The following is a 68,219-nucleotide window of genomic DNA, read 5'->3' on the forward strand; positions in this document are numbered from 1 at the left end:
ACACACACACACACACACTCAGACACACACACACACACACACACACACACACACACACAAACCACATTATGAGCCCTGTTTGAGAGCAACAGCTCAATGATTCAAAGCAAGTGCCTGCCCTCACAGTGGGACCTCTCCTTGAACAACCCAAATCTGAGGTTCATGCTCAAAATGGAGTGCAGCCACGTCAATATCTGACACTCGCTCTGAATGTGTTATTAGGGAAGATAACTGAACGAAACCGTGCATTGTGAGATAGAAACTATGAACTAAAGGAGAATTACTTAACTAAAAGAAGAATGCAGTTCAACCTGAAAGCCTTTGTTTAATTTTGAATGAATGTAAATGTTACTTTTCATGACGTTTATTTGTATTTACTGGTGGTGTTCTCGGATGTAAAAAAAAAAACTTTCCATGTGGAAATGTAATTTTCATGAAAATACATACTTAGTGCCTCAGTGTTTCGATGCAACAACAAAAGCTCTCACAACAGAAATATCAGCGTGCTCCTTTTCGCCTGCTTCATCCCGCGGCTGTTTTAGAATCAGAAATTATTTATGTATTTACAGCCTGGATAAAAGTCCCAGACAAAAAAAAAAAAAGTAAGCAACCATTGTTGCATACAAAATTGAGCACATCTACACAAGGCACTTTGCTTTAATTTAGAGCCTCACCTACAACAGTCTGTCCTATTATTAAAACAAATTATTTTTTTAAAGATTTATTTTTGGGCTTTTTGCCTTTAATCAGATAGGACAGTGAAGGTTTGGACAGGAAATAGGATGGAGAGAAGAGGTGGGGAGTGGGATCGGGAAATGACCGCGGGTCAGATTCGAACCCGTGTCCCCGTGGGAGTTCAAGCCCTGTATGTCCTATTATGTAGTGGCTGAACAGAGAAAAGTTTGTCACGCTTGAGAGGGGACATATGGCGCACTTGTATTAAGAGAGGCAAAGTCTGTGTCTGAAACTAGCAAGCTTACCAGCTAAAACCCCACTCGACTTGCCTTGCAAACACCAGCAACAGCATAGTTAACGCACTGGTAAAAGCTAGCTGGCTTGCTAACGTCTGAATTTCAGTGATATATTTGACAGCCATGTGGATTTATCTCTCCTTCACATGATTATATACCATCAAAGTGAACCCGGAAAATGTCCTAAAAACTATTTACCTGCAAAGTATACCATTAAATAGTAACACAAATTAAGCTATGTTAATCACAAAACCATCCCATTCTTTGGCAGGCCAGGGTTGGGTGGGGAGGTTTCATAGCTGCTGTTTTTGTCCACATTGTACCTGGGCTTCTCCATGGTGTCCTTGCTGAGGTAGTAGTACCAGTAAACCAGGTTGAAGGAGCCAAAAGCCAGGGGGAAGAGGACGCGCGAGTACGAGTCGATGGGGCTGGTGCCCGCCAGCAGCATGTTGGTGGGGATGGCCGAGCCTGACTGCAGGAAGTTGGGGACTCGTTGTCCGGGCTCGCTGATCACAGAGTTGGACCTGTCTTTAAAGTTGTACCTGCTGCAATTATCAGGCTGAGACAGAGAGAGAGAGAGAGAGAGAAAGAGAGAGAGAGAGAGAGAGAGAGAGAGAGAGAGAGAGAGAGAGAGAGAGATAGAGAGAGCGAGGGAGAGAGAGAGAGAGAGAAAGCGTAAAACAAATGACATTTACCTTTAGTCATTTAGCAGACGCTTTTGTCCAAAGCGACGTACAAGGGAGAGAACAGTCAAGCTAAGAGCAATAAAAAACATGGTGTAACAATAAATACTACTTTACATAAGAATTAGAAAAACGACCTAGAAAGGAAAAAAGAAGTGCAGGAATGTAACTGCTGAAGTGCAAGTTAAGCGCTAGTCAAGGTGCCAGTTAGGAAGGGAGGTGCTCTCTGAAGACGTCAGATGGAAGTTTATTTCAGCTTGGGACATGTATCATCCATACCTATCATTTTGACCTCACTGTGATGCCAAACATCGGCAGGGAAAGGGCGAAGTCAGTCTCATTCTACTCCTCCTGCCTAAGTAAATGAAAGCTTATGCAGATCTGTATATAATTATGTCAGGTCTAAAGTTGATGCTACATATAGGTTTTATGATATTTATCAATGCATCGATCAGTTCATATCAACTAACACAGTACTTGATACTGGAGATTCAAGATGTTCTTTTCTTTCCTGCACAAAACCAGAAAATGTAACGAGAAATGTTTCCGGTTGTGGAATGTTTCTGGAGCCGCCAGGTAGGGGGCTACTTTCTGCTGGACTATTCAGTAACTTATTTGCTGTCTTGCTTTGTCTTGTGTTGCACTTGCTTGATGTTTGACTGTGTTAGGAAAGTTGTTGACTCGCTAGTTGACTCGCTCCCGTGTCAGCTTCTATGTAATGTTATTGTGATAGTTACAACTTTCCTAACACAGTCAAACATCAAGCAAGTGCAACACAAGACAAAGCAAGACAGCAAATAAGTTACTGAATAGTCCAGCAGAAAGTAGCCCCCTACCTGGCGGCTCCAGAAGCTCCATAGTGTTACTTTAAAGCTGTTGAAAATGATAATGTTTCAGAACCAATAGAGGACACGATAATCCATGCTCCAAGAAACCCAGCACATTGGACAGCCCAGGAAGGACCCACAGTGGGTATCAGGGGATATTAGGATGATATACTTAAGTTGATTACAGCACCTTTAAAGGTATCTAATGCAGTATACTATTTGATCACAAGGGCGCACTATAGAACAAAAGTGGTCGCCAAATGTAAATAGTATCCTCTCATATGTGTGTTTGTGTTTGTGTGTTGTTTTCTCGGCTTGTTTCCATGGCAGTGTAGCGTAAACACTGTAGTCTTCAAAATATTCCAAAACATGATCCGAAATACTTTGTGAGGTCAAAACATACTTCATGACACACAACTCAGGTTATTTAACTCAGGCTTGTTTGATTCTTTGGGGCTTTTCATTGGGCCCCACAGATTAAGAAGAGGGGGAAATGGGTCTTTTTAAACCTCCCTCCAAGACCAGATGGTGGATGGGAACCGCAGGTTGAACATGCAAAATATAGGTGAGAGATCATGTGTGGAGGAGTCATGGAGCCGGGTTATAACGCCAAGGCTATTTTTAAAATGCCAACAGTGAGCTCACCACGTGGGAGTGCTCCCAGGAGACTCTGAACGCCTGCAGCATTAGCATATTTACCTCTGCATAAAAGATAAGAGCTCCGTGACGTTACTGATCTTGCCGTGTGAGAAGCGAGCCCCGACGCGAGCAGTCATTAAAACTTTCGTGCTGGTTGCTTTAAAAAAAAAAAAAAAATTGCCCCCTGGAGCAGCTCCTGTTCCCCCTTCTGCACCCACCCACCCCCCTAAACACCCCCACCCCTTCTCCTGACGCAGACCCATATCCCAACTCTGCTCCGCTTTCTCTGCTGAGATTTTTGATGGTCTCTCACTGTGCACTGCCTGGCTGGTTGGTTGGCGGTGCAGACAACACGCAGCGTGAGGACCTTGAAACTCTGAAGAGGGGAGGTAATGCTCAAGCACCTCACGGCAAGGTTTATGTCAGGCCAGGGCCACACTGAGGGCCTCACATCATTTTCTGAGGCTGATGCTGTGTCTATTTGTGAGTGTGTGCTGACACTCGAAGAAGCAAAGTCCTGCATAGATAAAAGATGTCCCTTGGTGCTGAGGATCACTTACGTCGTCGTCACTGTCATTGCCGGTGATGACGCTGTCTTGCCGGGACGCTCTGCGCTTCTTGCGCTTGAGATCGTTGGCCTGCAAGGTGGCGAAGTAGTTGACCGCCGCAAACTCAATCAGCGCGGACGCCACGAAGGCGAAGCACACGGCGATGAACCAGTCCATCGCGGTGGCATACGACACCTTAGGCAGGCACTCACGAGCACTGATGCTGAGGGTTGTCATGGTGAGCACCGTGGTGATGCCTGGAGAAAAAGATGAAGAGATGGATGTGTGCTAGGTGTTAGGGGTCTGATGCCTCTTTGGAGTCTGTTAAAACCTTTGATATAAATGGAGATTCACCTATTAATCCCATCTTAAATCAAACACAAATCTTTCCTTAGCATAGCTTTATGATGATTCAAAGAAACAAAGAAGAAACATGATATACAAACCAACAAGATCATGGCATTCACACACATTTATGTGTATGACCTTTCACATATAAATAAAACAAATGATACAGCCACTAGAGTCAGTAATGAGCGCATCAGCATACCAGCAACAGTGCGGGCTGGTACAGACTCCTTGTTGATCCAAAATGAGACTTGGGACAAGACAACAACCATGATCAGTGGGATATATGTTTGGATGAGATAGTAGCCCAGCTTTCGTTGGAGAAAAAAATGCACAACCTGGACAGAATATTGACCTGGAACAAACAACAAAAACCGCAAAGGTCAGACTGACAGAGTAAACAAGATTACTGAGAGAGATTATGTATATCTGGTTTGATAAAGTGCCATGTTCAGTCCACAAAAGGTGAGGCACTCCAAATGCACTTTCTTTGCTTTCTTCCTGTCTATTCACTTGTGGGACAGCAATGTATTAACAAATATAATAACATTTACTTACATCCAGTGGTCATCATTTTGTCTACATCCTTATTCTATCCCCAACTGTCTGAGACAGTGCATTTTAAGGACATTCTGGAAACGTGATATGAACGTGATACAGGAATAGTGTGAAGTCCAAGTAATTCAACTTATTAAAGCAGCAATAAGGAGTTCTGTTCCAAAACGATTTCACTAACTAACTAAAAGGCATGCAAAAACCTTGCAAACTCCACCAATAGCCCAGTTGACACTGATAGAAGCTTGCCTACACACTAACTGGTGTCTTTTGGCAGTATAACTGGCAATATCATGCTGTGAAAGCTTTTCTTCCAGTTTTGCATGATGTTTCAGCCAGGAAACACAGAACTACATAGTGCATATCCTGCATGGCTAGTGGGAAAGACACCGGTGTTTATCTGTCCTTCACATGACCATATGCTATCAAAATGAATTTGAGGGGGGTACCAAAACTAGTTGCCTATAAAACCATACCTCAAAAAGTGTCAAATTGTTGCATAGTGTTACTTTAATTCTTTAAAAGAATTTCACTCTTGTTGCACCACAGTGAGAGTAGGCCTACCGCATTCAGTGACACCTTCATGGTGTATCAAAATAAAGTGAGCTCAGAAATATATATCAAACATGGTGTCAGTAACAATCCCACAGGCATAAACCAATTACATGCTTGTGTTGAATCATATACTTACACAGCATCTGAAAACCATGACACTGCTCATCAGTTATAGGGCTTAACCCCAACATGATGCATACACAGATGCTCGTAATTGGGTGTATGAGTAAGAGAGTTGAGGGTGTCTGTTTAGATGTGAGACAGCGAGTGAGAGAGAAAGAAATGGAGATGGGGGGGGGGGGGGGGGGGCGCAAGGAAAAGAGAGAGCAATAGAAAGATAGACTGAGGAAGAAGGAGAGAGAAACAGAGGGAGGGAGGGGGAGCACGAGAAAGATACAGAAATAGAATGAGAGAAAGGGGCTCTATATCTGAGCGCGATATTCTATCCTCTCTTTGATATGTTAACTGGGCCACAATCCTATCTTTTGGGCGACTGCCTGATCCTCTCCCCCTCTCCCTCTCCCTCTCTTCTCTCTCTCCCTCTCTTCTCTATCTCCCTCTCCCTCTCTTCTCTCTCTCTCTCCCCATCTCCCTCTCTTCTCTCTCTCTCCCTCTCTTCTCTCTCCCCCTCTCCCTCTCTTCTCTCTCTCTCCCTCTCTTCTCTTTCTCCCTCTCATACTCCCTGCCTGCTCCACAGATCTGATGGGCCCTCTGTGGGGAACTCCACTTTTTTGCCAGTCCATAATTCTCCTCTCTCTAGGCCCATGGACCGCTACGGCTCGGCGTCAAGAAGTACGATCGGCTTTTCTGCATCACAGTTCTTTTTTTTTGGTTAAGGCAGACAGCACATATTAAGTCAGGCCAGTTAAGCATCTTACAACTAAGCTTGGAGGACAATGGCCAACAGAAGCATGCTTTTGTAAGGATCATGTCAGATAAACACAGCACCACTTAGACAAAAACAAAATGGACGAGTGAATACAAAGATGATGGAGAACGAGCATCTTTCTGTGGGCTGGTTTCATGATGCCAATCCTTACCTGTGGTGATTTTATATGTCTGTGTGAAGAGGCTCTTCCCAACCAGGTCGTACTGAAGCAAGCTGGATGATTCTGGCGGTACATCGACTGACGCCTCGAGACCCTTTCTCCAGGTGTATACAATTTCTCGGTTGGTGTATGCATCTGTTTTAAATGCAGCCAACCATACAAAGGTCATCTCAACCAAGTCCTCAATGTACAGTAACAATATACATTATCAAATGCATAGGCTACTTACAGCTTCCAAAGTATAAAGGACAAGCATGCCCATCCAGCGGGAAATCCTCCAACCGCATTGGACACTCTGCACTTATGGTTAGTCTGAAATTAAAATAACATCATGAGACTCCATCTTACTAGCTACATACAAACAAATACATACTGTTCCTGTAGCTTCTGTCTATCAATTTAACAGGCTTTGTTATCAAAAGCAACTTCCAGTAGCATGTATGCAGTCTAGGTATCAAACCCAAGACCTTGACTTCCAATTGCTCGACCACTTAACGCACAGGGCCACACCCTACTCCCTCTGTGCTGTGTGTGTCAGTTGTGCTTTTGGTATTGAAGGATGCTTGTCTTGACCATGCAGTACCTCATGGTGTAAAACACTGTTCCGTTCTGCATAATGCGAAACATCTTGTTGGGGGTTGTCATGTTGTGGGCGATGGACCTCCTGGAGTTTCGGAAGAAAGTGTCTGGTGTCCAAATTTTGTCCACCATCTTGTTGTTCAGAGCAAGAATCTCAATGGGGCCTTCATACCTCAACCGCTCGTCAACCCACATTTGTCGAAAGAACATGTCCATTCTGTACTCCTGAGTGAATTTGTAAGACAAGGGAAAAGCTTAGTAAAAAAAAAAATAGTTTAATAATGTGTTATATAGGGGGGATTCCCTACCATTAGAGTTTAGCTCAGCTCAGATCTGTGAGGACACCACAGCACACACCAGGACAAACAGACACTGTAGAGCAGGACAGATTTAGCCCTTGACAGATAAAAATAGGCCAGAGGAGGAGGACTTCCCTGTGCTAAAGGCTATTCTGACAGCATTGGGCCACCCGAGTGCTTTGTATGTGGTAGGTTAATGGATCATTTTGGCCTGCTACATGAAGGCAAATGTAAACATGTAGGGCGCTGTATCCTCTGCTACAAATCAAACAATGATCAAACTAAACTTTGATCAGTGCCAGTGAACGCTGACTCATCTTACCATTTCCATATCTGATACAGGACCAAAACTCGTGACGAATATGTCCGTTTTGACTTCAGTGATACTAACTGAAACACAAAACAAAGTGGAGATCAAAATAATGCGATCAGAAGATATTGGCCTTTACCAGACAACTGCACCCCGTTATGACAGAGCCAATATTTAGACACAACACCTCCAGATCCTGGTCGATGTCGATTGTCATATCCTTCCAGCAGGCGATCCAAAATGCGTGTAATATTATCTGCGTTGATCTTTTGGTTAAAAACACTACCAACACTGGAAATGGAAAATGGAAATAGTTTACCAACAGTCACAAGAACAGAAGCCTGTATTAGCCCATATTCCAAATTACCCTGCATAGTAGGCTAATGTCTTATTAGTATTCGTTATTCGTCAGCCTAATTAGAAATGGACTTGGCAATAGAAAGAAGTATTGTAAAAGACTATCTAGCAAATAATCGTGGGCGCCAAAATGAGGTGTCTTCGCCTACCTGGACAAAATCAACAAGGTAAAAAAGGCAATCATTCTTGCTGAAGATGAGGAATATTCAGCTCAATAAAAGGCTTATTCAGGCAAAATCAGCTTTCAAAGGAAGATTTTAGTCAGAATGTATTCCATAAATCATGAAGTGTTTTGTCGGCTGAAGTGACCTGTTCAGCGTATGCGAGAACGTCAAGAGGCAACTCCTGAAAAGTGGCCTAATCGAGTTAAGAGATTAAAGAAAATCCCCTCACTGGCAAGTTTGTCTTGGTCTAAAAAGAGATTAAAAGTGAAGACTGTTTGGCAATTTAAAGACCTGCCGGTTTTATTTATTATATTGGTGGGAAGAATACACATGATTCTATCTGAACAACTGACATGGATCTTCGCACTTTGAGAAGGTAGAAACTGTCTAGATTCACCAGCGGACAGATCACACGGTTCAAGGGCAAGGAGTTTGACCAGATGCCATGTCCTGCACTTCCCTAAACAGTAGGCGGCAGTATACGTTAAAATATGGCTCACCAGTGCATACATGGAGGAATCACGAAGAAATAGTTTCACTCAGTGGTGGGTGTTCTGCATAGGGTGTTGTGGTGGTTTTCGAGCCAGCAAGAATAGAATACAATTGTGCTAAGGTCTGTTACATTGTTGTTACGTTTTAGGATAGACGTGGCTGTAAACCCTTCACGGGAGCGGTTTAAAAGAGACATGTCGGTAAACTTTGAGGAGAAAAGTGGTGCTGTCCCGTGCAACACATCTTGGGGATCCTGGTACCAAACTATGGAGGAGGTTTTTGTTGAAGTGAATGTCCCCGTAGGAACGAGAGCAAAAGAAGTTAAGTGTACCCTTGGTAGTAAGCAGGCAGAACTCTGCGTCAAAGGACAGGAGGTCTTCAAGGTAGGAGAACCAATCCAAAACCAGCTGGTTAAGTTAGCCAGTTAGCGAGATGTAGCTATATCGTTGATTTGTTAGTTACAATTATTTTCATAGGTTCATTGCTTTAACAATGTAACAGCAAATGTAATGTATCATATGTAATGCTATTGTCCATCGGTGTCATCACTTTACAGGGGAAATTATTTGGCACAACAGTTGAAGATGAGGCAATGTGGACGCTGGGTATGTTTACCATTTTGAGGGCTGACCTACCCTACCACAGAACTGATCAGTCTAGCAATTCCAAAACCAGACAAAATGACAATAATGTTAAAACAGTCACATGAATGTGACACTTGTGCAACAGTAACTGTGTCTGCTTATTTGCGTGAATGCAATTATTTACTTAATTGCAGAGGACAAGTGCTTGATCCGAATCGTGCTGATGAAGACGAATCGGGAGGCTGGAAATTGCTGGACGTCGCTTCTAGAAGGGCAGTATTGCGCGGACGCGTGGGTACAGGACCAGATGCAGCGGAAACTTACGCTGGAGCGGTTCCAGAGAGAGGTTAGATGCTCATCTTAAACTGTTGCACTGGATAACTTGAAATCTCTGTAGCCTCAATGGTGATCTTTCAGTAATGGCTGCGGTTATAGAACCTATAGTACCTTGACTCATGGCCACTGCGTGTGTGACCAGTCAAGTAGTGCAATTAGGATGTGAGAATAGTTTGTTGTGACTGCTGACAACAGCGTTGTGTGTAATGATTTCAACAGAATCCTGGGTTTGACTTCAGTGGCGCAGAAATATCTGGGAATTTTGCGGGTGGAGGACCAGATTTCTCCAACCTTCAGAAGTGAGGACTGGTAAAGCTTTTGTTGCCTTTGGAATTATTTAAGATGGGAGTTGAAAGCAGGAGGGAGACTCTTCGATGGATGGATTCGATTTTCTCAGTTCAGGCTGCCATCAGAATCAGTTCCCCATGTGTGTTTGACCAAGTCAAGCACTTGTTTTTCTTTGTTGCATTTGAGATGTATGCAGTTTTATACAGAATTGTAATTAAAATAAGTTTGACACAATGAAACAATAATGGTGCTGCATTTCAATAACACTTTATTGAAAGGTCCACTTTTAAGTTCCTTTAGATGGTAACAAAGGTTTCTTGAGCCCATATTCTCACTAATGGAAGATTCACATGGCTAAAGGTGCTATTATTCCTTTGACATCAATGTTCACTGGGAAACCCCATTAACATGTTTTTAATTCACTCAGGTTAATCTTCCTTCATTCAACCATTGTATTACTTGTAAATCCATAAAGTCCAGAAATCACTCTGAATTTCAAAACCTCAGTTAGTTCATGCAACTAAGTATGGGATCCATCAAGTTCATAAAAAAAAAAAAAAAGTGAATTAAAACACACGTCATATTCGACGTCAACTCAGTAGGCAAAGCCAAACACTTTCACATAAAGGATACGAATTTTTTCCATTTTAAGTCACCGTGGGTAAGGAGTGTGCATTAAGACAGTTCAGCAACCTAGGGTGGAAGTTAAGGGTTTTGGGCCTGATTTCTTGGTTCCCTGGTCTTATGAATTTTCACAAAACCCTTCTCCCTCCTCTTCCACATAGTGGACTGAGGACCTAGGTGGTACTATATTTCTTTGCTTTAAACAAAAACCGGCGCCGCTCCAGGCACAGATTCAGGCGAGAACACACTGTACATTAGTGCAGGCAACTGGGCAAGAGAGGATCGTCAATCGTCTCCTGCCTAGGTGCCATCAAACCCACTCTTAACTAGATTCTCTCCAGTCAGTGCAGATATGAAATAAATAGATTTGTAAGTACATGAGAAAAAAAAAAAAAAGTAAAAAAGAGGGGGGAGTAGAGAAACAAAGCAAACAAAAACAAAATCTAGCATTTTCCTGTAAGATAGCTTCTCAGCAAGTCAAATCCAACAACGGTCTCGGGAGCAGACCTGGCTATGAACAGTCATGTTTGTGACCAATCATGGCTGGATCTGTTCCCGAATCTGCAGCTATCAGAGAAGCACTTAGGGAGGGGGGGGGGGGGAGGTGCTGGGCAACCAGAGGACAAAACTGAAGTACCAAGATAATGGATTACATAACTCCTTTTAAAAACAGAAATGCTTGCTTGGTGTTCACTTCAGTTTTGCGTGTCTGGTTTTCCCACACCACATCCACTACACATCAAGAAGCAGACTCAGGGATTGTCGGTAGGTGGGCAATTTTGTAGTAGCTGTGCTTCAGCTGTCTGGCAGTTCTGCCGGATATAACCCATCGGAGTCTCTGACGGTTTGGTCTCGAGCACTTTGTGGAAGAATACACAACGAGGCACTTCGCGACAAGCACCCTCACGCACAGCAAGTTACCATCTTTGATCTGAAAACAAAGAGCAGAAGACATTAACTTTAGTCAATGGACAGAACCTGAATAATCACAGCTGTGTGTTTGCGGCATTTATGAAAGTGACTGAAGAACTGAAAGTGATTACATCAGGGCTTCATTACTGATTAACCAACACATTTTCCACCAGCCATGTCACAAAGGAACAGGTTGTGCAATGACCTTGTGCCCCCAGCTTACACCACAGACATCAGGTCAGTGTACGCGCGTCTCACTCAGTACCACAAGATCCAGTTACTGTGGAAGGGCATGTCGGGTAATGTCACAGTACTTACACCAAGATGCTGCTGTAGTCCCTGTAGGGCCTCCAGAAGGCCTTCAGCATTGCAGTACTCGTGCTGTTCCTGGATTTCAAGAGCCAATAAGGCTAAGGCAAGCAGAGATGGCTATGGAAACAAACCGAAAAGACAGTGAGCGGCAATGTTGTGACAACATCTCCGGAATTCAGAACAGTTTCTACTGTTTACTATACATGGTTGTTGTTGTTGTCTTCATATGTCTGTAGCCTATACAATAAATACACGTGAACAAATACAAGCACCTTACCTTAACTTTGGAGAAGGCAAAACAGCAGTGGCATGCTTTCAACTGGGCTTCAAGTCTCTCAATGTTGAGGATACTCTTGCTGTAAGCAAAAAGAAATGAAACCCGTCACTTACTCCATATAACTTCTCTGAAAACACTTACATGTGAGTTTGTTCAGCAGAGTTTATGTAAACTGTAAAAGTGGAACTGAAATGGTTATATTTGAATAGGATAAATTATGAATTCCTGCCAACTTCCGTAATAATTAACCACCAAGAATGGCCTGTATACACACACACGTACGTTACAGGTGGGGATGCCCATCTCTTACATTTTTATGACTGATTAATATTCACTAGATCATTAATTATGAATTAAGTCACTTTTGATCTGTCAAAAGAATGTCACGAACATAATACAGCCAGACTGAATTGCAACTTATTTTGCATTAATATTGCCAACACAGATCCCTTCCGACAGCTTCAAGAGTAACTGGTGTGATTTGTCCCTCACCTGTCTCCGTCCACCTGCTCCTGGATGCGACAAAAGAAGAGGCGCAGGAAGTGGAGGGCTGTGGGGGCCTTCACCTTCCAGTACAGCTTCTCCAGGATGATTTTCTCCATGCGCATCATGTCCGAGATGGTGAAGCGGCTCTGGCTGATGCGGATCAGCTCATTGGCCGCGGGGACGTTCTTCTCCTCCTCCGCAGATTTCACTGCGATGTAGAAGCAGCACAGGCCCACACAGGCCAGATGTTTGGGCTGAATCTGAAACCGGGAAAAAAGGGAGAAATCAGGGATGTTAGGAGGATGAAAACATACTAATATCTACATTTATACCCAACTGTGCAAATGGGGAAAGTGGTCAAAAGTTGTGCATTACATCCAATAATGACTAGACTCTATAAACCCTGCTTTAAAAACATAGTGTAAATGAGACTCCATAACAGGATAAGGAATATAATGATTACAAGACAGGACATCAAAGGCACTGGATATTTCCATACCTTCATCACTGCAAGGAATCTATCCAGAAGACTGACGGCAAGAGAGAATGTTTCTGCACTAAATCCAAAGAATTGGGTCAGAGAAAGAAGATCCTTCACTTCAAACTCCCTCAGTTTGACGGTCATTCTGTGTCCGTTGTCTTGGGCCGTTTCAATGAGTCTCAGGCCACACAGTTTGGGCTGGAATCTGCCCTCCTGGTCTATTAGGGCCTTGAGCTGCACAGCAAAAGGCAAGGCACCTGGTCCTGATAATGTGTCAATCATCTAAGAAGGGTAAGAAAAATATGTTTGGATTAAGTGAAAAATCTCAGTATGGACAAAAGTAATTAAAAATAACAAAAACAAAAACACTTGCAACAACCTAGTGTTTAGCAACACTAAGAGACAGAATACGTTCCCGCATCTACCCTCTTGGAAGCACCCTTTAATGTTCAATTTTAAAGCCCTAATGCATGACTTCCCCTAGCATAAGGATTCCTGTAACACAGTGAGTACAATATTATTTCCATGTATTCCCCTAACATAATGATTCATGTAACACAGAGAGTACAATATTATTTCTCTATTGAACGTTTTTTGAAATATGCTGACTGGGCTCAACACTGATCGCCTGACCTCAACCGTATAAAATAGACAGAAAACAGACAAGGGGTTAAACAAATAGCATGGTCATCTAGGATTAGCTAAACAAATTCAGATCAACGTGAGTTTAGATGGACGTATTCACGAAGCCCCACGACCGAGAAAGGCGACCCCGAGCTACATAAACATGTCTAGACATGTCCCAGCTCAACACTAGTTTGGCAAAGTACATGTGCCCTCCACTGTAGCCATCACTCTGTCCCTACCTACATGTGTGAATTAGTTTATAGAAAAGTTAGTAAATTCCTTATAAGCAAACTCCAAAAGCTACGTCAACGTAGCGAACTCTTCTCATTTCAACAGCTTGTAGGCAGAGCCCAAGTTTAGTGGGCTGGGACATGTCTGGGCATGTCTCTCCCGTACTTAGCTATATGCTTCTAGAACTAACCAGGGTTTCGTTGACGAAACCAGATCAGAATAACTACTATACGTGACAATTTCAAGACAATATTACACCCAAGACTACCACTTAGCATTAAATAAATTAACGAATTTAAGTTGCAAGAGAAATTTCAAAAAGGTTAGTTTTGCGTGACATTTTACACCGCGGCCTAGCCTATGTAGAGGAGCTGAAAAGCAAAGCGCAAATAGGCCACGTTAGGGTCATGGTTAGATTAAAAACCCATACAAGAACGATAAAACAAAGCGGTATTAAACAAATCAACAGTTGAAAAACAAATTAACGTTACAAAACTCACCTTCTTGTAGTTTGGCTTGATTGCGGAGAATTGATAACTTCAAATGTTACACGATACTTTGTTAAAAAAAACTAAAAAGATTTCAAAATAAGCTTTATGAAATAGAAACAAAAATAAAAGCATATACAATATGTACTCAAGTTTAAAGCAAACGTAATGATCCGTCCATGCACACCCCAACCCTTGGTGTCAGGCACCGACTTGGGCTGCTCACCCTGCCTATATACTTGCTTGAAACCATGCCCAAACATAGAAAGGATTCATTGGCCAGTGGTAAGCCGAAGCACAATTTCTCTTTGCGTTCGTTGGTTGAAGAGCTGTCAGTCATACCCTGAGGCCAGCCTTTTTTCAGGGGAAAGACTTCGGGGGAGGAGTTGAACACGATTCTTCACTTGACGTCAAGTATTTGAATCCTGCTTAGTCTTTCAATATGTTCAGTAGGTCACACTGCTGTAGCCCGACGAAACTACTGATAACAACAAATTCCATTAAGCTTAACTAGTTATTCTAAATATTCAGTCAATGAAGAGGATGATGTTTTCAGACAGCCTTCAGTTGTTGAATGCTGTGAATTAACCTATATGTTTTTAGCCTACAGTTAGTTGGAGTTTGCATAGTGGGAACATTGCATTATTTAATAACTTTCCTATAAAATAATAATAAATAACCTTCCTAAATGAATACATTTCCTATGAACCATATCCATACTCTTACATCGATTTTTGAAGACACACAAATTGCATGCAAAAGGATCTTTTAAAAACCCTCAGAGAGTACCGTACACTGACTTTACATAGCAGTTTATTAAGCTACGTTCCCCACAGTAAACAATACAGATGAGCTGTGGTGCAGGGCTAATTAGAGAGGAAACCCAGGTGGCTGATGTCTCTGAAGCAGATAGGGCCCAGATCTGGTGTGAATCTGGCCCAAAGTCGGTTTCTACCCTGGAAAGGTGAGGCAGAAGAGAGGAGTTACGTCTGAGGGAGAATAGTGATCCCAACACACCACGATGAATGGCCTTCCAATTTTTCAAAGTGAGTTTTGAATCATGCCTTAAAGGTTTAATTAGCAAGGCAAGCCCTGATAGCAATCAAAAAAACCTCAACTGAAAAAGACATTTCTGTGGACTACTGTGAACCCTAAGCCCTTAATATTTAATATTCAATAGATGTGCATTGATTCAGGGATCATAAAGTCATGGCTGTAATATATCAACAAATGAAAGGGAAATGGAATAAAGGGTGTTACATAATTTCAGGAAATTATGATGAATATATACAAATCTCTAAGGGTTTCCCAAACTATCTAGCACCATATACATACACATTGTGTATGTGTAGCTGTGTGTGTGTGTGTATAGAAAGTCAAAGGACCTTGTTTTTCTTGAGAGCTGCAGTATTTGACATCTGACTAGCAGCAAGGCCCGAGGCTGACACATAGTACGAAGCTAGCGTGTGTCTACTCTGGAGGAATAACTGGTTCCTACCCAGTCTAAGGGTAACACCAAAGGCCCGTGTCAGAGATCCACATTGCAATTGTGAAGTTAAGAAAGCCATGCGCTGTTGGATCTGTGCGCAGCACCCTACCTAAATAGCTAAACCATTAGCCTGCCTACTCCATTGACTAAAAAGCCCAAAACCATACAGCTCCTTAGACGCTTCATGTATTGAAATGTGCTGAATGTCGTGCTTATGGTCTCTCAGAGGTGACAAAAGTAGACATTCAGCTAATGTACTTGTAACTAAGTGATTTTGGGCATTTTTTTTAATAGTGGTGGTGATCTCAGACGATTTAATGCCGTACTGTAAATGATGGTTGGCAGCGGATTCACAGCGGGTGAAGAAAAGGACTTTGGTCAAGCAGTGGAAAGAGCTGAGGGAGAGTGATACGGTTACAAAACCACACCAGTGCAACACACAAGGCATTCTGGCTGGGTAATAGGGTGCTGAATAAGGATCTGGCTCTGTTGGGTAATATTGGGCCTGATTTTCAAATGCCAATCTGAACCAAAACCCAGTTAAACAATAGGAAATACAAGGTCCTTAAAATTCCAGTAAGCATGCATGTATTAATCTCAATTTCCACTGAAAAAAATGTAATACCTCATTAATTTGAGTACCTTTGATTTTTCCAAAACCTGTTGGTATGTCGTAGCTTACCACTTAATCATCCATGAACAAATCTACTTAATATGCCATTGTACATTTCTGAAACTTATTAAGGTTTTCTGATTCTGTTCTGTCCATAAAATGCAGCAATAATGGGTTTGAGTTTGAATATCTAAATAAGATTTAAAAATGAAGAGCATATATTTATTCTCTCACACAATGTCTCTGGAACAAGCAATGGTCATTGTTTTTGTTGGTTGATTTATATTTTTAGACAAGCAGATTAGAAACATGTCAAATTCACACCCATACATAAAACAACAGGCTACTTTCCAAGCAAAACATACACAAAAAAAAAAAACAGATGGCAACAGTCACATATGGCTTTATGAGTAGTTTTAGTCAAGAAAAACTTTATTCAAGACAGTCAAGTACAAACTTTGAGATTATGGTTTGAATGCTTTTCATATCTCACGTAACCATAACCTTTTATAAAGGGAAGACAACATTCTAGTAAACATACTGCATTTTCCTTATTATATAATATTTAAATGCTGACTGATTGAAGACTAAACAAACAATGAGGATCTTTCCAGAATGAACTTGAAGCTTCTAGTCAGTCTCTGGTAAAGTGCTTTTTCCCCGGAGAGAACAGTTAGCTGTTAGACACCCCCCTGGTGGCTGACGGTATGTATTTCATTTCACAGTGCAGAGGTGTCATCACTAGTAGTAGGAGGTGACACAATAACCACCAAATATATGGTTTGGTTAAAGGATAACTTATATATATATTAGCAAATATGAAAACCCCTGATGAACATGCATAGGTGTTAATATGCTATTTTAGTATCTCTTCACAGTCTGGAAAGAATTATCAGTTGATTAGGTAAGTAACTTGATGCAGATTTAAAAAGGGTAGGTATATATTCTTTTATCATAGAACACTTAAAATGTTTCTTCTACCACAGAAGAGAAAAAAGGAGCTTAATTGTTAAGTTTCATATAGGTCTGCAAATCCTTTGGCAAGAACTATTGCGTCTCAAACGAAATCTTCTAATGTAAATTTCTTCCAGCTGTTAAGGAGCACGCAGAAGGAAGTGTAAAGAAGCTATTGAGGAAGAAAGAGAGAGAGAGAGAAGGAAAGAAAAGGAGAGAATGACAATTAACATTAACACTCATGAGTTGCATATAGTGATCAACAGCAGGAATGCATAAGCCTGAACTCCAATGATGTAAATCTTGTGATCGGCTTTGGCTGCGGTTTCTTGGGGGAGGAAAGGATTATGATCAAAAGCCACAAGCTAGTCTTTGGGGTCAGTCTCCCTGCTCCTGTACAGTTCAGCACAGTCCCACACGTGGCATTTAAATAATTAGTCTGCAAAACTTCACAACACAAAGACCTGACTAAGGTCTGTTCAGTCCTAACTCTTGACTACTGTAAGGCACATTTGGTTTCATGGGATGGAAAATAATTACAGTGACCAATGAGGTGTTGGGGGGGGGGGGGGGGGGGGGGGGGGGGGTTGGGTTGGCGGAAACGTGAAAAAACACAAACACAAATGATGCATATTGTTGCAGTGTTTTTTGTTTGTTTTATTTAAGTACAAATGAAAGCTACAGGAGGTTCTATTGCTTAGTATTAAGTAAATGTTTGTAAATGTAAGCCCTAACTGTTTTAGTCCTGTCTGGAAACAGGTTGTCAATTCCACAGTTTAGTTCACTCCCACAAACAGTCCAATGTATCAAAATGCATATCTGGTTTTGTATAAAACTATTTAGAATGAAAAAAAAAACAAGACAAACAGTGTTATTAAATAATTCATTGTAAGACACTATCAACATATTTTATATTAATCATCAGCTTTTCAAGTTCACATTGTATGCATCCATACTTGTTTTCATCAACAGACATTTGACACATCGCGTCATGTTAACGTCATCAGTGGAATAATAAATGCTTCGTCTGATCCTGTTAAGTCTACGTGTTTGATGCCCTCTGGTGAGTGCATTCACCATGACAACATTGTTAGCCAGATCGAAACAACCCTTGCCCCTCACCCTCGTCCAATCACATGAGGGGGGAGTGTTGATTGACATGTGGCTATCCGCTGGAGAATACCTACTCTTGGCGTGTATTTGTAACAGCACTGCTCTCCAAAGACTGGATGACATGGAATGGTAAAAAAAGGCAACACAACGCAAAACACACACACACACACACGCACACACACATGCACACGCACACGCACACGCACACACACACACCGGACGCGCGCACACACCATACACATGCACACACATATGCTTGTGTTGCTATGGAGATGGAAGACAAATCCCTGGATGCTCTTGGTTGCTGTGCGGATGGAAATCAACTGAAAGGAGAAAAACAGGAGAGAGGGGGTAGGGGGGTGGGAGAAAATATATGACGAAAATTTATATATTTTCATTTACATCTCCTATACCATGTCTTACAATTACATATTTTATTAGCAAATGTAATTAACAGCAAATATGGTTTCTCTCTGGTAAAACTGTGGCGGAAGGGACGAAGAAGCTGAAGACTCGCTGAGGCTGTAGTATTAATAAACACACGATTTTGATGTGCCACTCATCACTATCCAACCAACAGAGGGCACTGAACAATGCGCTTTTTTACCCGGATAAAAATAAATCAGTGACATCAGCCACCATCTTGCAATGAGGCCAATTAAAAATAACATATCCTCAAGTGTGATTCCCCGGCCCGGCTGATAAACTCCCAGCAAACACAAATGAATTATAAATGAATAAATGCAGTAACTGGCGAAACAACCCTGGCACATCATTAATGCCCTTTTAAAACGCCACCGCGCACGGATGTGGGAGTATGAGATGAAGAGCATGAGATCAAGAACAATGTCTATCCATGCAGCCCTTCTGACTAGAAACCGATTCAGACAGCGCTGTTCTCTGTGACGGGTGCTTTTACCCTGCTCTGTCAGATGGTGAACTCTGCGGAATCGGCCATGACAGAGCATGTGAGACACCGTGGCATTTCAGGACCCAACTGAACCATGACAACAGGCAACCGAGCATGCAGACAGACAGACAGACAGAGAGAGAGAGGAGGCACACAGGAAGACAGACAGCAACACGGTAGGATAGACAGGCAAGCATTCAGGCAGACAGGCAGGCATGTAGACAGGTAGCCATTTTGATCCACAGACATCAAAGAGCTTCTTTCAAGGCACAGCCAGTGAAGCCAAGTCATGATTGCTTTTATGATACCTAGCAAAATGGCAACCAATTTAGTATAACTAAGGAAACACTATGGTCTCCGTCACTGTCCCAGGTTGTGTTATAGGGTCAGATTAATAAACAAATTGACTGCCAAAGAACCAACCAATATGGACAGGGCCTGCCTGTCAATGAAGTGTCAGTGTCAGAAAAAGGGCCGTGGGGAGAACTGAAGGGCTGCGAAGTTTCAGATGCTTAACTTCCACCAGCATCACTAACACCTCTTAACAGTGGGGGCAGAAGCAGGTTAGACAGGGGATACAGTTTGATACTGTTTACCCCTTAGTGGAAGGGTGTCATCTTAGACTGTGAAAGGGTTAAAAAGATGTTTTCCTAAATATGTTACCCACATTAGGAAACATGTCAAAATGGATGCCTGTAAACTGAAACAGACTGCCAATACAGCACAAATAGGCAAAAAAAATACCTCTTCACAGAAAGCTTACAACAAGGCTTTAAGGGTTCTTCAAAGAGGGGTTCTTGTGTAAGGACAAGCAGAAGAACCATTATTCCACAGAATTAGGGCACCGCAGGCCGCTCGGCAGACGGTCATGCAGCTACCTTAACCCGCTGCCAGTGCAAAAGTGTGGCACTCCGCACAGCGGGCAGTGCCAGGCAACCTGTGACTCCTGCTGTGCCCGCGCCTGCTGCGTCACCCTCAATCTGTCTGTGTCATCTGCTACGCCGCGCCAGCTGCTGCCAGCGTGCGCCAGCGCTACATTATCCACTCCGTCCTCCGCCTCTGCCCCCCCCCCTCACCCTTGCCACAAGGACCCTGTTATGAACAAGAGGAGCTGCCCCCCCCCCCCTACCCCACACAAGGACCCTGTTATGAACAAGAGAGGAGCTGGGCCAAAGCTAATGAAAGAAAAGCTCCAAGAGAGACAAAACAGCAGCTCTCAGAGAGAGACAGAGGACCTCAGAGCGAGAGAGAGCGAGAGACAGAGAAAGAGAGAGATAGACAGAGAGACAGAGAGAAAGAGAGAGAGAGACAGAGAGAAAGAGAGAAAGAGACAGAGAGAGAGAGAGAGAAAGAGAGAGAAGGGGGAGTCAAAAGACGCTGCTTTCAGACAAAGAGGGATTAAGGCAAAAGGCACAAATAGATAGAAAAAGAAAGAAAGAGAGAGAGAGAGAGAAAGATAGGCGGGACAGACATGATCATATTAATATATTTATTAATATTATAAATATATATAGAGAGAGAGAGAGAGAGAGAAAGAAAGAAAAAGAATAAGAGAGGGAAGGTCTTACTTCTTCTTGTCCTTGTCCTTTTTGATGGAGAGCTGTGCGGAGCCCTGGAATGCTTGGCCCTGCAGCGTCTCGGCCGCCACCTTCCTGCGGTTGAAGGAGTTCATGTCCTCCTCCAGGTCTCTCCTCTTCTCCTCCACGCTCCTCTTCTCCTCCTGGTGGGTGCGCTTCAGCAGCTCAAACCTGTCGTGCAGCTAGCCGCCACAGCCACACACGTTGGACCCCGTTAGAATTAGGCTACATGCTTCACCACCTCTTTACCTCTGAAGAAACATTCTTTACGTTTCATCTTAATAGCAATATTAGGCCTTCAAGACGTTCATCAATGAAAGTAGAGCTCTTGCTGGAGCACTTGCTCATCTACATGGGTGGAATTGGTAATGTTTAATGCCCGCAAATTATGGCCTTTTCTGTGGAAAATAATAAACACCAATAAAAAAACATGAAAATCTCAAAGTACATGTGCACATGGATGCAGTGACTAGTAACCCCCGTGACTGATTCTTGAGGTAGTCTTAAGATGTGATTTTGTCCCTGTATGCGATATAAGCACACAGCATTTCTGTGTATGCCTCGGCCATTTAGATCTGTGGCATGAAGTGTGAACTTGCGTAAAAAACTGTGACAGAAAAGACATCTACATTATCAACATCTGTCCACACCAACAGAAATAGCTCAATGTTCAATACATACAACAGTGATATTTCATAAAATTCTGCTAAGTACCACAATCTGAATGTCAGTACTTATTTATAGATCATAGCAGAGAAAAATGTGATGATGGTTTTGAATTGTTGTGCTTCTATTTCAACCCTCACCTCTCTCTCCTTCTCTTTCAGCTCTGCCTCGGTCACCTTCACCCTGTTTACGAACATCTGTCTCATGCCCTCTTCCTTGTGCTGCAGGTCGCCGAGGAACTCTTTCCTCTTGGCCTCGTACGTTTCCTGGAGACTGGAAACGAGAAAGACGGGTCAAGAGGGGGTTTGGGCCACAGACACACACACACACACACACACACACACACACACACACACACACACACACACACACACACACACACACACACACACACACACACACACACACACACACACACACACACACACACACACACACACACCATGGTTTGGGCAGTCATGTGCAATAACATCATCAACAAACTACAACTACTACAAAAAGCTTTCAAAACAACACCTGCTAGTAGCTGTCTGGTCGGCGTATATGTGCTTCAAATTGGCTATGTTACTATTCTACTGTCTGTATGTGTGTGTGTCTGTATGTGTGTGTGTGTGTGTGTGCGTCTGCGTCTGCGTGTGCACGTGCGCAGCGCGTGTGTGTTTCTGCTTTGGATGCGACTGCAGGGGGATGTATGATGTATGTATGTATCTATGTAGCATTTCACTTCACTACCTCTTCTCGCTCACCAATCCGTAACATCCACAGCTCCTACATGAGCCACTGTTTGCCTTGTGAGAAGCAGATACTGACGTGTTGCGTTGTGGTGTGTTGTGTTGTGCCGTGTTGTGGTGTGGTTTGTTGTGGTGTGGTGTGGTGTGTTGTGTTGTGTTGTTTTGTGTTGTGGTGTGGTTTGTTGTGTTGTGTTGTGTTTGTGTTGTGTTGTGGTGTGGTGTGTTGTGGTGTGGTTTGTTGTGGTGTGGTGTGGTGTGTTGTGGTGTGGTTTGTTGTGGTGTGTTGTGTTGTGGTGTGGTTTGTTGTGGTGTGGTGTGGTTTGTTGTGGTGTGGTGTGGTTTGTTGTGGTGTGGTTTGTTGTGGTGTGGTGTGGTGTGTTGTGGTGTGTTGTGTTGTGTTGTGGTGTGGTGTTTTGTGGTGTGGTTTGTTGTGGTGTGTTGTGTTGTGTTGTGTTGTGGTGTGGTGTGGTGTGTTGTGGTGTGGTGTGGTGTGGTGTGTTGTGTTGTGTTGTGTTGTGGTGTGGTTTGTTGTGGTGTGGTGTTTTGTGGTGTGGTTTGTTGTGGTGTGTTGTGTTGTGTTGTGGTGTGGTTTGTTGTGGTGTGGTGTGGTGTGGTGTGGTGTGGTGTGTTGTGGTGTGGTTTGTTGTGGTGTGTTGTGTTGTGTTGTGTTGTGTTGTGTTGTGTTGTGGTGTGGTGTGGTGTGGTGTGGTGTGTTGTGTTGTGTTGTGGTGTGTTGTGGTGTGGTTTGTTGTGGTGTGGTGTGTTGTGGTGTGGTGTGGTGTGTTGTGTCTACCTGAAGGGCTCGTTGTCGGGGTCTGTGTCCTTAAAGCCCATCTCCTCCAGCTTGCAGCGGCGGTAGAGCTCGTAGTGGCGGGCGTGCGTCTGCTCCCTCAGGTCCTCCATGTTGACCCGGATCAACATCTCACGCAGCCGCACAAAATCACAGTGGCTCTCGTTTTCAACTGCAAAAAAAAAAAAGTTGATATTGAAAGCGAGTGTTACTCCATTTGAACTGGCTGCTGAAAGTGTACCACTATATTGACTATAAAACTTGGCTGGCCTTTTTACCACCTCAAAGAGGTCGTTATGAAGCTGCTACCTGCTGATTTAATCAATACAGCTACGGCCTCTTTCATAGCACAGATACACTCACAGAGTTTAAAGGTGAAGAGAGACAACGATAAATCAGTGATTTGAGGACACTGTACAGCGCAAATGGAATTTCTAAACCACTCTACCACTTTTAGACTGGTCTTTGCATTTATTGGGATGTTGACTTAAATGGGCAGGGGGGTGAGGGATTATCTTGCAATGTAAATGGATTCTATTGGATTCGATTCTACAATGGATTCGGAACTAAAATGGGAATCCCACACAGAATGTCGACCTCGGATTTGGTTTCTTCAAAATATGATAAAACACATAAATAAAAACAAAAGCATGACACACATCCGTCTGCGTGCGCTACGGAGCAGCTTACCCTGTACTACTCCCCATGGGTACTGTCTGGCTCTCACCATTTTGTTTCCCACTTTCACCTCCTCGCTGCTCCCCACCACTGCAAAGGGCAGATGAGCCTGCAAACACAAAACCATTCCCACGTCAACACCGCCCTCTGCTGGACAAACATGATACAGCTTCGAACAGCCATGTTGGCCTATGTAGGAACAACATGGGCAGACGGGTTTCATTTTTATATCAGAATTAAAATAAAATAATGCATGCTATGGGGAGGGGGGAGGTTCTCCATCAGAAACTTACATTCATAGAGGAGTTGATCTCTGCAATAGCCTCGTCTTCTGCAGGGAACTGGTAGATCTGAACGCCGTTGCTAACCAGCTCGCTCATCACCTTGATCTTGAACTTGTGAAGCTCACTCTTGGATATGGTGTCGGCTTTTGCAATGATGGGGATAATGTTTACCTGCGTCAAAACACAAATATTCAAATGAAATACTCGACAGACACAGTCAATTCTTACTGCTTCTTTGAGGAGAAGTTGGGACAGTGTTAGGTGGTTGGGGCATTTTGTCAAGTTTTTCAATATGAACAGCATGAACAGAAGCTACAGATGTCAAAGGAACACATATCAAGAGGGAAAGCAAACAGATCAACAACATTATGAAATTCTGCCAATCAATGTATTGCCGTTTTGTACGTATTACAGTAAACAAACATAACACCAACAGATGTGAACACAAAAGTAATTGCCCTGAGACAATTACATAGCACTGACAACAGACATGTTCAACACAAATTACCTTACTGTCCAGCTTTTTCATGGTGACCAAATCCAGTGACTTCAGTGAATGTCCCGTGGGTGCAATGAAATATAAACAAACGTGGATCCTAGTGTCATGGTAGTTGAAGAGGGAGCGCCTTATTTTCAGTTCCTCCTGAAGGTAGTTTTCAAACTGTGTGTCAATGTAGTCCACAATGGGTTTATAGCTGTAAGGGAAGAAAAGAGAGATGGCCCACTGTATCTATAAAACCCATTTTCCATTTTGTCACTAATCTGACTGCATTCTTATTCTAGTGAATGAATTCAGGTTTGTTCAAACACAGACGTGGCGGGGACAAATAGCTGCGGTCTACAGCTGCTCAGGATTATAAAAATCCATTGTAATAATAAAATGAAATAGTGAGTAAAATACCAATTGAGTTACTGGGCCAGAGTTTAATCAAGGCTTCTCGGCCACAACAATGGCTTTGAGCGCCAACAGGAAGACATAGTTTGATTCAATTTAACTTTTTTTTTTTCAAGGGAGGTACATTACAGTTTTACCAAAGCCTCTCAACGTAAGATGAAATAAACAGCTGACTCAGTCGAACACAACAACCAGGGGGACATTTTTGTGTCTTGGTTTTGTGAAATGCGGACACACAGGAACTGAAACAAATGCCTGCGTATCTTTCCAGATCTGGAATTACTTTAGTCAATCATCACCTTCAACTTTTTCTATCACTTCCATTCATGTCCACTCAAAGACGAAACGGAAACACAAGCCAACACTCTCTACGCAGGTTGCAGTGCCAAAAAGTTCAATCCACAAGAGGGGAAACTGAGTGTGAGCTATGAGGTATAATTCTCACTATAAAAACCTCAGAGCCGTCACAACGGCATTGTTTAAACTCTGCCGTACCTTTCTTCCTTGTTTATTTGATCTCCAAATCCTACAGTGTCCACGATCGTCAGTTTAAGGTCGACACTGCTCTCCTGGAGGTCATAAGTCCTGGGTCGAAGCAGCACCCCGTCCATGTAGTGACTGGCCTCCTCATTCTCAAACGTGGTGTTGAAGAGAGTGTTCATTAATGTGGACTTCCCAATGCCAGTCTCACCTGAAACACAGAAAGAATTTCAGTATTTCATTTCAATCTAATATATTACTATAATGTTGTACCACACTTCTATGTCACCCTGGATACCATCTGCCAAATGATTAAATGTACAAACAAAAAAATGTGAAAGTAATTTTAAAGTATCTGAAATTTGAATTTGAGCTTGAAAGTAATTCCAGATAATAACTTTGAATTTAACTCCAGCTAAAATCACAAAATGTTGTGGTCGCCATTGAAAAATAGAGCCAGACATCACATGGCAAGGACGGCTGTGCTCACCTACACACAGGATATTGAAACAGAATCCCTGGGACACCGATTTGCTGACCAGCTGGTCAGGAAGACTGTCAAAGCCAACATGGCCGCCCAGACAGAGACTCCTCATCCCTTCACTCTGCAGAGAGGGAAAACACATTTACATTTAGTCATTTAGCAGACGCTTCTTTCCAAAGCAAATTACAAGGATGTATACACAGTTTACATTTACACTGATAGCACACTGCACATCAGGAGCAATTAGGGGTTCAGTGTCTTGCTCAAGGACGCTAGCAACCTTCTGATTACTTAACAACTCCTCTACCTCCTGTACCACTGTCTCCCCTGTAAAACACCATTAAATTCACCTGAATCGGAACATGTGGTGGTCCAGATTACTGTCAGATCAGTGAACATCATGTTGTGTGTCCACACTTGTACTCATTATGCCCCACCTGCCAGAATAAACTCACTCTATTTGTGAACTCTCCTAACGCTCAGGAGACACAGTGCACAACTCCATCAACCAAACTAACCAGACTAGCCATGGCTCAGGCTTACCTTGTGCCATGGGACCAAACTAGCCGTGGCTCAGGCTGACCTGGTGCCATGGGAGGTCATAGTTTTAGGTGCCTATTCCGAGCCCAATACATCCTTCTCACCAGAATCTTCACCCTCTAGTCGTCAACGGCCACACACCTCCATGTAAAAGTGATTTTTTTGAGCAATTACCACATGTGTTTTGGACTCCTAAATGTTTTCTTCAATCGTCATTATGAAAAAGAAGGGTAATTCCTTTTGTATGGTATGAGCCTACATACTGGGGAAAGGAATGCTACTTAGCTGTTGGGACCTGTTTATTCCCAGGTCTTGACTTTACTACTGACAGTCAAAAAAAGGCTCAGCAGAAATTGAAAAAATGTGCTACCAATACACTTACATAGATGGTGTGCACCCGTTCACAAGTAAGAGTGGAAAATTCTGGGCACAAAAACACCTCTGTTCAAATATGATGCTGGAAGTGGGGGAAGGATATACCCCACCTTTTAAAAACTATTTTTAAATGACCAAAAACACAGCTGCAACTAAATATTCCACAGGTACAAAATTATTCCATTCACCGCTACAGGGAAGAGAAGTTAAACCCAAGACAAAACGAAATGTGCTCCATACGGTTCATCAAATAGAAAAAGGTTGTAAAAGTCCTTCGCTAAGTACCCTACACAGCACAGAAAACACTTGCTGAGTGATGTCATGTTCTTACAGCACGGAGCAGAGGAAGTATAACCAAGCAGCATATAAGATTTGCTTTCTGGGCACAATCTGTGGGGATGGACCCAATTTTTTTTTAAGGCAACTGGAAATGACATAGGAAAAATATGACAGGGACATTGCAGGGAGTTACGATGCCCAAGTTCTGATTTATCTTTTATTACATTTCTTTTGGCCTTTCTCTCTCAGTAAAAGTATTACTTTCAGGACATAAATCAAGACGCAGGAAAATCTGAGCAACATGTCCAACAATGCCCTTAAATCCTTCAGTACCCAACACCCTCAGATAGCCTACTGGTCAGGGAAACATGATCCTTCAGCAGAGCTGCAGCATATAGTCCTCTGTGGCGGATAATTCATTTAACACACAATTATAAGGTTTGACGAACTTACGGTATTTGGTGAAAGTCTTTCTTGAAATCAATGTTCAATCAAATCGGTGCCCTATATGTTTACTAAAAAAACAGTTTGCCCTCTTATGTTTACGATCTTGCAGATGCTTGACCATATGTCATTACTCAGATGATGGAAGTATCATCCAGCACCGTCCCTGGACTAGCGGAAGGCGACACGCCGAGCTGCACAATACACATCACACATATGAACGGCTATCCACACAACAATCATGTGTTCTACGGCTATGGCGCGCCTCGACGCAGAAATCGGGCACAAAGAGCCCTTTATTTGGTAGTTATTTCACAGGGCCAAGCCATTTCCATGGCCCCTGCCCCGTGAAATCACCCCCTGCCGGAGGAACAAACACTCAAGAAGTCCCAATAACTTCATATGCCATTAATAAAATCGATTCCAGTTATATTTGGTTAATACCACTAAGTTTTCTAAAACTGTAGCCTTTGTGTTAATTGGTTATCTGAACCACACTATATATAGAGGAAAATGAAAATTCTCAACATACATATCCATAGCTGCCACATAGTGCGCAATAAGGAAAAGAGCAGGTTCGGTGAAGTTCTCACACGCTTAAATCCCAATCTGGCTCAGGTAATCACCGCTAATCTGTTTATGTCATGCAACAACGACAAACCGTTAGCCACAATCATTTTATCGGCAAAAACTCGAAATTCTATTAAATGTACAACCAATTAGTCTAATACTGACTTACATCACCATTATGCGTGTGTGTATGTGTGTGTGTGTGTGTGTGTGTGAGGAGCACAGCACAGACTAGCTGGGTACTGAGTACAAAAACATCCTAGGAATTTTCGTGTATCAAACAACTGACACAACACTGCACTGTCAAAATCGAGTATACCAAAAAAGATACAACTGATCTTCAGAATTTGGTGACATTTATCCAGTTGTAGTAAACCATGCCGAATTGCATCACTACTACGAATAACTCAACACTTGCTAGCCTTACCTTGAAGCAGGAGATGCTAATTTGCCTTTGCAACTATCTATCCACACCCCCTTATCTGGTGTTGACATTCTATAGATGGAGCTACTATGCCTCCTCGGGCATAGTATTCACACAATTGTATTACAGACATTTCTGTCGATAAATGTAAAGGTCACTTACGGCTAAAATGTCTAAGTCGGTGGCAGCCATTGCAATGTTAATGAAGGCGTATCAGCAGAAAAAGAGATTTTTAAAATTGGCTCCTGAGCTCCCTGAGTAGAGCTAGCTGCGACTCGGTCGGTCTTATCCAATATGGCTTCTTACTAGAAACTCCCCCTACGTTTTGGAATGTCATTCTCACATCCTCTCAAGTCCGGACAGGCAAGTTCTTGGGCTGATCATAAATATACATAGAACTATAAAACAGCGTGACGCTTATAGAGCGCATATATTCTACCTTTGTGTAAAAACACATTTGGATACAAGCACGTATTTTAATGTGCATGTATTTTAAGCTAAATCAAAAAGTTACACAACTTAACAGTGCACAAACTTTATATTGCTTTTGAAATTCTGACAACGAGAAATTCCTCTTCATTATTTAAGCACAAGCAGCATTTCTAACTGAATTAGCTACAATTCAAGATACCCAACTAATTAGCCATATCAAATAGACCTTTGGGGGTCAATGTAGGGAGTAGGGGGGCGCTACATCAGAATGCATTGAATTGTAAAATTAATTTAGTTACAAATTTAACAAATACAAATAAACTGCTGAGTGAGCTCCATTGAATGTATGTACAGTAGCCTATGCTTCGATTTGAATGTCAGTAAAAATGTTGTTTTTTTTTCTATCAAAAAAGGTTAGAAAAATACAACACCCAACCATTTCCCCTATCCATGAAGACTGTAGATAGGACGGCTGTCGACAATTGTAGATATGATGACGTTTGGTACAAAATTGCCCTCAACAGTGAAACAATAATAGCAAACATACCATTTATACTTCTGCGAGTTTAGCATTATGGCCTAGATATGTACAAGAGCAAGTCTAAGTCCAAGAACAAGTCTAAGACTAAGTCCTCAGTATGTATAACAATGTTACTATTGAGAACTCAGAGAAGCTGAGGCCTGAACTAGCAGCTTTGTCTCCAAGACATCACAACATTTACACCTATATTCTTTGGCCACTAGATGTCACCATTTCACCAAATTCATATTGTTTACATTTTACACAGCCAGGAATTTGGTTGGCAAAATTGCCTTAAAGCAACACTATGCAACAATTTGACACTTTTTGAGGTATGGTTTTATTGGAAACTAGTTTTGGTACCATCCTCAAATTAATTTTGATAGCACATGGTCATGTAAAAGACAGATGAACACTTTTGTCTTTCACACTTGCCATCCAGGATATGCCCTATGTAGTTCTATGTTTCAGGCTGGAACACCCTGCAAATAATGGAAGAAAAGCTTTCACAGCATGATATTGCCAGCTATATTGCCAAAAGACACCAGTTAGTGTGTTGGCAAGCTTATATCAGTGCCAACTGGTCTGTTGATGGTGTTTGCATGCCTTTTAGGTAGTTAGCTTGCTAGTTTTCGAACAAAACTACTTATTGCTGCTTTAAGAGCAAGAATTGGATCACGCATTGGATACAACACAAAATGACAATTTAGCAATCAACCAGATTTCTGATATATTTTTATTTCATCTAGGTACTTCAACACAGCACAACATCCCCATTGACTGTAAAGCAATTGCCATTTCAAAATACTTTCCCTCGCAAAAAAATAACCTGTTTACATAGTCGTAAACTGTCCTTTTTGTAACATATCTTGAATAGATATGTTACTTTGGCAAATAATATACATTGCAGTGAGAATTTTGGCACTTTAAAAGTAGAGCACTAACACATGAAATTATACACTTGTTCTGGAGAGCTGGTTACCCTTTATCTCAACGACTAAAGTTATGATCTTAAGAAACACTTACTGAGTTTACCTAAAACAATGGCAGAAGTGTACTAAACTCTGCTGTGCTTTTAATGACTGTTTGTGGCATTTGTATCCATCTGGATAAGATTGTGCTACTGTTCCCCATGGATACGTACTATATGCAAAAGGTACGAACTTTGAGAAGGAGGGACACTGCTGCAAGATAGGTCTATTTTGTGCATTCAGTCCCATGGCATGCAATTTCAAACATGGTATCTTCACAGTTGTTGGTAATATAACCACATAAGAGGCGTCCCCATTTTGAGTACAAAAAAGCAAAGGCTACGTTCAATAACCATGAAGACATTTAGACATTAATTTGATATAATCTCTGTACGTATGATTTCAGAACACCAACGTATTGTCAACTATATCCCCGATATCCACCTGTAGTTGTAAATGTAGGCTAGATTATAACATACATTAAAACCTGAAAATATATATTACTTATATATAAACAATATATAAGTAAATATATATGTAAAACACAATCACTATATGTGACGTAAAAAAGGACCCTATATTATCAATCAAATGGAATGTTCAGAGGAGACACAACATATCAAAAACTCATGTTTACAAACATACACTAAGACGTCTTAAAGACAGACCCTTGCATGGAAAATAAATCTTTCTGAGAAATGATATGATGTACAGAATAGCACAAATATTCTTATATATGGAAAGATCTTTTACAGTATTTTCATACCAGGACAATGGATCTAATCTTAAATAACACTTCAGAGGGAGTACAACAATAGAGAATACAGCAGTTTAAGTCTAGCAATACAACCTCTTTACCAACCACAGAACAATTATCTCATTCATCATGACAAGAGTCAAAAGTATACATTTCAACACACAGGATGTGAAACATTTTCCGAAGTCTAACAGCAGCACTGAGGTGGTTGTGAAACTGAAGTTTTCCAGAAGTGAGATGTCATCTTTCAACCACACTAGGCTCCTCTTTGAGTGGGCCAGGACTGTCCATGTGCTTTTCATTAACGGATACAGGCAAATAAACAAACAAACAAACATGCAAGCATGTAGTCAACCTAGACTTGATGAATATTTGGATACACATGGGCTGACCTGGCAGATAAAACCCTCATGTTTGTGTCTTTAAACTATAACCTGTTTTCATTGAGAAAACATACAATGAACACACAGGGACTTTGCCCACTAAAACTCAGCTCAAATATCCATACATGTTGTCTTAATATGGCTGCTGGTTTGGTCTAGAACTCAGCTCAAAGATCCATACATGTTGTCCTAATATGGCTGCTGGTTTGGTCTAGAACTCAGCTCAAAGATCCATACATGTTGTCCTAACATAGTCGCTGGTTTGGCCTTGGACTTTCAGTCAGGACATACAGACTTTGAAATATGACCTTATATAACATTTTCCTCCAATCTGCTTAAAATCAATACATATATTTGTTTTGTTCATGCATGGTTGGCAAGCAGAATACTAGCAGTATCCATATAGTGTTATTTTTTGCTGGACTATGGAAATACATACATACATGTTTTAGATTTTGCATTTGCAAAGCACCAGTAATATTCAAATTAATATTGCCATCATCATCAGATCGCTGTAGATCAAGGGTCCATTCATTAAGTTGTTATGGAGAGATTGTGTAAGATGTTCATCTTTATTTCGAAGTGATCTTACACCTTGAAAATGTAATCTATATAAACTGTAAGACCTTGTGATTATGTGGTATTGCACAGTCTTAAAATTAGAGGTACCGATAAACTTTGTTTGAGGTGATTATGGTTTGGTTCAAACTGAAAGCAGGAGCAGCTTTTCTTTGATAGATTGAATACTGATTTTTGCAACGACACGTAATCAAGCAAACAAATGAGAATAACATCTGAATATTACCTCTGGCTATTTGTTCTTCATCTTACATGATATTGTATGGCACATGGAAACATTTTGGCAGCAAACACGATTAACAAGAGATTAAAAAAAAACTAAAAGCGTGTGAGAATACCAAGATCTAAATCAAATCAGCACCTCTCACGCAGTTCCTCCCTAAAAACTAGCCCAACCTAGAAATTAAATTCATTTTCCACAATTAAAAAAAATCAAACACCAGTCAAAAAGCTTAGCATAGGATGGTTGAAATGTGCGTGTGTGGGGCAAGGGATGGGGGTAGTTGCCATGGTTACATGGAATGTGAACAAAAAAATTGAAACCAAAAAAAAAAAAAAAAAAAAAAACCAAGATGGGAAAGAGGGAACAAAAACTGAAAATGTAACTTTGGCAACTAGCAGAGATGACTGGCATTGAACTGGATTGTTATGGCAGTGCAGTGATGATGTTGGCGGAGGGGCCTCTCTTCCCCCTTCATAGCCCTTTGTTGAAGTAGACTCTCTCCACCCCGGGGTGGCTGGCGCGGATCTTCTCCTGCAACTCGGGCTCCAGGCGGGCTCACGGACATCGAGCTGTGGATTGGACCGCGCAAAATCAGCGATTGAAGCGAAACGCACATCAGACAACAGAACGCCCAGCGCTGACCAGAGCCACAGTCACATTCTTACAGCAACATCCCCACACAGCCAGTCACAGAGAGCGCAGGAACGAGCCTGAGGCAGTGCTACCGCTGCAGTTGTGTTGCCTTATTGGCTTTGGCAGAGCTATAATATCGTGTGTGACTATGCCATGGCGGTAAGCCGTTTACTTTTCAGTATTTAGGTAAAAGTTGGATTTTAAACTTCAACACTGTTAACCAATACAACAGTTTCACATACAGTTACAGTTTTGCTGGGCTAAAATGATGTAGAATCACATTTCAATTTTAATATAATTTTAGTTCTCTATGTATCTACCCTGATAAAAATTAGCTCTACATAAAGTTGAATTGTATTCCTTGCACTGGTAGTTTTTTGGTCAGGGTGTTCTTCCAGCAGCAGCTTATCCTGCCAAGGTTTGGTCTCAGACAAAACAGAGTTCTCCCGGGATTCAGGTGTTTATCATGGGGCATGGGGATAGAACTAATATTCCTCATGGTGGTTCAACTAAAACAGATACCACTGGGTTTCAGAGATCTGCGTAAAACTGTGTCCATATACAGTATACATCATGTACATTATTTAACAACACATAGCAAACGTGTCAGTAAACGTGAACTTTAAAAAGACTTTGAAAGAGTAGTCTCCCCATAGTTATTTAACATTTCAGCCCGCAGAGGTGAGGCACTAGAGCTGTACAGCTATACAGCTATACTTAGGCATGCAGTACGACGTCACCAACCTCTTCTGAGGAAACAGTGCACAGCACAGTGGAGTGGCAAACACCAGGCTGTGGAGAGAAGGGGGGGGGAAGCACAAACACATCCAAAGGTCAGATACTCTGCAGTCAGTTTCCCCGGCACACTGGACACAACCAGCCATCGGAACCACCATGAATGTAAGTGCTATTAATCAGTGGCGTGTTCACAATCCAATTCCCTGGTCACTCACCAAAATCCCACCAGGCCCACTTGAATAGGAGCATTCATCCATGGGAGCCTCTGAAAAGATCACAGAGAGAGAAAGGGGAAAATCAGCAGGCCCACAAGAGAGCCATGTCCACGAGGGCCATTGTGTACCATAAAGCACTCTCTGAGATGTGAAAGCAAGCAGTTTTTTTTTCTGAGCATGTGCACCGTTCATTCTCAGCTGGCTTAGCACAATCACGTAAGGTCTTTCATTGGGGAGCACACCAAATATATTGCGTAGGGGGGACGGTATCGTTGACTGCACACACACACCTTCAGGAAAGCTTTCTTCTCCAATGTGTTCATTAGGAATGGTGGGATTGCTGGGAGGAAAATAAGTAGTTGTCAAATATTTATGACATACATAATATATACAAACATACATAAACATATGATTAATAGAAATTTAGAAAAGAAAAAAAACACACAGTCAAAGCACACACTCATCTTTCCCACATCTGATAATTTGCAGTGTTATATAACAATAACTATACAATGTATAACAATAACTATACAATGAATAACAATGACTATACAATGAACAACAATGACTATACAATGAATAACAAGGACTATAGTATATAAGAGAAAAACCAACCCATTCCAGGAGATGCCATAAGAATTCTAGAGATCACAACTTGTGTGATTGCCTGTTGGGCGGCGTTCGTGGACTCTCCTAGTCTGTTGTCATTCTCGTCTGTGATTGGAATGCCATGTTTCAGCTCTCTTGAAGAAATGACAGAACATTGTCACTATCCATTGCACCATCAACAATATCCAATTTAAATCAGCTGGGTATGAGATACGTCAGGGGTCATAGGTCAAGTAAGGGGGTGAATTGGGTCGAGATGCATCCGCTCACCGTTGCCTCATAAGAGGGATGTTGATACAGTTAGCAGCGGCCACAGCAGCAAAAGGCACAAACCGCCCCACCAATGGGGAGATACGCTGAGAGAGAGAAAATACATTGTTTTAAGAGGTGACTGAGGAAGTACTTGCATCATACTTGACATACTTGCATCAGTCTTAAAGAGGACCTATTATGCTTTTATGTTTTTTCCCTTTCCTTTAGTGTGTTATGCAGCTTTTTGATGTGGTCTGCAAAGTTACAAAACCCAAAGTACACGCCAGAGGGAGTAACTCTCTCCTACAGAAACTACATTTCTCAGCTGCCTGAAACGCCTTATTGGAATTGTAGCCTTTTTCCTTTGCTACAAGATGATGCAATCTCCTAACACAATCCTTATTGCCCACCTAGCTGACCAATCAGAGCACACTGGGCAGTAGCGAAGCATGACACATTTAAAAGAGGAGGCCCAACCTTTAAGTTACCTAGCTATTGTGCTTTTGGACGCTTATGGCAACTGCTTGATCGGTCAATCCTTACTTTGCCGAATAGCTTACATTTTGTGTCTCGTGTCTGACAATTGCTCTAACCAAATAAGATAAATCTGCAAACCCGTGGTAACCAACGGATTGCTAGGAGCTGGTAACCATGCAGTCTTAGTTTTTGATAGGAAAAAGTAATTACTTTATTGCTGCCTAAATATCTGGCGTCGGCCTCCCTATCTCTTTAATATTTAACTGTTGCTCAAACGGCAACCTAACAAAATAATTTTGCAACAAAAAAAATCCAAGTTGGCATCCATTGCTTCCCACACCAATGATCGCTGACCAACTACTCACTCATTCAGTTTATTAGCTGCTCATGTTAGACGGCCACTATTTTTTTATTCTGTTTGGTGAGAGGACAGCGGCAGGTTGAAGTCCCTTGCCCGCCCACTGACAATTTACTGTATGTTTTCATAGACGCCAAACATTCCCGGGCCTCCTCTACACGCCCACTGGGCATTTCTTTCTCATTTACAGTCCAGTCAGCACAGTATAATTATTATTTTTTTAATTGTGAGAGACGGCAAGTTGGCATAAACCAAGCCTGGTGTCCCTTTGGCGGCTTGAAACAGGGTACCATTAAGCGAGAAACCTACAACGACATTAAAAAGCTTTCCTGTCACCATAATCACTATACAATATAAGATAGGAATATACTGAAATTGAAATGTTGTACGTGAAATGTTTCATTAAAATGTATCCTACGTGTTGCTATTGTTATAGATTATATTATTTTATTATATATTTTCACGTCTCAAGTCATTTTATTCTGAGGAGGCCCTGGTGTCTTATAGGGGGCACCACTGCTTCTTGTCTCGTTGGAAGACACAGGATCTCTAACAGAGGGTTTCAGACAGAGGGTGAATATAGATGTACAGTATGAGGAAAATAATGTGTTCCTGGAACATTGAAACATGTAAATCCATTCTAGTAGACCCCAAAAATAAAATTACGATAATTGAAACTGAGCATAATAGGTCCTCTTTAATGTTTTCTCTGAAATTATGCAACATCCCTTGATGTGCAAAACATTATGCTTAATTAAAATCAAGCCCACACATATCTTCCCAGAACAAAAAATCCCTAGAAAAGAGGATACATGTTGTGAGGGCAAGGATGTTCCTAGCTGAAAGATAAGATGAAGCTACAAAAAATTTAAACAAATAGGGGAGTACCGCTTGTGAAGATAAACTTCTTTCCACAACAGCGATTCAAAGAACTTGAGAAGAACACGATACATCTTTAGACCCAGCTCTCCCTCCTAGTCTTTGTCATATCAGAACTCCCAGAGTGCATAACAGTTAAATAAACGATAAATAATACAAATGTAAAATAATTTGAATGACATTGAAAATACCTTTGATAGAGCATTAAGTCCTAAAGCAGTGACAACCGCCCCAGTAGTTGCAGACACATAGGCTGTTCCAAGCTGACTACAAATGAGAGGTTTAGGATTAGTTTACGTATGTTTCAGACCAGACATTAGACTAAAACACACCAACAGTACAATAATTAAAGTCCACTTACTTAACCGTAATGGGAGCATCTCCGCTCCTATTGGTGTAGTTCACTATTGCATTGAAGGACTGATTGATCCACTGCCAGAACACCACAGCTGGAGTTGTTCTAAATGGAAATCAAGATGGAATGAATCAGAATCAGAATGGCGTGGCTTTTGCCTGACTAATTGGAAGGCATGGTAACGAATTAAGGCCCTGTCCATGTTTAAAAAAAAAAAAAATGTAATTAATTTAATTTATAGCGCACTCTATATTCGTCTGAATCTCAGAGTGCTAGTAACTATAGACAATGCAGCCAGTGCGGAAGGTTTGTAGCAGACCCCAAAGCAGACCCTGCTTTCTACGTTTTTTCGAACATATGGATGTCATATGGAAGTGTCGCTAGTTTAATGCGACAGTGATCAAGGGTGATTTTTTTTTTATAGCTACTACACTAATTAGCTGAGGGTTATTAAAACAGTATCTGCAGCATAAGCATGGCAATAGAGATTGAGAGAGCAGTGTTGAGGACAACGTTCTGCTCTTACAATGTATACAATGAACATCTTGCTGTACTATTAAACAATATAGGTACTAGGTAAGAGTGCTATTAAGCATATTTTGCTCACTGGTAGAATGTCATCATGCAACCGGTGATGGTCATGTTCATTGGGACCTGAGCGGACATTCGGCCAATCAGAATCATCTTCTCTCCTGTGTCCGGGTGAAACGCAGAGTCAAAAATGTACTTGGCTTTCCATAGCTCATCCTCTGTCAGACCTGGAGTGACAATCCCTTGTCTGGAGTGAATAAACAAACAAACAAACAAACAACAAACAAACAAACAGCTAGGTTAACCATTGTTCCAGTTATTTTGTGCATCTTCCTGTACAACTCCAGTGTAAATGGAAAAAAGACTTGCTCAGGCTCTGGTCAATATTTACTTGTAGTTATGGATAATCACGCGAGCCTTTTCCAGTTGATCATTGGATAGAAGGATGTTCCGGGGATCTGTGACGGTAAAGAAGTGTTTGGCCCTCCCGACAAAGGTGCCCTGGTCCCACCGTGGCTCCTTGATGTTGATGGATGAGGAGAGCTCCGCTGCCATGGTGCTCTATGGAGGGCAAGACATTACATTTACATTTAGCAGACGCTTTTATCCAAAGAGACTTACAAGGAAATTGCATTTATACATCAGGTGCAGTTTTAGGGGTTCAGTGTCTTGCTCAAGGACACTTAGTGGGGAAGTGGGGAATTGAGCTAGCAATCTTCCGATTACCAAACGACTCCTCTACCACCTGTACCACTGTTGCAAGACATGCAACAAAGATAAAGGTTCAGACGAGTAAAACATAGAAAGAATCAGCAATGTAAGATGACAGCCCTCTTCCCACTCCAAACACCAATTCCAAACATTCAGGGGTAAGTCTGGTTATAGTATAAGGAACATACGTAGAATTGTAATGTGTAAATGTAAAGCCAAGAGTGTTGACTATGCACTCAGGAAATTGCAGTAAGTCTATACCCCTGACACATGTGCCCACCCACACACTAAAATGAAAACTGAAAGCCTAATAAGACATGTAGAATATGAATTGTAATGGCCAGTTACTGAAGGTCATCATATCATAAAGTCTCTCTGTGAAATTTCACAATCAAATGTACTGAAGCTACATCAGTTACACCTGCCCACCAACACACTAAAAGACTACTAAGACCTGTAGAATATACATTGTGATGGCCAGTTACTATAGGTCATAACACAGAAAACAGAAAAACACATTATTAATTCATCCACAAGGCATGAGTCATTTTTCAAAACAAAATGTTTATTATCATTATCGTCACAGTCATATTTACATGCATGTTTTGACACAGCATAACTTCTTAAATATGACGTGAAGAGCTATTTCAGTTGGGCCTGCCTCGACGTGAAGATCTATTTCAGTTGGGCCTGCCTCAGAGTCTCTGGCACTGATGGGTTTTATAAACTGTTGTCTATTTTTCTGCATTACCTTAAGGATCGGACAGTGTTGCACATGCTGTTATGCGTGCGTCTCATGGGATATTGCATTTTACACCTTATCCCTCAGTGGAGTCTAAAGAGCACTTGTCAGTCACAAATATCTATCTCTCTCTCTCTCTCTCTCTCTCTCAAGGGCCAAGTCGAAGTGACATTTCATTCTTGTCAACCCCTAAAACCTTTCGGATGACCTATGATAACTCACAGCGTTGGATTCTACTAAAAGATTAGCACACACCTCTGCTGATTCAGCATAAAGTTGCTATGGAAACCGCTGACCCGCCAAAAGGCTTTCTGGAGTGCACGTAACCGCTGGCGAAAACTCAGATCGCCCCCAAACGGCGTGAGTCAACCAGCCTAGTCTCGTCTAATACAACGTTTAACTTGATTTAAATGATTAGCCTATGCCTTCTTTGCCTCCTCACAACACGTAGTCTATCTAGCCAATACACAGTGAGTAGGTTATTCTGGTTCTGCGACACTCTGATGCAACAAGGCTATACCCACATAGGATCCCCCCTAATGAATATTTGCAGGGTTGTGCACAAACCCATATATCCAATAGCTTGGTCCGCAAAGGGTATCTCAATACATTTTCTTCTGTGACGATAATCGGTTTCACTAGATGTAGGCTAGACCCGGGTAGAGAAGAAACCCCCCAATGTGTCAAGAGAGAGAGAGAGAGAGAAAGAAGGCTATCCTACACAATCTATTCAGATTTCAGACAGTTCAGGCAAGCAGTCTGCTTGAAGCAGCAGCAATCTAATAGAGCTTTCAATAAAGCTATTTAAACATGTATTGGCTTATCATGCATGTGGTGGCATAAAGCCTTTTGAAGACAAAGGTTCTATGCCTTGGATAGGTTGTATTAACGACAAAAATGGCTTTTCGAATCTGCAACATGATGCAATTTAGCCTGAAATGGCACCAAACATGGCTGCACGAGCGACAACAAAACGCGCATTCCAGTCCAGACAGCTGAATGGACAGAGGGGAGCTGCTGTCTCTTTAAATTTAATTATTGTCCATGGGTTTCTCACGAGACAACTTTCGTTAGCGCGTATGGTGCCCTGCGAAGCATCACTATATGAGCAATTTATTTTCCGTGAGATGAAGGGGAAAAAAGCCCACAAACACGTTCAAACAACTAAAATGATTTTCACTCACTGTAGGGTAGACTGCTGCATTATTAACATGCTATGGTAAGATTGTTCAGTCATGCAACGTAGGAGAAATGAACGCATTTAACGTTGGTCTAACCTACTATTATGCATTACCAGAACCTTTACCATCGTTAGAATGAACTTTAGACGGAGTTGAACCCTCATAATGTTTACCCCCATTCCCAGCCCATTTCTTAACCAATCCTGTGAGTTTGCAGCTACATATTAACCCAGAGGTGAGTTCAATTGTAGAACGTTAATCCATCCATCGGGTTTAGATTAACGCGCGTTTCTTGACAGATCAAGATCACAGGCAGCCTCACGAGAACTAGAACTGACAGAACAATGAAGTGGATGATGCAATAACGTATCCGCAGAGTACACTGATGATTTTTTCGTTCAAATACAATTTCTGAGCATTTCGTCATATCAACGGAGCAAATGGAGGAACCCTCCATTTGCTAGAAGTCCAGTGTTTGATATGTTCAGCACTGTTGCCGCACAAAACCAACAGCATCAATGGGATTTCACCCTGCGATGGTGCCTCATCCAGATGTTATTAACTGCAAACACGTAGCCTATTAACAGCCTGTTAGCAGAACCATCTGACACACTCCAGCTGTGCAGATTCTATTTCAACCGCTGCCTGCCACATCCTCAATCCACTTGATGACAGCCAACAGTCTGGCGTTTGCTTTAGAACGAGTAGGCTAATTAAAATAGACGAGAGAACAAATACATTTGTATAAACGCACGAAAAATATGAAGAGAAATCTAGCTACTTACATTGTTAAAAATCCTTGTCTATGACAATCACGGGAGCCCACAAGTGATCCCTGTAGCCTATCGCTCAAGGGAGCTTATTGGTAGGCTACTTATGAGTGATAGGTGAAGCAAGCGTTAATAGGTTCAATATGGTTAGCCTACTTCCTGTCCAGTGTTACTAGGCGTATAATTTGTCGCAAAATACCTGATATAAAATAATATAATCGGCACTGCTGGACAAATAATATACTAGAAATAGCTGTAATTTGGGGCTAGAAGGAGTTGTTTATTTTATTGTCTCGAAGAACTAGAAATAACTGGATTCCACAATGGGGGACTTTTATTTTGTTACCATGTGGAATCGACTCCCCTGTTGTTGGTGCATTTCACACCACTTTTCTGAGAGGTGACTGCTCAGGGACTACTGATAACTACTCACACTTAATCAAATCATTTATTTATCAGAATATACTATTGTGGACTTCATGTTACAGGAGGTTAGCCTACTTAATTACTGTTCAGTCTTTGTATCACTGTATAGTTTTGTCCTTAAGACGTAAGGCTGATGCCACTAATAATGTTTGGAGTTGAATTTAGGTGAGTTCATTTTCATAGTATGCATAACTACATTTCTCAATTTTTAAACTAGGTGCTTGCATGCTCAGCATGACATTTGAAACAGACATACTTCCTGTCATAACTGACTCCACAGAGTTCTTACCACCATGGCGTCTAAGACTGGGGGTCAACAGTTCCAACAGTTCCACATCCTGTTTAGACACACAGGGTTGGAAAAGGAGAAAATGTCAGATACACATATGTATGTTTATAATACGTTATGTTGTATGCAACCCACACCAATGACTTATTCATCTTACTGTGATGAAATCAAGTGATTTTGCACATTCATCCGAGCAGGCTGCAGGGGATGACTGTGCCCTTTCTTTGAAAACAGAATGAATATGAGATGCATTTAGAACTATGTATTTAGATAATATGCGAGGTTTGCTATCACATAAAATACATATATATTGTTGATTAACTCGATGGCCACAGTGTTTAAGATTTAACTGGATAGTAACTCAGAGATTCAAGGATCACTTTCATGCTCAAGAAGAGGTGCAATGGGGGCAATGTTCAAGGGCAGTTTGAGGGCAAGTTGCAGATACCCTTATCTTCAGTCTGTAAATATGTCAGATACAGCTTATGACAAGGTCCTTATTAATCTGCTACCTTGATAGGAGCGACAAAGGTGTCATAAAGGTCCTACTTTAACACGCAGCCACTGCAGTAGTGACGTGTTCACTGATAATGGTTCTTTCAATGAGCTCCATCTAGTGGACACAGTCGGTGACACTTGAGTGACGAGATGTGTTGTGGTTCAATTTTGGTTACAGGACAGAAGTAATTCTTGTAACAGGTGCATCCACAATGAGGAGATGAAGACCTTCACATTCTGGTTTGAAGGACATGCAATCAATACATGAGTAAAACCCACACAGTGTTTTTTGTCCCATGGCTAAGGGCATATGCTACCTCATGAGGCACCTCCAGAATGCGGTCAAGGGCTCTGATATGGTCCAGCGTGTCAATAGAGGGAGACAGTCCTCCATGGAGGCAGAAGATCTACACCAACAACACAGAAAAAGAAAAGACTGAGAGACAGTGTGGTTAGGGTTTGACCCGGAGGCTGGATTAATTCCTGAATTTGCATATTGAACTTACATATTGCATTCATTCCGGGATTTTCATTTTACAAGCAACCCAGTGTTCCCAAACTTTTTAAGAATGCTACAAGCATACCTGAATCCCCCAAACCCCAACACACTGCATATAGAACTTCATATTGCATTATATTAACAAAATAAATTTGAATTCTGCACGATTCTAGGTCCAATTAAACATAATTTGTGCAGGCAACACGTGAAACACTACTGAGAATAATTAAACATGAATACAGGCCTGGTCTAGTGGCACATCTAAGAAGCAAGTACAACCCCAAATCAGAAAAAGTTGGGAGTGGGACAGTATGGAAAATGCAAATTAAAAAAGAAAGCAGTGATTTATAAAATTACCTTGACTTGTATTTCATTGCAGACAGTACCAACACAAGATATTTCATGTTTTGTCTGGTAAACTTCATTTGAGTTGTAAATCTACATCCATTCCTGCCATTCAGGCCTGCAACACATTCCAAAAAAATGTTGGAACTGGGGCAATTCAGGGGTAGTAATGAGGTAGAATAATTAAATAATGATGTGATTTGAAACTAGTGATGTCAACAGGTCATTGTAATCATGATTTGGTACAAAAGCAGCATCCAGGAAAGGCCTAGTCTTTAGGAGCAAAGATGGGCCGAGGCAAATAATTGAAATGTTTAAAAACAATGTTTCTCAAAGAAAGATAGTAAGGGATTTGGATATTTTACCCTCTATGGTGCATAAACTAATTAAAAGATTCAAGGAATCTGGAGAAAAGGGCAGAGGAACAAGCCTAAACTGAATAACCGTGATCTCCGGTCCCTCAGATGACACTGCATCAAGAACCGTCATTCATGTATATGAGATATAACCACATGGGGTCAGGATTACTTTGGCAAAACTTTGTCAAGCACTACAATACGTGGTTCCATCCACAAATGCCTGTTAAAACTTTACTGTGCCAATAGGAAGCCTTATGCTAACCGTGTCCAGAAGCGCGTCGACTTCTCTGGGCTCGGAGGCATCTGAGATGGACCGTCACACAGTGGAAACGTGTATTGTGGTCAGACGAATCAGCATTTCAGGTATTTTTTGGAATAAATGGACGCCGTTTGCTCCGGACCATAGAAGAAAAGGACCATCCAGACTGTTACCAGCAACAAGTCCAAAAGCCAGGGTCTGTCATGGTATAGGGTTGTGTCAGTGCCCTTGGCAAAGGTAACTTACATTTCTGTGATGGCACCATTAATGCCAAAAAGTACATAGAGATTTTGGAGCAACATATGCTGCATTCAAGATGACATCCTTTCCAGGGAAGCCCATGCATATTTCAACAAGACAATGCAAAACCACATTCTGCACGCATTTCAAAGGCATGGCTGAGGAAGAAGGGTGTGGATGGTGGACTGGCCTGCCTGCAGTCCTGACTTGTCCCCAATAGAGGATGTGTGGCACATTTTGAAAGTGTTGTGAAAAGGAATGGCAACATTACAAAGTGATAAATGCTTTATTGTCCCAACTTTTTTTTAAATATGTTGCAAGAAACTAAATTGAAGTGTTTATTTTGAAAAAAAAACGTTAAAATGCATGAGGTAAAACATCAACTAATGTGCTGTTGTATTGTTTTCAATGTAATACAGGTCAAAGAGAATTTACAAATCACTGTTTTAATTTTGATTTAACATATCGTCCCAACTTTTTCTGATTTGGAGTTGTGTGCTGTGGTTTACTTACAACATCCATTTTTACGAGATGTACATATTTAAGTTTTTAAAAAAATCGGGAAATCCTCAATGTATATGTAACCTGAATTGCACAAAAGCAAGCTTTTATATCAATCTGACAAAGCTGGTTCCTACTCGCTCACACTTTAATACACAGTTACGCTCATGAATTATCCTCCATGCACTGCGAACAGTTATTAAAGTGGGATGATTCAGGCACTATTGTGTGAACCATGTTGATCTCCTCATTGGCCATGCACCTATTACAAGGATGGCTTCTATTCGGTAACCAAAACTGATAAAATAATTATTTTTCTCAATGTAATGTCCCTTAATATCAGCTCTGGGAAAGCATGTGTCTAGCAGTAGCAGTAGTCTATACTTTGTTTGAATACTGGTTTATGAGTCTCTGCTACCTTTACTTATTATTATGCTATATATAATCACACAGCCCTCCAGGCTATACTTGTGAAATTCAATGTGTCTCTGGAACTTTTGTTCTGGCAGTAAACTGTTCAACATGAAACACGCACACACAACATTTCATGTGGAGTAACCCCAGTCTTTATTTAAGTGCTGAAGTCTCCCAAACAGGCTTTTACAAAGAAATAAACAAATAATTTAGACCTCGTCTTGGAATACCTATACAGCTGAATGGAATAGAAGCCGTGACAGAGAAAAAGAAAGCTGCAGCAACTTTAAGCCGGTGTTAAATATAAAATAATATTTATGATAATCCTGCTCTACAAAACATCATACAGTCATCAAAATTAAACCGACAGGTGCGAAACAAGTGCGGGAAAAAAAGGAAAAAAGCATGTAACCCAGTCTCAGTGTCCCCTCCCTTCACAGAAATCCCTGTTATTGTAAAAATCTTCAAAAAGCCATGCAGAGGAGCTGCCACTAACTTACATGGCAAAGTAGTTTCTATTCAGCACAACATCCCAACAGTATTCAGACTGAAGCATTTATCTAAGGGTATTTGAATATGAATTCACAGAGGCCACCCCAACACCTTACGCCCGACAGTAAAAATCACAAAATTAAAAACATCTTCCTAACCAGCAGGGACCACCATGTTTCATTGTCTTGACGGAACGAAAGCGATTTTGGAATAAAATACGATGATCCGATCATGCAGAGGGCAATATTGTTAACTTTTGTGATCGACTTGCGTGGTGGCTTTTTTTGCAGATGTTTAATGAACATGGCACACACTTTGGTCCATGGAAATATTTATTGAATATTGATGTCGTTGGCCTTGTCCTAATGTGATTTAGGGTGAACTGCATCAATGGCGAATACTTTTTCGGTGCTCAGGATCTTTACAGGAAGTAGTCAGGGGTGCGGCGGGTCACGTGAGGCTCCCCTCTCCGAGGAGCAGGATCAAACTGCAGGCTGAGAGAGTAAACAAAAATAACAACATTTAAAAATACATCAAACAGCTCTATCTGTATACTTCAAATATGAAATTGAATGACAACTGAATAGAATAACAATTCAAATGAATCACTGAGCTGCTGAATTTGTAAAAAGTGTGTTTTGTTCTGACTGTTTGGACAAAACATGCAGGGGAGGAGAGGGTGGACTTACAAGGAATACTTAAGCGTGTCATCCAGTTCCATGATAGCTGCCTGATTACCACAGCGGTAACAATAATTTGGCGCGCTGAAAATAGTCACCACGTTTCGTTCATGGCACCAGTTATAGCCCTAGAGGAGGGAAAGAAAGAAAGAAAGAAAGAAAGAAAGAAAGAGAAAGAGAGAGAGAAAGAGAGAGAGAGAGAGAGAGACAGAGATAGAGAAAGAAAGAGACAAGAGATTATTAGAACAACAACGCTGTAAAACTAATCCGGGTGCATATGAGCGATTCTTTATTTTTGGCTCATCTCCCTCCCACTGGTTCAACTCAACCACTCACCTCCATCACCAGCTGGTGAGCCCTTGAGACCAGAGTCAGGCAATTGGCATGGTTGAAGGTCTCTGAAATGTCCTGCCCAAACGTGTATCCGGCACCACGGGGTGAAATACCCCAACCTCCGCGGTCATCGGGGTCTGACCACAGCAAGTCACACATGGGACCCTATAGCAAACAGGGTTGTCAAGATGGAGGTGACTCTCAGAGGCCCAAACTAGTTGAGTTTGAAAAAGAGAAAGTGTACAGTCCACTTAATGTGAAATTTTATTTATCATGCAAACCATCTCGATTTATTTATTGCTCACTATTTTTGAGCGAGAGGGTAAAACATCAAAGTCATATGAACACATCCATTACACACTAGTGGGCTTTCTCCGGTTAAGACCAAACATTTTCCACCAGAAACCAAACAACATTAAGGAGTCTCTATGATGGAAGCAGGGTTCTTGACTATGCATGGTGGCAGCCAACTCAATCATCATCATCATTCAGTCCACATTGCAATGCCCTATATATTCCCTTAGCAGAGCAGAAACATGAACTATTGTTTCCTGAGGAGCCTGACCTTCACACTGTCCACTGGTTGGAGGACAAGCAATCAATACATGAGTAAAACCCACACAGTGTTTTTTGTCCCATGGCTAAGGGCATACGCTACCTCATGAGGCACCTCCTGAATGCGGTCAAGGGCTCTGATGTGGTCCAGTGTGTCAATAGAGGGAGACAGTCCTCCATGGAGGCAGAAGATCTACACCAACAACACAGAAAAAGAAAGGACTGAGAGACAGTGTGGTTAGGGTTTGACCCGGAGGCTTGATTCATTCCTGGATTTTCATTTAACTGCATATTGAACTTCATATTGCATTCATTGCGGGATTTTCATTTAACAAGCAACCCAGCCAGCGTTAAGAATGCTACAAGCATACCTGAATCCCCCCACCCCCAACAGACTGCATATTGAACTTCATATTGCATTATATTAACAAAAGACATTTGAATGCTGCACGATTTTATGTCCAATTAAACATAATTTGTGCAAGCAACACGTAAAAAACACTGCTGAGGATAGTTAAACAAGAATACAGGCCTGGTCTAGTGGCACATCTAAGAAGCAAGTAAATACTGAACCCTCATGAACACTTCTCACTGTGGATCACTACACATATATGACATACCACAGAGATAAACATTCTACGAGTCATAACACTTCAGAGAATAACAATTAAAGTACAAATATAGGAATAAGACAGTGCCCCTTTCATTGCTTCATACCACAGAATGTGGGGCTCATAAAGCGTTCAAACGGTTGATGCGAGTTCAGTCTGAAGCTCACCTGTGTGTCAACCAACGCGGTGAGAGGCAGGTAATCAAACAGGTCTGTGAAGTATTTCCAAACATTTGCATTTCCGTACTTTCTCAAGCACTCGTCATAGAAACCATACACCTGTGTGATCTGTCTGCTCTCGTGGTTCCCCCGAAGGATGGTAATTCTCTCAGGGTAGCGAACCTGAAAAAACAATGTAATAACAATAAAGAATTATTAAAGTGAAATCTTAAAGACAAAGAGTGGTCATGCAACTTCATAAATTTCACTCAGATTAAGATTGACAACATGAATTTAAGATTTGGAAGTGGTTCTCCACAGATGCCTCCTATTGTTTAAGATCTTTTGGTCACTATAGCAACAAGTCAAAACCACTAAAACAGTGCCACTGATCAAAGCGCCGATCTGGCATGTGCAAAAGACCTTGTGTGGAAAGAATCTCTCTGACTTCCTCCTTTCATGCCACAGAGTTCTGGGCCTGCACTGAAGTCTCTGTGTTCGCTTTGGTTATGTTTTACGAAGCCTGCGCCCCTAAAAATAGACCAGAGCCGCATTTCCAAGCCTGCGCTGGAAACATCTGGAACCATGTTTTTTTTTTTTTTTTTAACACAAATATTGAGCCCAAGAGTACTGAAACGCGATCAAACAGAATACTTTTCATTCAACTCATAGCAGGCAAATGAGTCTGTAAAGGTTAGGATGCATACCGGGCAACAATGATCATAAATAGGCAGCTCGTTAACTCACAAGGAATGTTAATCTGGGATTATTCAAATACCACCACGCCCCCCCCCCCCCCCCCCCCCCCCCCCCCCCCATTCGAAGCAGGTGAAAAAAGACTAACTAAAACATATCTAATGTCACCGCTGAAAGAGTGCAGGTTCAGTTAGGGCCAACTGTGAAGAACCTACACCCCCGCAAGAATGCAAGAAAACCAGACCCAGGTTGACCCAATTTAGGTGGAGAACTTTACAGTAATACTGCCTCCAGGTCAGAGAGCTACAGAATGTGCCACAGCATATGTGTGAACCCTACGGAGGCCCACAAAGGATTAAAGGGGAACAAAATCACTTGTAAACCGCATACTGTGAGCCAGCCAAGTTTCACCTTGAGAGACACCAGGAGCGTGACTGTTTCCACAGAGTAGTAGCCTCTGTCCACGTAGTCGCCCATGAACAGGTAGTTGGTGTCGGGGGACTTCCCTCCGATCTTGAACAGCTCCATGAGGTCGTGGAACTGGCCATGGACATCGCCACATACTGTGACGGGGCATCTCACCTCCTGCACGTTGGACTCCTTCGTTAAAATCTCCTTAGCCTGTAGGGGAGGAGGGGGTGAAAATATCCGGAGTAAGAATTTGACGAGGCCGCATTAGTAGGTTACGGGGTCAGCTCATTAATACACACTTGTTACAAACAGTGCCCCATCGGAACAGCTGATGCCCAGGGAGACGGTGCCACTAAGGGGGACACCTCACATCAATGTGTTCACGGGACACTGAGTTTCTGCACTTTTCACTGGTCCGTTGAGATACTACTTAATTTAAATGAAAACAATAATTAATTAAATAGAACTGAGAATGACAGTATAGCCCAAATGCCAAATGTTATAGTTTAAATATTAGCAATTAATCATACTGATCCACAAAATAGTTTTGTGGATTCTATGCATGTTGAGGCCCACAGGCGGGATACATTTCACAAGGATGCAAAATATGCTATTCTGCTGCAGTCCAGTAGGGTCGCACTGACTCTGTATGTGTACTTATTTTTGTTGCCGGGTTTTCATATTTTCCCTGGTCTACAATACGGTCCATCCTAATCTTAGATAAAGACCTGAAAAGTCTGTGACCTCTTTCTGACTGTCGCGTCACCAAAATAGTCTAGACAATTTATTAAATATGCGCCCATCAGCACCAGTCGGACGAGCTGCGCATTCAGCAGAACTGACTGTTGAACTCAACAAGCAACGTTACATTGTTTCAAGAATGTAAGTTATTAGGTTATAAACAATGTATCTAAAGACTCGGGGTTCGTAAAACTGGATAACGTTATGCTAGTGAAGTGCGGTTGCTGGCTGAACTTCCCAGTCAACAACCAATGGCTACATTCATGTCGTTGCTGACAGCCAATAATAATAACAGTCGGTCACCGCCATCTTCGGATATCCTACAAGCCCCTGGAAATAAGGTTGACGACAGGAGCCAGAAACGGGTTAAACTAGAATAACGATCATCAATACACGTATTCACACCACCAGAAAATGCTTAAATCCTTACCTTTTCACACAATATTTTGACTTGGTTTTCTGACAGCTGCTTGCACTCGTTCAGTTGTTCAATCCATTGATCCACTTCTTTCGTGAATGTCTTCTCGTCCATGATGAGAAGTAGAACTGTAGGTTGCAGTTAACGCGAACGACAACGAGCTTAGTAAATTATTGAAATGACAAGTAGTCTAAATTACCTCACGTCATGCGTTTGCTAGTAGGCTAATCATTACGCGAGAATGAATTCCTCCGAATTAGTCCTAATAAAATGAAGCGTCATTTGTTTAATCTGCCGAAAACACGGTGTTTACTCAAAAAGCCGAGAGTACGAATGTACAATACTGATTTGGAATTGGCTGAAACGTACTAGGGCTCAACCCAGGCTCGTTTCCTTGCACGCCAAAACCCGACCCGGCTATGTACAGTAGCTAGCCGAGTGGAATGTGCGATCAGGGAGATTGACGTCATCTGTTCTGCATCACTGTCCAGAAACGCCACTTTGGTGCCACCTATCGCACAAAATGAAGCACGTATTTGATGCAACTCCGGAGAATATACATTTGTATTTTTCTTGTCAAGGTGTTGCCCACAGATTACAGGATCCAACCTCATGGGTTGATGGGTTACATGGAATCTAATATTGTCCGGCATTTGTGATAACGCAATGCATCCCCATGTGCATTATCGCATTTATTAATCCATACTCTTCATTGACGTTCTGTAGTGTTGTCAGATTCCCAAAGGTTTTGTCACTTACATGAACTTCACTTCCAAGACAGATACACAGAGCATTTCCAAAATGTTTAGGATTTTTATTGATTAAGGTCTGGTGTTTGCACTAAGGTTTTTTTTTTCCTTTGCAGAAAATTATGAGGACTGAAGAAAAAAAAGCTAATGTTACCACATTGTCATAAATATGATAGAAGAGAAATATTCAGTGGCGAGGGCACTGAAATAAGAAAAGGTTGGTAGAGTTGCTCTTAAATTTCTTAATGACACAGGATTACACATTTTCATTTATGGGGGGTAATGGGGTTCCCAGCCCATGAGCCTCTGAGTTCCTGATCTGTGCTTGATCTAGGACTCACCAAGACATATTCCTCTTTTTTCCTTCCAATTCACAGAAACCTTTCGTAGCTCTGTTAAAGTTCTTGCTTCTTGGTGAAGGGCTCAGAAGGTCCTTCTTAGCAGCTTACTGAGTTTGACCAGATGGCTTAGCTTGGCACTCCCCTCACACAAACTTCATCTTTTTGTTGTGGTCTGGACGTTCTGCGTTGGATTTAGGTTAGTAGTGTAACATATCAACATAGTCAAGAATGTAATCTGATTTTATCCACCTTTGCGAAATGTGTAGCCTTTTTAATAAAATAGAAGTGTGACCTGAAATAGACATAGAAAGATTAGGTTATATTTCCCAATTATGTTTCCTTCTGTGTTCATTTAATTTCAGTTCACAGTTGCTGTGCTGATTAACCAGCCCTTAGGGGGCACTCAGTTTTTTTGTGTGCAACAGATAGCCACCCCTCGGAAGAGATCAAAACTTAAAAATAGTAAAAAAAAAACATGGAAACCTTTGTGCCCCAAAAAGATGTTAAAGGATCTGTTGACACAAAGTCACAAGTCCACAGAGAGTTCCCCAGACAGATTTGTTGTTTGGCAAAGCCTTGAATCAGGTCATCAGACAACTGCATGGGTGAATGTGTCCCAGACGCACATCAGTCAAGTTCAAGAGACAGGTAAATTCCTCTGTGCTCTATTCAGAGCGTCTTGGCAAAATATCTGAGCGAATGACACATTTCAGTTATCATCTTTTAAAAAATTCTACAGAACTCTAAAAACTGTCTTTTCGTACAGTAGGTGGCGGTATGCACCTAGCCTGTTGACTAGCTATTCACGTGTAAAATAGGAGAGGAAGAAGTTAGTGAAGTCTTCTTAATTGAAGTTGACATTAGCACAGCTATTTACCCGTAGACGCGTGGGTCCGCCAAGCCTTTGATCAATTCAACTAAAATTGCAGTGCAGGTAAGACGAGTGCTGACTTTCGTTGCTTGTGTATGTTTTTTATTTATTTTTTATTATAGTTCGGAGAGAGGTGTTGGCCGTGCAATATCGCAGGCACTGGCAGTAACGTTAAGCCTTGCATCTAGTTAGTGTCAACATTGTGCTTGTTGCATTTCACTTCTTTGCCATCATGATTACAATTGAAATGCTGAAGTTTATTATGACCTGTTTGGCAAGAACATTTAAACTTGCAGTGCTCGAAGATAGTCCTTGTAGCCATCCAACTTGATTTGTGGATGTTTATGTGCCTAGATTGTTGCATAGTAGCCTACATTTACGTTGTAAAATTAAGGTATGAGTTGTTTCTGAGCTGTGGATTTTGATTGGTCGCTGCAGCCCCCCCTCCCCATTCAAGTCTATGGAGTGGAAGGATGGTATGCCACAGCCTTGTTCTTAGCGGCCAGCAAGCAGAAAAGCCTGGATAAAGTTGAACAGGAGCTGGGGCGTCAGGCAGTGAGTGTATCCACTTCCAGCACTTAAAATTATTAGTTCTCATTTACTTGGCTTCATGGATCAGAATGAATACACTGACCAGTCAACCAGTCACTGATATCAACATTCCTGGTTGATCTATTTGTAGAATCGTATCAAGCACCCCAAGTTGTCAAGCATTGTGATAAACCCATGTGTGATGCCTGAACTAAAGAAAAAGCTATCTCCAGTCACTGTCAACCTAATAAGTGAGCTAACGTTCATGAAACCTTTTTGACCTAAAACTTGGATCTCCGTCCTTGATTGCTTTGTCCTTTTAAATAAGCATTATGGAGATCTGATCTCAAACTAAGGAGCTACCTGCCTTAAAAGCATGTTCAAATCTTCACCCATTATTTCAACATTCATGAACAAATGTGTGGAAGGATGGATGGTCCTGGATGATTTAGTGGAGGACTCCTCACAGCACCCACTGCTACTGGTTTAATGTTGATGTAGCGTATGCTTGTGTGTTTGAGTTTTAAATATGCAATAGGGCCGTGTCTCCCTCCAGGTGTCCTGGCAGAGAATGGCCTCCTCACACTGAACCCTGATGTCATTGCTGCCTTTGGGAAAATGATGTACGCTCACCGTCACATGTTCCGTCAACACTCAGCTCAGGTATGGGTTTACTGCTGTGGATGTTCATATGCACACACAGATGTATAATTAGAGACACACAAAATTCAATTCTGCAATAAATGATCTGCATAAGGTGGAGGATTGGTATGTGAGGCTTTTGTATTGCAACTAGCTGTGAAATGTAAGTGCATATGTCTGCAGATTTTGTTGAGTGATAATTTGACATGTTTGTCATGATGTGCTGTTTTCTATTAGCATGTTTAGCAGATATTAGCATATCTGACCTTAAATTTTGCATTATCAATCAAGCACATAAACACAAAGCAACAGGAAGTCATCTTTTTGCAATGCTTTTACACTTGCATTTACACCTTTGTCACGTAAGAGGAAAGTCCTTGTGGGGTTTTCTCTACAGAGTCGGGTGCTTTGAGATGGCTCCATAAACCTGACACAACAGAGGGATGATATGGATGATCTGATCTGATCTGATGAAGCTCTTCAATCCTAGGTATACACGCATACTGCCGAGTGTATATGTTTGAAGTGTACTAGATTGCTTTTGAACACATTTGCTTAAAGGCTTTGTAGGGCTGTAGGGTTTACTGTTCTTGTTCCATTGGCCACATTGGCATGTTTGTTTCTACAGAAATGCACTGACTGAGATATTACTGTGATTTACTGCGTTTCCTCTTTGTTTCCGTCAGCACCTGAATGAGACCAATCTCACTGAGCTGAAGGTGGCTCTGGATGGGGTCCTGCAGAAAGGAGAGACTATCAAGATGGAGACCAAGGTGCAGCACCAGCTTTTCATTGACTAATAGGCACGCCTACATGACCGCATCAACCTTCATCAATGCCAGATTGTTGGCGGTATTGAATATGGGACTGATATTTTGCTGACTAAACATTACTGAAAGATGTTTCTTGTTAACGCTAAGTTATACTGATACTATACAGATTGGTGATGTCAGTCAACTTCAAACATCGTCTACTTGCTGTATTGATATTGATCTCAAGTTTCCAGAGATACGTCAATCTTAATCTAAACTATATGCTAGAATTATTCACTTCTAGATGGATATGGAAACATATCTGGATTTTTTTAATATTGAGAAAATAATTGTGTTGGACCTTGGAACTTTTGTATTTAAAAGTTAAATCACTGCCTTACAGTCCTCTCTTCTTTTCTTTGTATCTGTCAGTCTAATCCATCGACGTTCGGAGGAATGATTGTCAGCATTGGCGACAAATACATGAACATGTCAACAAAAAAAAAACGAAAATTCAGAAACTCACCAGGATCATCAGGGATCTTTAAATGTTTTGGACTTAAGCAAGCGTTGGGGGGAAATGGGTAGACTGCAAGTGATTTATATGTATATTGCCACGCTGCTTCATAATGGGGCTGTAAATTAACAGATTATTCATAGAGCTTCTTGATAGACACAGTTCTTTTTTTAGCCTCATGTCTACCTACAAAATGTGTAGCTTGAGGTGCACACAAATAGGATGAACAAATGACAAACCCCAGGCTTTTACAAATAACCATAAAGGTATGGAAGAAAATGTTTATTTGAAAAAGGCTCATCCTTTTATCTTTAGCTAGAAGTACACACTAGCAGAAGGGCTGAATTTCTCTGGACTTTTTATGACAACATTGTAAGGGCTTTCTTTTTTTTTTTTAAACATATAAACAAACGGGTAGTATTACAACATACATTGATGACAAAATCACGCATTTACAACTGATAACTACATTGCTGTAACCTCATATTTGGGAAACATTAAATATATATAAAGCTATAGATTACATTTATATAAGCTCCTAAATAATTGAGGAGATAACGCATCCTACGTAATTTACTCTAAGGTGCGTTCGAATAGTTCGCTTATTACCTAGCCTCAAGAGTATCAAATGATCTGTAGTGCCTTTGTCTGAATGGCGATACATGGCTTTTTATTGTCCACAGAAGCCTATTACGTTTTCGCTGGGCACCTAATCAAGAACAGACGAATTTCCTTGTAGAAGCTGGCGCATGCGCGCGAACCCATCGTACAATATTACATTTTTTTTTACGAAAATGGCTGCCCCTCAGATTTAAACCTCACTGCTACAGGACAGAAATATCCACAATACGAGCCATACGAAGAGCAATCGGTTGACGGATAGCTTTTTGAAGGTATCAGGATGGCGTAATGCTGGCGTAAATAAGAATATGCTTTGGTTTCAAGGATGGAAGATATATTTGTTTCATATTTAACCCGTTGCATTCCATGATCCTATCCGCGTACCGTTGAGGTAAAGTAACATAATGTCTTTTTTGCAATTATATTTAAACAAATGCACTATTGCATGCGTAATATTAGGATGTTTTGTATGTTAAATAATATGTTCCTAGTTTGGACAAGCTGTGTTGATGTATTTTTGGCCGTGTGGATCATGGTGAAACAAAACATTCCCACTAACCGAGATTATGCATTGGCATTAAGCAATACACGCCTTTCTATCTTTAGCTCGGTTGGAAGTAGCGCTCTTCTTCCTCAAAATACAAATGCAGAGATTTGGGGATAATGACAAATATGGGAACGGTCAAAAACTGTTCATAGTTTGCCGTTCGAACATGATTCCAACGGCATCAGCAGCCATTAACTTCATAGAGCCAGATGCCGTTTCGCCAGTGCATTTCTACAGTGGTATTAAAAACCATGGCATGACATGCTAGTAAGGAAATTGGAAAATTAAAAGCAATTTGTTCACTGGTTACATTTGGTGGAGTGTTATGTAAATTTAATGCGTTCTGTCGGAAGGGGGAAGTGATGTCAGAATACTGGCATGCATAAGGTGCTCAAGAAAAGTCCCTTATACACCGTCACAATGAACGAGCTGTTATTTCACATGCTGATTTTACTAGGCAGTTGTAAATATTAGAAATGTTGCTGTAATCCTCATTCAGTTCTACTTAACTTGTGCTTTCGCAGAAAATGATGCACCAAGTTGCCAACAACAACAATGACTATGGTCTGGGCAGCCTGTCTGAGGAGGGCCAGCACTCTGCCAACCACTTCGAACTGTGCAGCTCGCAAAGCAAACAGTTCTACCCCTCTGTCCCGCCGCCCTCGTCCGCCCTGCAGCTGCCCCTCGGCGGCCTGCCCCCTCTGCCGCAAAGCATGCTTAAGCCCATGCCATGCCAGATGCAAGACAACCCCAACGACTTCCACCCGCAGTCGGTGAGGATGAGGAGCACCGAGGCACCGGAGAGCTCCAAGAAGAAGAAGGGCCTAGGCAAGTCTGGACGGAGGGGGAGGCCCTCGGGCACCACCAAGTCCGCAGGCTACCGAACGAGCACGGGGCGACCGCCTGGCACAACCAGGGCGGCCGGCTTCAAGACCAGCCCGGGGAGGCCGCTTGGCACCACCAAAGCCGCAGGTTACAAGGTCAGCCCTGGCCGCCCCCCCGGGAGCATAAAGACTCTAGCCCGGCTCAATAAACTAGAATACGGTACGAGCAATGGAGCCCCGTTCAACTACGCCATGATGCAGAAGAGAGCGCTGAGCGAGGCGGGCGTCAAAGACAAAGACAATAACGATCAGAGATGTGCACAGGTCTTTGAGCTCGAGTCTGGGTCGAGTTTGAAGTCCCTGAGCTCGAGTCCTAGTCAAGTGTCGAGCCTCTGAGTGATGAGTCCTGAGTCAAGTCTTAAGTGTTTGATAACAAGTCTGAGTCGAGTCTTGAAGTTTTTTTCTATTTATTCAAAATGAGGGAAGGATAGAGAGACAGAGAGGGAGGAGGAGAGGATACGTGGGAGTGCATGTCCAAAGTTCTGGTGCTGAGAGTGTCTTTGAGACGCTTGTACATCCAAAATCTAAGGCGGGGAGTCTGAAAGGGGACTGCTTTTTGATACCTACACTAACACTATGTATGCCTCGTTGTAATATCATTACGATCCTTTTGTCCATCCTTATCCAAAGAACATAACCATGCTCTATTATCTCAACATATATGTTATATTGCTGTACAAATGTGCATGATGGTAGCCTTGTCGAATGGATCATTCACTTTTTCTGAACATGATGATGGTAAGTAATTTCAGTTCATTCCTATTGACTGAGTGGAGATGGAGATGGATTCAATCATTTATGCCGTACTCCTTTTGTTTATTCAACCCACAGTATGCTTTAATGCACTGTGCTATCTCCACGCACTCCTACCTGCAACCTAAGCTACATGCGACTCTCATCCTGAGCTTCTGCAAGTCACAAGCAAGTCACATTTGAATGGAACAAAAGACATCTACATATATTAATCTCTTCTTTTCCCTAAGTGTTTGTGACATGTGTTGTGTTGTTATGTGATGTCCTTATATTACACTATGCTTTATATTGATTTGTATACAACCGTGGTTTGTTCTTATTTGGGGATTTAATTCCTGAGGAGGATTTTTTAAAAGCTGCAATTTTTGAAATAATAAACATATACTGCTTTAATTGGGATGAAAGCAAAGATAGGTGTTGAACAATGTTGTATTTCTAATAGTATGTACATATGAATGTTTTGTCTAAGTTATACTTTGTGATTTGGTCTCTGCAGTGTACTCACTATCTACTGTTGATCAAACATGGTATGCCAAGTTTGTGACTTCACTGTTGGTTCATTCTCTTTTTTTAATCTTATGATCAAACAGCTAAATGTGTCATGACACAGATACATATGAATAGCCAGTAATAAATAAATATCACTCGAATACCCTAACCTGTGTGGACAATTTTACATAGACCTATGTGTTAATAAATTATCCTATTTCATTAATTACTTATATATTAAGGCCATTTGTTTCACACCAATAGGCCATCATTCTCATTAATGTCCATTGTTTAAATGCTTCGTGAAATGACATCCAAAGTGCATAACACAACACTGTTCAATTATTCAATATTAATACGGTGAATGACACCGCATAGCACAGTACAATCGACATGGCCGAGAATTAAGAACATCTCCATAATAATGACTGAGTGGTTAGACTCCTTATAATGCCGCTTGAACAGGGTAGCCTGAGATACCTGTTTATAGTGAGCCGGCCTGTCAGGATAGAGGGAAATTACTGCAAACGTCCACAAGAATTCTATCTCAAATGCTGACCAATTCGAGGTAATTTCATAATACCACTCATTTACAGACGGGGCCTGTAGTGAAACTGATATAATATTCGTTCGTCGTCTTCCTACATAATGTGCGATAATGTGCTTTCATGTAAGAAAGGCCTACGTGGTCCGCAGGTTTGGATTAGATCATGGGAGATATTTCTGTTAGGGTCGATCGAAAAGAAGAAAAAAAGGCATGTTGTTCTCCTTATGTCAAGGTTACATGAGTTTGCGTGTTTACTTTAAAGCTGGATGATATTTTACAGCAGGCCTTAAAAATAGTTCGGTATGTAATGTTCGGGGATGAGATGTCCTCTTTATGCTTAAGGGATTGATGCTATTTCCTGTTAGGCTACACGCTTCCCCCTAGTGAAACAAGTCCATTTTAAACGTTCTAACCTTCCAAACAAAAGATCGTGTCTGATTTTAAGTTTAACCGTGTGTGGTTAGGTTATTACCTGCATCATAATGGGGATATGATCAATTTGTCCAAATCAATTAAGACATTCGATTTTTTTTTCTTTTTTATCAGTGTTGACATGCAGTTGACATGTTTTGAGCATGTCGTGGCCTGTATGGAGACCGGATAATGTATTCCATTTACAGTCCGATTTTAACAACACGCACTTTCAATGTTAAACATCAGATTGTATGACATATTTAATAGGGTTTAGAATGTCAGATAGAGTATATTTGTTCAAACTTGAGTCTTTTTTCATTTCATAGCGAGCATGGATGCCTAAAATGGAGGAAGTTACGCCTTTGTTAGGGTAAGGAAACAAATGGCGTTATGGTTAACTGCAGTAGGGCAGTGAAATGTCGCTCCAATTTTGCGGATTGCGCTGGAATATTGTGTACAAATGTTTATTCAAGGTATTCAAGGGACTGCAATCGTGTTTTCCCTTCCCATGTAATTTACGCTATACCTGAGTTTCTGTCGGGGCATAATGCTGTTAAGTACCCCAATGTGCACAGAGACTGGGGGTTGGGTGGCTGTGCCGATTGGTCGCTCACCAGCACAGTCAGTCAGGGCTTGTTTTAACATAACCAGGGGCATTCGGCAGCAGGCAAACAATCATGTATTCAAAATGAATCTTGGGCTGATTGAAGCTTGCGTGAAGGACATTTACTTTTGCAACATATAGCCTAGACACTTCGCTGAAATGAAAGGCATCTCGAGAATTTTGTCACTGGATGACTTTTTATTTTTGAAGGGACCGCCGCCGATGAGGCGATAGAGGGGAAAGAATGAGTGCTGAGCCTGGGCCTACGAGTTGGTGCTGGGATTTTGCAGGTCCGCTTTCACAATTTGAAAAAAACAAATGCTACATGTCGTAATTTGAAATGCTCTCGAGTGGTTTTGTTGTGACCGACCCCTAAATGGTAAGATTCCGGCGACTTTTTATATTCTAGTGGTATTAGCTGTATTTCACATCGTCCTTTCATATAGGGGTGACTAGCGAGCTGTCGGTTTCTCTGCATATGGGAACTAGCTACGGCATTAGTGTTGATGGCACGCGTAGCTGCTTGAAGAATCAAGCTCGCTGTTAATACTATCATTGATATTTTCAAAGGCCATCGACAAATGAACATTTGCTACGAAAATACAGGTCAACGCGATGGTTGTACTGCATGGAATCGCTGCATGACGGTATTTTTTAGGTAAATCTTTGTCTGTCAGCCACACTGTCTTGACGGCCTGGCCAGAGGTTGCCAGTCCATGTCGGCTAATTAGGCTACGCCTGAGCACGGTCGAGGCTGGTTTTGGGTGAAAACGTTTCTTTGTCAATCTGTTTCTAACAAATAGTGTATTAGTAATTTTCACAAAGGGCTTTAAAGCCATATGTTGCAGGTAGCACGCCATAACAAAAGTAGCTTAGCCTTTTTTTTGTTAATGATCTGTGACATCTTAGGCTCTCCAACTATTGTGGATCTTTATTGTTTCTTCATGTTGCCGTTGTTGATCCAAACCTGGGTCATAATTGAATGAACCATTTCCAAGTCTGTAATGTATCTTTTTTTCTCTCTCTCTCTTGATAGGATGGAGTCATGACAACATGAATCAGTCCTGTAAAGTGGCAGTGAGGGATGGCTCTCCCCGTCATTCCACCCCACAGGAACACTTCAAGAGCGGGGCAGGCCGCTCACCTGCCGTACTGTCGAAGCCTGCCTTCAAGCAGACATCGTCGTACAATCAGCAGAAGAACTCTTCCTCCTGCTACAGTCCTCTGAGACGCCTCCAGGACCTCACCACCATGGTGAACAGACCCGACCTGGGTTTGCAGGAAAAGGACTTCCATGGCCGCAATCACTTGCACAGGCACAGTCCCTTGGGTGCCACTGATTTTGGGAGCGGACTTGTTCATACGCCCCTGTCTCCCAGTAACAGTGACACAAACCCACGGGAGTTGGATAAGAATGGTTTTTCCCCTCTAAGTACGGACAGCTTAGAGCACTCTCCCCCTATTCCAAATGGCTACTTGCATTTTGAGTCTACCTTATTTGACAGCAAGGACGAGGACGAAGATGAGGACGACGACGATGATGATGATGACGATGATGATGAAGAGGAGGATGAGGATTATGAACAAGGCAACTGTGAAGTTGACATGGCGTCGCTGTCAAACAAATGTAAAAAAAGAGATTTCCCGGAAGTTTGCTATAGCTCAAGCACATACAAACACGAACCTGTTGTTTCAAGTCTGGTTCCTAAAAACATACCTGAACCAGACCCTGCCATAATGTCCCATGGCCTTGATGAAGTCAACATGGTGGATCTGGACAGTATGGATGAGTTCTCTGACAGTGACTGTGACCTTCCCAGTACGGAGAACATGGCCTCCTTCGGCTATGGGTCCTCTCAGTTCTCTCCCAATGGTTCCCATTCAAACGTAAGGCGTCTATTAATTCACACCCTTTCATATCATGACTGCCTGTCTTATTTATTTTTAGAACATCATTCATCACTGTAATATCACAGTAGGTCTTCATTTTCTTTTGATACAAACAGTCTCATCTGTCCCAACGCATGATAAACATATGACTGGTCCTGTGTATTTTGCTTGTTTATTTTAGTCAAGTAGTCCAAAGAAGAAGCCTCTACCTGGAATAAAGTATTGTGTGGGAGATGTTGTTTGGGCCAAGTTCAACCGGAGACCCTGGTGGCCCTGCCAAGTGACCTGTGACTCACCAAATGGAATTCACACACGGATGAAAGGTTATTATGCTGTAGTACACTAGTAACAGTAATCATTAACTGTGTATGCGTACTTTATCAGAGGCAATGGCCAAAAATGATCACCGCTATGAGTAGATACGGTATTAATCTTTTTTTATTTTTATTTATTTCATCATTCTTGCTTAAATTGACCTATAGATTACTTTGTGGTGTTGTTACAGAAGTATTTTCACACTTGTCTGTCTCTAAAATAACTGTTTCTTTGGTATGGCAGAACCTAGCCGGAGGCCCTGCCGGCTGTATTTCCTCAAGACTTTTGGAGAGGTTGTGGACAGGGCCTGGGTCCCTGGAAAAGCCACGTATCTCTTTGAGGGGGGGCATCAGTTTGAGAATCTGCCAGTGCTCAGACGAAGAGGGAGGCAGAAGGAGAAAGACTACAAATACACGGTAATGTCACCACACCAGACAGTCACCATGTGTTCTTTCTTGCTAAATTGACGACTTTCAACTTTTGGTGACAATAACTATTCTTTGATGCATGGAAATGATGAGTTGCCCCAGTTGCTATTGATGGGGATCATTCTGCAGGATTGTCCAGTGAATCTTCTCTCTTAAACCTAATGGTATTGCCGTTGTGCTATAAAGTAGTAGTACAGTGCGACTTTGTGGATATAAATGCAAATAGACATTGAAGTAAGGGTGAAAGCAGACCATAAACATAGTGTTGAATTTCAATGTATAAGCTAAGTGTGTAAGTTAGGTGTATTAGAATTGAGCTGTTACACCTAAGTATGATGATGTCTGGTCTGTTGTAACTGTTTCTTCTTTTACCAGTGTATTAGAAAGTGTTATGATGGCCACTGACTGTAGATACATGCTACTTAGTGAATGCATGGAAAATTCATACTTATTTTCATACAAAATACATACATACAGGTGTATTAGCATTGTCTATTAGCATTAACATTTTGCCTTAATCCTCTGTAGATACCCAAACGCCTAATGGATTCGTGGAAAGCCAGTGTGAAGGAGGCAGAGGCCCACCGTCCGATGGTGCCCAAGAACGGCCTCTCCGTGCCCTCCGCCTGGGAGAGGGACACCCCCACACCTGTGGCCGATGAGAAGGTGTCGGACTCGCCCGGCTGTTCTTCTGTGTTCCCCGCAGCCTCCCCTCGGAGCCCCCTGTTCTCGAATGGAAATGACCAACCCATGAAGAGCCCACCCCTGACAAAAGAAAGCAGCAGAAAGAAACCTCCCAGTAAAAGAAAGACTGCCGTGTTAAATAAGACCATTAGCAACGTCAGGGAAATGCCGAAAATGTCGCTGAGCTCCACAGAGGACAAAGCAGAGGTTTTTGATAATCCCACGGTGTCAGATCAACCCAAGAAAGATACCAGAGACTGCTATTTTGATATCGATACAGTGCCCAGGATTCTATGCCCCAAACGCCCAGAGGAGGAGCAGAAGGCGGCCGAGAAGGTTCTGGGGAAAGACGTTAAGCCGGTGGCCCCTTTAGTGAAAAAGACGGGCAAAGAAAGACGGGAGAGGAATTCTAAGAGTATATCATCCGTTGTCGCAGACCTGGCCATCAAGCAGCTGGCCAACAAGGAGAAAGCGGCAAACTTGGCTCTCCAAAAGAAAAAGGGTAGCAATGCATCCGGCTCTCCAGACTACGTGGTGGACTTGCATTCTCATCACCTCCCAGCCAGTAGCGGCCTGATGACTCGAGCGCTTAAAGCCAGCGAGGAGACGGAGGAGGCGCAGTCTGTTAAAGACGAGGAGGGCCTCTCGCCCCATCGGGACTTGGCGGACATCTTGGAGAGGCGCTGGCAGTCCAAACTGGTGCCCGACGCTGAGTCCGATTCGGCTCGTTTGACCTTTTCTCCGCCCGAGCGTAGTCCTCCGACCTCCCCGTTCCGCAAGTCCGCGAGCGGCAAGCCAGACAAGAACCACGTCTGCAATGGAGCTCTGCTAAAGACAGATGACGTTACCAAAGCCTCCGCCGACCATCCTTCTGCGGCTTCAGTTCAAGTCAAGCAGGAGAGCGTAATATCAGACATATCCTCCACCTCCTTCCCATCTCCGTGTGCGTCACCCTTGGAGTCCCCGCAGGACGGCAAAGATCTTTCCACCAAGTCCAAAGTGAAAGAAGAGGGCGACTCGGGCAAGGCTTCGGGTCGGCCCGACTCCAGTTACCACTTCAGCACCTACCTAATGCTACTGAAGGACCTGCACGACACCAGAGAAAAGGAGGGAAACCCTCTCACCGTGCCACCCCCTCCCTCGTCCACACTTATCAAGGAGGAGCCGTCCCTCATCCCCGGGGCATCGGGAGAGGAACAGCCAGAGGGCAAACTTGTCGAGAAGGACTCCTCGCACGGGACCAAAGCGCATAACGGCAAGCGCGGGAAATCGCCAGTGTCGAAGACCCCTCATGTCAGACCCAGCAAGACAAAGTCTAAGGCCAACACGAAAAAAGACGCGCAGAAAAATGAAGGAAAGAATGTTCCGGCGTCCCAAACAGCACTCTTTAGCAAAACACTGAACACGCAGCAGCAGAAGCAGAAGCAGCACGGGTCGGCAGATTTGGATGCACTTGAAACGGGAGTGCCGCCCACGGAAGACCTCTCCAGTTCCTACACTTTCACCAAATTCGCTCCCAAGAAGCGATGGCAGACCTTCGAATCGAATGCCGGGGATGGTGCCAAACTGAAGGAGGGTGAACGGGGTCTTTCGGCACAGCAGAACTCGGCGAAGGTGCCCTTAGAATTTAATGGACTCTTCAAAGATGGTAACCATGGCAACCAAGACACAGACGTGGGTGAAAAGAAAGAAGGCTCAGGTGGGGTTCAATTTTTTTATTTTTTTTATTAAAGGGTCATCGTTCAATTTTGTATCACGGTGAAAGCTCAATGAAAAGGAAAAAATGTGTTGAATACATTTTTTGTGTGTTCTCAGAAAACAAGAGGCTTCGAAAACCAAGTAAAAGACTTCTGGAGTGGAATGAGGAGTATGAGCAGATTTTCTGCCCAAAGAAGAAAACAAAGAAAACCTCAGAGACAATCAAAATGGTAACATGGCTATGCTTTCTTTTCCTATAATATTATCAGAAATTAAAATGTATTTGTTCATTACCTCATTCATACACATTAACACATGCAACACTCTTCATGCAAGTTGATATGTAAGGGATAATGTATAGAACGCCGGTCATTATCGGGAAAATAAGCCCCGACAGGGCGAACAGCACCCCGACGCGAAGCGGAGGGTGTTGCTTCGCCCTGAAGGGGCTTATTTTCCCGATAATGACCGGCGTTCTATACATTATCCCTTACATATGAAAACGAAAAAATAACTTAACACAGTGTGTCTTTTTATAATATTATTTTAATTACAATTTATTTGTTACCATTCGTGGTGTTAAAAAGCAGAGAAATAGTTCGCCAAAGACGTTGAACTTCAAAGACGTTGAACGGAGTGAATGGAGCATTCTACAGCATTAAGAAGAGCCGTGTAATAAATACTTAAAGCAGTCTGAAATCAGCTCCCATGCCACCACTGTGTTTGTAACATGCTGTTTTTCTGTAGGGAATGGGGCCAAGCGACTCAAGCGGAGGGTCACCGGGAGAGGTGACACCCCATTACCTGCGGTCAATAGGAGACAAACAGATGTCCCCGGATGGGGAGCAGTCTAAGACGTCCTCTCCATCTGAACAATACGATCGTCCTCCTCGTCTTCAACCTCATCATCATCATCATCACCAGCAGCTGGAGGGAACTGTCTCTGGTCTAGACTCCTCAAGCCCTCCCCAGGAGGCTCCTTCATTGGGGATAGGAGGAGAAGATGCCCTGGGACACACAGAGTCATGTAAGTCTGTTTTAATCTCCTGTATATTGTGTGTGTGTGTGTGTGTGTGTGTGTTTAAATTAGGGGAACTGCTTGTTGTGAAGGGTTCTTTAGTTATTCACTCATTTAGTGACTGATTTATTGATTAATTGACTGTGGATGATTTCTTTAGCTTTCTCAGAACGAAAGAGACCAAGGAAGCCCTCTCACAGAGTTCTAGAATGTGTCATTGAGGAGGATTCCAACAGAAACCTGAAGAAGAAGGTAAGATCAACGACAGGGCACCCAAACTCATTTGACTTTTGGCTTGTTTTGGGTGCTGTATTGACAAATCGCAGTACAGATATATAAACAGATCATGATGTAATGAACATAAAACAGATCATAATGTAGTAATAACGACAACAATAAATAACACATTTTGGTATAATCTTGTGAAGGGAATGTGTTGAATGGCAAGCCTACGTTTTGGCTGTGAGCTTTAGACTTGATTACGTGTACTGAAAAGGTTCCCTTTGTATAGCTCCTACAGTAGGTCATCTATGTATGTCTTGTATTTTGTATGTATAAGTTTAATTTTTTTCTGTATTCCAGAGGCCTATGAAGAAAGAACTACCATCACCCACTCTGCCAAGTCCCTCTCCCTCCACATGTGAGTAAAGACTGATTTCAGACAGCAGTTGAAATAATTTATAGCAGGAAGTAAAAAATTAATAAACATTGTTTTGCGCATAATGGCTACCCTAGTAGCAGCTGAGTCTGTGTGTGGCTGGAATGTGCCCAAATTCGCGCCGAATCCTTTCCAGGCTGGGTGGCTGTCTGGATCAGCACTCACAGACTCATTTGTTTCTTTTCCAGCAGTGTGTCCACCGTCAGAGAGTGAGGCATCCAACGACGCGAGGGCCACAGCCTCACCTGTCCAGCGGCAGACCCCACCGGCCCCGCTCAGTGTTAAAGAAGGAGAGGACGGAAGCCCAGATAGGACAAAAGAGGAAGCCGAGCCGTGTGTTAACGGAGACGAGCCTCCACAGTTAGAGGTGAGGCAGAGAGTGGAGTGGTTGGCTGGGCTCTTTGCTGTGGTTGTGGCTAATATAATCATTTATTTTTCTATAGATGCTATTTTAAGGGCATTACGTGAGATCTGGGTAGGCTGTAAAAAGAATACTTGACCTACTCTGTGTCCATCCACAGATGTCATTATGTAAGGGATAACAGCCGCCAAGGTTTCCCATTATACGAAAATATTGGACATTATATATGTCTATATATATATATATTGACATCTGTGATCATTCATGTTGTCGTTAGAATTTATGATTGTTGTGTTTCTCTGTGTAGTCATACCAGTTACCTAGCACAAACATTTTTAGAAGCGTTACATTTCAGAATGACAGGGTGACACACTTTCATTTTGATTGAAAATACAAAGTCATATCAAATACCAGGCCCTCTCTGACCTGACCACATAATAGTTTTTTGTAAAGGATTGCTTAAAGAACTCTGATCAGTGTGTAATGCCTGGTTGATTGCCTAAAAGGCGTCCAGTGGTGGCTGCAGTATCTGAGATAAAGAGCTTGATGTGGTCATTCTTGTTTGAGATTCATTTGCTTTTGATGCAGGAATGAGAACATGAATACATATGAATCGCTCGGAATTGAGTGAATTTATGTTTTAAGGTTCTGTATGAGAACATAAGTAACACCAACGTTCTAACACTTCCTTCTCCCTCCAGCCCATTGGCTCTTGTCATGACGGACACCTCCCTTCAACCCATGATCTGCTGCCCAGTGACATGGGTCTGTGCAGTAAGAAGCCTCAAATGGAGAAAGGGGGTGCAGCCTCACTGAAGGAGAATGTGTGTCAGGTGAGAGCCGTCTTTCTCTGTTTTGACATAGAAACCGTCAGCACTCGTGTTTTGAAGCAAATATACTCCTCGACTTCTTATGCTACTTTTTAAAGGCTTGCCGAGTACAAGAATAGACAGGAAGTAGCCAGAGCTTAGACTGGCAGACAGACAGAGAGAGGGAAAGGGAGTGTGTGTGTGTCTTGTGTGAGAACTCTGCTAACTATGATGGGGTCCCCATTGTCAGGTGTGTGAGAAGACCGGGGAGCTACTCCTGTGTGAGGGGCAGTGCTGTGGTGCTTTCCATCTGCAGTGCATCGGCCTCACCGTAACCCCGAAAGGAAAGTTCGTCTGCAAGGAGTGTACCACAGGTGTGTCCTCTCTCTTTGTCTGTCTGTCTGCCTGTCTTTCTCTCTGTCTGTCTGTCTGCCTGTCTGTCTGCCTGTCTGTCTGCCTGTCTGTCTGCCTGTCTGTCTGTCTGTCTGTCTGTCTGTCTGTCTCAGCTATCCACTGGGATTTTTACCATCTCTGGGCTGTTGTCAGATACAACTGTTCTGGCCCTTCTGGAAGTTTCTCTGCTTTTGCTGTCTTGCTAGTTAAGCAGAGACTTGTATGCCTTTAGGCTTTTCGCCAGTGAGTCATATCCTTGTGTGTGTGTGTGTGTGTGTGTGTGTGTGTGTGTGTGTGTGTGTGTGTGTGTGTGTGTGGTCCTCCTCAGGTGTGCACACCTGCTTCGTGTGCAAGATGCCGGGGCGCGATGTGAAGCGCTGCATGATCCCGGTGTGTGGGAAGTTCTACCACATGGACTGCATCCTGAAGTACAGCCCCACCGTGCCCCAGATCCGCGGCTTCCGCTGCTCGCTGCACGTCTGCCTGGCCTGCTACATCGCCAACCCCGCCAACCCCAGCAGCTCCAAAGGTGGGTGACCCGCACGGAGACGTGCACATGCTCTTCATCTTCGACCTGGACGGCTGGCTTTCCTGCAGCGAGCACGACCCTTGTGGGCCTGACCCACTCAAGCCCGGCGAGATCCGGGGCGAGTAGATACCCGACCTGGCCACCGACAGGGCCGTTTCGGCCGGACGGCCAAATCCTCTCCCACTGCCACCTGGGAAAAGCAAGAGTTAAATAATGCCATTGAATGAGGACATGTTAGGATGAGGAACACGGGATGTTATCATTTAATGTTTTTACTAGTTTTCTTTTCTTCCCTAGTCTTTTTGTGATCTCTGCTTCATATGTTTTCATTTCATTTAATTTCATCTGTACAGAGAAGTGAGTGGCTAGAGAGCTCTGTGTGAAAAGCGGATGTGTAAAATTGGATAATAGGATAGAACATGATGGGATTTAGAATAGGCTATTATTACTATTTTCCTCTATTCAAATCTTTTTGTGATCTCCACCTCATTTTTTTGGGGTCTTTTTTTTCAACATACAGACACAAAGTTCATGTAATTTACAGTAGGCTTCTTACTATGCAAAGTAGCAAACCACTCCTCTTCTCTCCTTCTATCTCCTCATTTCTCTCTCTCT

General features: G+C 42.2%; 8 protein-coding genes across 20 annotated transcripts in view; 3 read left to right on the plus strand and 5 right to left on the minus strand.

Annotated features, from left to right (window-relative positions):
• Nucleotides 1-204: 204 nt before the first annotated feature.
• Nucleotides 205-8,064, minus strand: gabra6a (gamma-aminobutyric acid type A receptor subunit alpha6a). 3 transcript variants are annotated; one of them, XM_042704911.1, is made up of 9 exons: nt 7,870-8,064; nt 7,551-7,654; nt 7,376-7,443; nt 6,759-6,979; nt 6,405-6,487; nt 6,167-6,310; nt 4,219-4,371; nt 3,681-3,925; nt 206-1,530 (listed from the first exon to the last, which is right to left on the minus strand). In XM_042704911.1, exons 1-9 carry the CDS (start codon nt 7,902-7,904, stop codon nt 1,216-1,218), a joined length of 1,368 nt encoding a protein of 455 aa, XP_042560845.1. In that variant the 5' UTR covers nt 7,905-8,064; the 3' UTR covers nt 206-1,215. The 3 variants fall into 3 exon arrangements, with proteins under 3 accessions (XP_042560846.1, XP_042560845.1, XP_042560844.1); XM_042704910.1 differs by lacking the exon at nt 7,870-8,064 and having other exon boundaries at nt 7,551-7,837; XM_042704912.1 differs by lacking the exons at nt 7,376-7,443; nt 7,551-7,654; nt 7,870-8,064 and adding an exon at nt 7,063-7,367 and having other exon boundaries at nt 205-1,530.
• A 309-nt stretch (nt 8,065-8,373) lies between these two features.
• nudcd2 (NudC domain containing 2) lies at nt 8,374-9,823 on the plus strand. The gene is made up of 4 exons (XM_042704919.1): nt 8,374-8,759; nt 8,933-8,981; nt 9,155-9,306; nt 9,516-9,823. Exons 1-4 carry the CDS (start codon nt 8,571-8,573, stop codon nt 9,597-9,599), a joined length of 474 nt encoding a protein of 157 aa, XP_042560853.1. The 5' UTR covers nt 8,374-8,570; the 3' UTR covers nt 9,600-9,823.
• A 6-nt stretch (nt 9,824-9,829) lies between these two features.
• Nucleotides 9,830-14,253, minus strand: ccng1 (cyclin G1). Its single transcript, XM_042704918.1, has 6 exons — nt 14,035-14,253; nt 12,695-12,958; nt 12,202-12,455; nt 11,710-11,788; nt 11,439-11,549; nt 9,830-11,139 (listed from the first exon to the last, which is right to left on the minus strand). The coding sequence occupies exons 2-6, from the start codon at nt 12,956-12,958 to the stop codon at nt 10,948-10,950; spliced, it is 900 nt and encodes a 299-aa protein (XP_042560852.1). The 5' UTR covers nt 14,035-14,253; the 3' UTR covers nt 9,830-10,947.
• A 2,282-nt stretch (nt 14,254-16,535) lies between these two features.
• Nucleotides 16,536-28,628, minus strand: LOC122130253 (septin-8-A-like). 4 transcript variants are annotated; one of them, XM_042704913.1, is made up of 10 exons: nt 28,481-28,628; nt 25,693-25,807; nt 25,218-25,413; nt 24,336-24,522; nt 23,837-23,998; nt 23,556-23,652; nt 22,869-23,037; nt 21,485-21,617; nt 20,670-20,860; nt 16,536-17,250 (listed from the first exon to the last, which is right to left on the minus strand). In XM_042704913.1, the coding sequence occupies exons 1-10, from the start codon at nt 28,508-28,510 to the stop codon at nt 17,196-17,198; spliced, it is 1,335 nt and encodes a 444-aa protein (XP_042560847.1). In that variant the 5' UTR covers nt 28,511-28,628; the 3' UTR covers nt 16,536-17,195. The 4 variants fall into 4 exon arrangements, with proteins under 4 accessions (XP_042560847.1, XP_042560848.1, XP_042560849.1 ...); XM_042704914.1 differs by lacking the exon at nt 28,481-28,628 and adding an exon at nt 27,857-27,874; XM_042704915.1 differs by lacking the exon at nt 28,481-28,628 and adding an exon at nt 27,334-27,551.
• Nucleotides 28,629-29,988: 1,360 nt separating this feature from the next.
• On the minus strand, nt 29,989-40,755 carry LOC122130254 (sideroflexin-1-like). Its single transcript, XM_042704917.1, is given in 12 exon segments — nt 29,989-32,735; nt 32,737-32,752; nt 33,561-33,608; nt 33,770-33,819; nt 34,060-34,109; nt 34,385-34,512; nt 34,649-34,734; nt 36,536-36,611; nt 36,706-36,804; nt 37,307-37,477; nt 37,622-37,791; nt 40,650-40,755. Coding segments are annotated over 11 exon segments (969 nt in total). The 5' UTR covers nt 37,786-37,791; nt 40,650-40,755; the 3' UTR covers nt 29,989-32,654.
• Nucleotides 40,756-44,593: 3,838 nt separating this feature from the next.
• LOC122130257 (serine/threonine-protein phosphatase 2A catalytic subunit beta isoform-like) lies at nt 44,594-50,025 on the minus strand. The gene is made up of 7 exons (XM_042704920.1): nt 49,572-50,025; nt 48,401-48,610; nt 47,303-47,476; nt 46,628-46,717; nt 45,973-46,134; nt 45,646-45,764; nt 44,594-45,450 (listed from the first exon to the last, which is right to left on the minus strand). Exons 1-7 carry the CDS (start codon nt 49,671-49,673, stop codon nt 45,378-45,380), a joined length of 930 nt encoding a protein of 309 aa, XP_042560854.1. The 5' UTR covers nt 49,674-50,025; the 3' UTR covers nt 44,594-45,377.
• Nucleotides 50,026-50,826: 801 nt separating this feature from the next.
• On the plus strand, nt 50,827-57,425 carry si:ch1073-44g3.1 (UPF0461 protein C5orf24 homolog). 8 transcript variants are annotated; one of them, XM_042704924.1, is made up of 6 exons: nt 51,353-51,583; nt 51,959-52,075; nt 52,590-52,714; nt 53,091-53,183; nt 53,380-53,466; nt 55,655-57,425. In XM_042704924.1, the coding sequence occupies exons 5-6, from the start codon at nt 53,455-53,457 to the stop codon at nt 56,348-56,350; spliced, it is 708 nt and encodes a 235-aa protein (XP_042560858.1). In that variant the 5' UTR covers nt 51,353-51,583; nt 51,959-52,075; nt 52,590-52,714; nt 53,091-53,183; nt 53,380-53,454; the 3' UTR covers nt 56,351-57,425. The 8 variants fall into 8 exon arrangements, with proteins under 8 accessions (XP_042560862.1, XP_042560858.1, XP_042560857.1 ...); XM_042704923.1 differs by having other exon boundaries at nt 52,608-52,714; nt 53,061-53,183; XM_042704925.1 differs by having other exon boundaries at nt 52,608-52,714; nt 53,068-53,183.
• A 1,202-nt stretch (nt 57,426-58,627) lies between these two features.
• nsd1a (nuclear receptor binding SET domain protein 1a) overlaps nt 58,628-68,219 on the plus strand; it is a gene marked incomplete at its 3' end in the record, with an annotated part of 16,376 nt that continues 6,784 nt past the window's right edge. The window contains exons 1-13 of the mRNA XM_042704921.1: nt 58,628-59,111; nt 59,858-60,708; nt 60,893-61,034; nt 61,270-61,442; nt 61,983-63,837; nt 63,954-64,066; nt 64,584-64,863; nt 65,015-65,106; nt 65,437-65,494; nt 65,701-65,879; nt 66,575-66,706; nt 66,933-67,056; nt 67,404-67,604. Coding sequence (XP_042560855.1) covers nt 59,066-59,111; nt 59,858-60,708; nt 60,893-61,034; nt 61,270-61,442; nt 61,983-63,837; nt 63,954-64,066; nt 64,584-64,863; nt 65,015-65,106; nt 65,437-65,494; nt 65,701-65,879; nt 66,575-66,706; nt 66,933-67,056; nt 67,404-67,604 — 4,246 coding nt within the window. The remainder of the gene's footprint in view (nt 59,112-59,857; nt 60,709-60,892; nt 61,035-61,269; nt 61,443-61,982; nt 63,838-63,953; nt 64,067-64,583; nt 64,864-65,014; nt 65,107-65,436; nt 65,495-65,700; nt 65,880-66,574; nt 66,707-66,932; nt 67,057-67,403; nt 67,605-68,219) is intronic.

The sequence above is a fragment of the Clupea harengus genome, unplaced genomic scaffold, assembly GCF_900700415.2.
Source record: "Clupea harengus unplaced genomic scaffold, Ch_v2.0.2, whole genome shotgun sequence".
In the NCBI taxonomy this organism is placed as follows: Eukaryota; Metazoa; Chordata; class Actinopteri; order Clupeiformes; family Clupeidae; genus Clupea; species Clupea harengus.

What these genes read in the sequence shown, in the direction of transcription:
- nudcd2 (XM_042704919.1), top strand. Translation starts at nt 8,571, where the DNA reads ATGTCGGTAAACTTTGAGGAGAAAAGTGGTGCTGTCCCGTGCAACACA. An exon ending in AAGGACAGGAGGTCTTCAAG is followed by an intron (nt 8,760 to 8,932) that starts GTAGGAGAACCA and finishes ATCACTTTACAG; the next exon opens with GGGAAATTATTTGGCACAAC. An exon ending in TGAGGCAATGTGGACGCTGG is followed by an intron (nt 8,982 to 9,154) that starts GTATGTTTACCA and finishes ACTTAATTGCAG; the next exon opens with AGGACAAGTGCTTGATCCGA.
- gabra6a (XM_042704910.1), bottom strand. Translation starts at nt 7,737, where the DNA reads ATGCAGGGTAATTTGGAATATGGGCTAATACAGGCTTCTGTTCTTGTG. An exon ending in TCCTTTATACTTTGGAAGCT is followed by an intron (nt 6,311 to 6,404) that starts GTAAGTAGCCTA and finishes CATTTAAAACAG; the next exon opens with ATGCATACACCAACCGAGAA. An exon ending in GACATATAAAATCACCACAG is followed by an intron (nt 4,372 to 6,166) that starts GTAAGGATTGGC and finishes TGTTTGTTCCAG; the next exon opens with GTCAATATTCTGTCCAGGTT.
- LOC122130257 (XM_042704920.1), bottom strand. Translation starts at nt 49,673, where the DNA reads ATGGACGAGAAGACATTCACGAAAGAAGTGGATCAATGGATTGAACAA. An exon ending in CCGCGTTGGTTGACACACAG is followed by an intron (nt 46,718 to 47,302) that starts GTGAGCTTCAGA and finishes TTGTTGGTGTAG; the next exon opens with ATCTTCTGCCTCCATGGAGG. An exon ending in GACACGCTTAAGTATTCCTT is followed by an intron (nt 45,451 to 45,645) that starts GTAAGTCCACCC and finishes TTACTCTCTCAG; the next exon opens with CCTGCAGTTTGATCCTGCTC.
- ccng1 (XM_042704918.1), bottom strand. Translation starts at nt 12,958, where the DNA reads ATGATTGACACATTATCAGGACCAGGTGCCTTGCCTTTTGCTGTGCAG. An exon ending in GATTCCTTGCAGTGATGAAG is followed by an intron (nt 12,456 to 12,694) that starts GTATGGAAATAT and finishes TCCCGGTTTCAG; the next exon opens with ATTCAGCCCAAACATCTGGC. An exon ending in GAGCAGGTGGACGGAGACAG is followed by an intron (nt 11,789 to 12,201) that starts GTGAGGGACAAA and finishes TTTTGCTTACAG; the next exon opens with CAAGAGTATCCTCAACATTG.
- LOC122130253 (XM_042704913.1), bottom strand. Translation starts at nt 28,510, where the DNA reads ATGGCTGCCACCGACTTAGACATTTTAGCC. An exon ending in TTTCAATATCCTGTGTGTAG is followed by an intron (nt 25,414 to 25,692) that starts GTGAGCACAGCC and finishes TCTGTGTTTCAG; the next exon opens with GTGAGACTGGCATTGGGAAG. An exon ending in AAGGACAAGGACAAGAAGAA is followed by an intron (nt 17,251 to 20,669) that starts GTAAGACCTTCC and finishes CTTCCTCAATAG; the next exon opens with CTTCTTTACACTTCCTTCTG.